The 72,089-nt window shown below is 41.1% G+C and overlaps 1 pseudogene; it reads left to right on the top strand.

Annotated features, from left to right (window-relative positions):
- Window positions 1-50,432: 50,432 nt before the first annotated feature.
- LOC147448963 (uncharacterized) lies at window positions 50,433-51,196 on the top strand (annotated as a pseudogene).
- The last annotated feature ends 20,893 nt before the right edge of the window (window positions 51,197-72,089 follow it).

The following is a 72,089-nucleotide window of genomic DNA, read 5'->3' as shown; positions in this document are numbered from 1 at the left end:
GTGGCATAAATGTGCTATGTGTTGTTTGAAATCAGGAAAGATAGCGTACTATGCATTTGCGAACATGTGCAATGTGGAAAATATAAAGTGTTGGGTTCTCAAGAAGTACCTTTTTGACACATTGGTGACACCGGTTCTTCTTTATGGAGCCAAATTTTGGGGTGGGAGCATCTCAAAGTCTACTTGGAAACAGTTTGAGAATGTCCAAAAGTGTTTTCTTACAAACTTTCTCCAAGTTAAGACATAAACACCATATATGCTCCTACTTCTTGAGTCAGTATCTCCTCCAATTGAGGTTATGGGCATGGAAAGGGTTGTGGAGTACATGATAAAGATGCATCAAAAGCCCTCACATTGACTTCCTACAGTTGCATGGGAAGCAGGCAAAAAAGTTCAAAAGAAGCATAAAAGCAAGCTCTTGAGCACCATACGTCATCTTTGACCTTTGAGGATGATAGTAAATCTCTCTCTCTCTCTCTCTCTCTCTCTCTCTCTCTCTCTCAATGGATGTAATGCAATCCATTACAAGCTAAACTATGTAAACAATGAATGTACATGTGCGCTCCTTGCCGCACTGTCGAAGCAAGGGACTTGCCTAACACTGTGTGCGAGCCACAGACGGCTCCAAGCACACAACTAGCTTAACTAGTAAGCTCAAAAGAGGGCAATGGTGTGTCACTCACCGCTCTATGCTCCTGCCGTGGAGGATTCCTTGCCGCGAAGAAGAAGGAGACGCTGCTACGTCGCGCTCAACCGCTTCACCGCCGTCGTGCCGCCGCAATGCTCGATCACACACACACACACTCTCTCTCAAGTACACACACACACACTAGTACACAAGGAGATGGAGCAAGAGCACTCTTCTTGCATTGCACAAATGAGAGAATGCTTGAATTTTAGGTTTAGTTGGCTTTTATACGAGCTCACCCCATTCACACTTGGACGCCCATGCTTAGCCAACTAATCCCTTGAATGTCCCAGTTAGAGTGCGCCTCTCATCGGCGATCACTCTTACCCTTTTCCTATTGGACTGACAAGCTCGGTATCTAACTCTACCAAATAAATAATACAATGTCCGCCGTAGGTTACAATGTCCGTCGTAGGTAATAGGGTGTCCGTGAGTCGTGAGGGTTAACATGCCCCCCTTCCTGATGTAGATTCCGTCCTCGGAAGCTATTGAGTTGAAGCTCGTTCGTCGAGGTGGAAGAGCATTTGAGATGAATGTCCTTAGCCTTCTTCAATCACTGCAAAATCAAACAACATTGGCACAATAATTGCATTCTCACAAGCGATTAAAAAGCATATGCAGTTTTAGGCAGACAAATTGATTGGTAACAGAATTTTAAACAATTTGTCAGCAATAAACATTAAATTGCAATATAATCAAATGCATAAACAGATGTAAAGGTAAAAAATTAAACAAGTCTGGGGTCGCTAATTTAACGATCGAAAGGCACTAGAGATCGACTATTAATACCATGGGTAAGCTTCTTAATTTTCTCTGGTCAATTAAGTTGTTTAATCGCGAGAGCCAAGTATTTCATGTTCGAGGGTTGACTAGAGGCTATACCTAGAGAACCTTGTAGTTAAGCTACGATAAAAGGAATTTCTCATGAAATCATCGCCTGACTGATTACCTTTGCTTTGACCCCCCAAAGTCTTTTCACAGTGATTCAATTTTGATGTGTGTGCTTATTTTGTATGCCTTGGGTTTTTTGCTTTTCAAGGAAAAGTGCCCACACTGGGAACTTCTAGGGCTCTAGTACCATAGGCGATACATGTGAGTGGAGTACCAATTTAAGCAGGGATTTCTCTTCCAGCTTAAAATTTTACATTGTGGCACTTTGATATTTTTTTGTTTTGTTTGTTTTCATCATTTTAATTTTGTAGCTTTGGGGGGTCATATAACTCTGATACACCTCCCCAGGCTCAGCACACTAGTAAACTCCCTTTATAATACTTAAGCTAAAGGTCAATAGGGTCAAGCCCACTAGAAAGCCCTAGTACATTTCACACAATGCTGCCTAAATCGGATTAAGAACCTAAGTAACCATTGCTTATTAGGAAGGATTTCCCCATGGTATTAAGAGAAGATTTCTAACACCTAGCTTGGTCAAACTAGCTTAGTTGGACTGCTTGATTTTTACACCTAGACAAGTGATTATGACAAAAAATTACATTGAATTAAATGTTTGATACTAAGCAAATGCGGTGAATATTAGGCTACCAATCACAATTAAAGCAGACAAACATGGATGCAAAATAGATAGGGGCAATGCTAATGGACAAAAAACACTTGTTTGTGTTGATGGTCGCGCTTGATCTGAAGTGTGAACGAGAGAAAGGTTCCATGAAGGTCCAAATCCTATCAATAGCAACACGCTCCTGTACACACTAGGAAACAAAAGGAATACCTCCAAGAGGCACATTAGTGGGAAAAGGTACCAACACTTATTGAACACAACAAAAAACATAAGGAACCCTAACCTAATTATTTGCACTCCCTCTAGAGAGTCAAGGGAATAGGATATTGTAGAGGTTGGGGGGAAACCCTAAGGCTAAACCCCTATCCTCGTCGTCGAGATAAACAAAGTCATCATCCATGAGACCATATGTGCCATCCGTGTAGTCCTGTAAATTTTCTTCATCATCATAGGTGCCCATGTTTACTAAGAAGGTCACTAGACACCTATAGTCATCTTGGTCAAAAGGGTAGGCTTGTGCAATGGGAGAAACGCTCTCTACTAAGTATGGATCAGACGTGGTCAAGAGACGTATCAGCCATTCTAACTCCTCAAAATTCCTCTCACATGCTAACGTACCTATCAAATCCCATTCACATGCAAGCACTGGAAAGACCATGTGAAATATTTGTGAAAAGTAACAAGGGTACCTCTCACCCAAGGCAGGAGTGGATGACTCTAGCGTACTAGCCATATCTGTACACACAAATAGATGATGGTTAGAATGCAAATATTACAAGGGTCGTGTTCTTGTGCATAATTTGTTTTTATGATTTTGTGTTATGGCTCTTGCTCTTTACTTTTTTATCTTGTTTTTGTGAGTATAATGCTTTATATATACATTCCCTAAGATTGGAGATTAAGGGGTCAGGGAGAAAGGTTGAGAGGGAAGCAAGTGAATAATGGATGTCCACAAACACTCCCCCCTTCCTTGGGTAGATCATACCGTTTGAAATGATGTCGTCACCCTTTGAAACCAGTTGTTCCAAGTTGTTATAGGTGAAGATTTTTGCCAGTAGTTTTCTATTACCTTAGGTGCCTCGTCGAGTTGCAAGGGTGGTAAGGTACTGTCCCAGGATCGAACTTGAAGTGGTTCATCAGGTGATTCTTGAACACTGGAAGGTGTGGATTCCTTTGTAGCTTCATGGAGGTCCACTATTGTAGGTGGAGGCTGTGTAGAAGCTTTTACCTCTATGGATGTATTACATGAAGAGCTAGAAGCTTCATGGAACTCCCCCCTTCCTGAGCTAGGTGGAATAAATTGGTTTTTCCTTGGAGCCCAAACTAGCTCTGGACTAGGTGTGTAGCATTCTGTGATCTTTCCCTTCCCACGGTCTGCCATTGGCTTTAGCGTTACACTGATTGACTCATATGGGTTTGTTGTCGATAGGGAAGGACACATTTGACGTTTAGGTACCCAAATTTGCTCATTTCCATCATAGTAGCCTTGGGCTTCTAATAGTCGTTTTGGAATCCATCGTGATTTGGTCTTGACTCTCCTAGAGCGCGCTCTTGGTTTTCCAGGGAAATTTTCTCTTGGAATGGATGGGAGGGTTGAGGTAGTTGGAAGTAAGGCCTTGGGGACCCATTGATATGTACTCTTAGGTCGTGCAGGTTGAGTACTTGCAATATTACTGCTTGCTGCAACTACAAGTGTTGAAGTGCTAGGTTCATGGGTAGCCGACAGAGACGAGTTAACCACCTTGGCTTGTGAATGTTGGCTATCCTTCAACTTTGCTAGAGTTTGCAACGTAGGTGACTTTGCTTGAATGATAGGGGTAAGAGTCGATGGTCGCGTCGTGACACTACCAATATCCCAATCAATAGTGCATTTGGTTGCCAACATCCACGTGCGTCCCAGGTTTACGTTGCCTTCCATAGCTCCCGCGGGCATGACTAGAAACCTCTGCACTATGCTTCCATTGTCATAGACAACAGGGGTCTGAAGGACTCCAAGAATAGGAGTTTTCTTTTTATTAATGCCCTTGAATTGCATCGTACTCGGGGATAGGGTCAGTTTCCCTAATTGACACCAAACTCCATAGGATAACAAATTGTGTTTAGCTCCCGTATCTAATAAGGCATTGTATAGTACTTTCCCATAGGGGCTATTTAGCTCAATTGGGTATCGTAGGGGTGGCTCAGATTCTAATGAGTCGTCATCTGTGTCCTCGAAAAATGCTTGCGTGATTCCCAGATTAGCCTCTCGTTGGCGTCTAAGACGTTGTTGTCGTTCTCGAGCCTCAACTCTTGCTTGGATTTTTCTAAGCTCTGCTTGTTCCTTGGCAACCTTCTTTTGATGGATGGCTTGCAACTCTTCCTGGCTTAGAGGATCATAATATCTTTTGAATTTACTCCCATTAAGGAATCCAATGGTTTCAACTCCATCTAGAGTCTCCACACGAATGGTACCTTGCGGGGTAATTTCACACACTCGATATGGTCCCTTACCAGCGTATTTCAATTTCTTCTTTTCATTACGTACCCCGTACATAAGAACTTTATCACCAACCTTGATGTCTTTATCCTTTAAATGGCTATCAAACCACTTCTTTCTCCTATCTTTCTCCACTAGAGCATTTCGCACAGCTAATTGCCTCTCTTCATCTAGCCTTTCCAGGATATATAATCGCTCCACTAAGGGGTTACCATCCCAACCTTCTTGAGAAGCTACTCGAAGACTAGGAATGACAAACTCCCATGGCATAACTGCTTCTTGGCCATACACCATCTTAAACGGTGTGCAATTAATAGCAACTTTATACGCAGTACGATAAGCCCATAAAGCTAATGTAAGCTTTAGGTCCCAATCAGTGCGATGAGCCTCAACTGTCTTTGTCAAAATGGAGATGAGAGTTTTGTTGGTACTCTCAGCTTGGCCATTTTCTTGGGGATAATAGGGTGTAGACTTGTGGTGAGATATCATGAAGTTTGATGTGAGTTCTTTTATTACTTCATTTATAAAATGAGTTCCATTGTCACTCACAACTTCAAAGGGGCATCCAAAACGTGTGATAATGTTCCCAAAGAGGAACTTAGCTGTTGTTTTTGCATCCGCCTTTCGTGTTGCTTTTGCTTCAGCCCATTTGGTTACATAGTCGGTAGCCACAATGATATATTGTGATTGCGTGTTACGTGCAGTCGGACTAATCAGTCCTACAAAGTCTAAGCCCCACTTTTCAAATGGTTGGGTTACCTTGATGGGATGTAGAGGCATCCTATCCCTTCTTTGTGGATTCTTGAAGCGTTGGCATTCATCGCATCCCTTTGCAAAAAGTGATGTATCCTTAAACAGAGTGGGCCACCAATAGCCTGACTGTAAGATCTTTCGGGCAGTCAACTTTCCTGAAAAGTGACCACCAGCTACGCCCATGTGTGCCTCTTGTAGAATATATAAATACTCATCCTCGCGGGCACAGCGTCTAAGAACATCATCTTTTCCTCTCTTATAGAGAGTTCCAGCCAGTAAGCAATAGGGTTCGCATTCCTTGATTAATTTTCAAGCTATATCTTTTCGCAGCTCTTTGGGTGGAAAACCATTAACTAAGAAGTTAACAATCTTTTCACTCCATTCAGGCATTGTCTCAACAATGAACAAAGGAGTATCAGGCAATTCATCATCAACCCCCGTAGGAACTTCGCCATTAGGGATACGAGATAAATGATCCGCCATGACATGTTTCCTCCCAGGCCTCACAACAACGGTGAAGTCAAACTCAAGAAGAATTAACAACCATCGTGTAATTCAACCTGTGGAACACGGCTTGTTTACCAAATATAGCAATGCTTGATGATCAACATAAAACACAAACTTGGTAGCAAGAAGGTAATAGCGAAATTTCTTTACTGCGTAAATCATAGCTAGACCTTCGTGCTCTGTAGTAGTGTAGTTCATCTCGGCATCATTTAATTGGCGACTTGCAAAGCTAATAGGGTAGTCCAATTTATGTTCTCCTGGTTGAGTTAGAACACACCCAATAGCAAAGTTTGATGTATCAATATGCACATGAAAAGGTACATTCCAATCAGGTGTTCGCAGGATTGGAGCACTTGTTAGGGCCTTCTTTAATAACTCATAAGATTGATGACATTCTTCCGTCCAGTGAAACTCGATAAGAAGCTTGTACAATGGACGCGCTATCTCGGCAAAGTTTAAAATAAACCTTCGATAATAACCAACATGGCCCATAAATCTTTGAACTCCTTTATAGTTCGTAGGTGGTGGCAAATCGGCAATGTCTTTAATCTTACTCTCATCTGTGGATATCCCGTTCTTGGACACTATATGCCCTAGAATGACTCCATGCTTAACCCAAAATTGGCATTTGAAAGGGTTCAATGAGATGAGATAAAATCTGCACCTTTCAAATATTTTTTGTAGATATAACAAATGATTCTCCCAAGAAGAATAAACACAAAGTTCGTCTAGGAAAGCTTCACAAAACTCCCTTAGAAATTCTTTAAACGCAGTGTTTATTAATCGTTGGTATGTAGCAGGGGCATTTGTTAAGCCAAAAGCCATAACACGAAATGCAAACACTCCAAACTCTGTGATAAAAGCAGTTTTAGCTTGGTCCTCTAATGCAACCAGAGTACCCATCTAAAAACCTGTAAGCTTCCTTGCCCGCAACTCTTTCAAGCACATGTTTTGAATATGGCAAGGCATAATGATCTCTCCTAGTAGCTGCATTAACTTTCTTGAGGTCCACGCACACTCTTAGTTTCCCATTATTTTTTGGCACAATGACTATTGGAGAAACCCATTCTGAGTGCTCAATAGGGTATATGAATCCACATTGGATAAGTTTTTCAATCTCCTCTTGTACAATTTTGGCGTACTTAGGATTCATTGGATAGGGTCGTTGCTGGACAGGTTTAGCAATGTTGATCATGGGAATTGTATGTTGCACCACAGAAGGTGGAACGCCCTTCATGTCATGATATGTCCACGCAAAGATATCCTTGTATTCCTTGAGGAGCTCCTTAAGTACAGCCTCTTCAATTTCAGTAAGGTCTTGAGCAATAAAGACTGGTTTAGACTCCTCACCTGGTTCTGCTAATTCTACGTCTTTAACTACCGCTGGACCATCATAGACTCCACTGCTTCCATTGGTAGGTATTCGTTGGGCTTTGGCATACACAACCTTTCGCTCCCCCGTGGTATAAGATTTAAAATGTTTAGGAGCCGTATGTAAGTCAACAGGCTCTTGTCCTGACAGAGACCTTTCTTTTAGTTCTGCCTCCTTTTGTTGTCGTGCTAACTCTCGGTTTTGACGTCTTCTAATAGTTTGACTCAATTTCGGCTCTGTAACCTCCAATTGAGCGAGGTAAATGGGTCGCGGGCTGCACCACATGACACTCTGGAGATGTTCACCCCAATTGTCTACTAGCTTTCGATGAGCATCACATGCCCCTAGATAGCTAAGCCATTCTGCAGTAGATCTTTCCTTGTTTATCCTAGCTCTCACATTTGCTCGATATCGTTGTCTCTTATATGACCTTTGTTTCTTGTTAAGGTTTTGATTTTGGTAAATGTTTGAACTCGACTCGCTTGATAGGTCTTCGCTTGTATCTTCTTCACTCTCATATAAATTACCATAGATGGTCGTACTAGGCCTTGAGTGTTTAGTTTCTATACTTGGTTCACTCGATGTTTCCTCAGGTTCTGAATCCATTTCTCCCTGAAATTTCGTTTCTGATGTGTATTGGCCTGAAGCCTTTGAGGAATCATCAGTTTCACTCTCAGGTAGGTGTGCCTCTTTCTTATCATCGAATGTTACATGCGCTACACCTACCATGTTTACTGGTGCAATGTGTGGTATCTCTTCCCCATCTGGTGTTACCCAGGTTGTTCCTCTAGCTCCCCATGTATTTATAGTTTTCGCTAGGTGTACCCAATCGACATTGTCTGACTCAGCCATTCCGGGTAGGATATCCATATAAGGAGAGTTCTCCCCAATATCCGTGTCTTCGTTACACGTGTAACAATACTGTAATGGAGCTGAGTGAATTGTTGTGTCTGATCGATTATCAATGATGAATTTATTTCCTAGAGGATGCGTTCGACCACTTAAAAGATCAACTCGAATGACAGAGTCTTGGAACTGTAAGTAGACGTGGTTTTTGGACCGGTCATGCACCATTTTTGCTTCCCTCATGAATGGACGCCCTAAGATCATCTCAAATGACATAGGATGCTTGGAAAAATCCATAACAATGAAAGTCTGCCTTACCTTGTGTCCCAAGACCTTGATCCTGAGATCCTTTAGCATTCCAATAGGCGTAACAATAGATCCATTAGCCATTTTTGCCACTACGCTTGTGGCTTCAAGGTGAGGTCTCCCCATAGACTCCCAACAACTCTTTGTCACCATGCTGACTCCCGCACCACCGTCAAGGACCCCCTTTATAGTTAATCCTTTAGTAGTGATTGGTAGAGTAGCATTAGATTCATCACCTTCAAAGTATTGTCCCAACTTGTTAACGGGTATTTTAATTACAGATTCATGTCCCGCTAGGTCAGATGGTGGTGCTAAATGTTCCTCATCATTCATTACCGAGTCAGGTTTGTTCATATGTGCAAACTGTGGTAATCCGGCCTGTAATTCTCCATTGAGAAACACTCGCAGTGCTAGGAATAATTCTGGATCTCCGTATAACTTAGATATGATAGTCGTATGTATTTCTGAGGACATGAAATCCATCAGCTTGGCAACATTTAATGGCATCTTGTGGGACGTAGGACCCTGACAAGAGAATGGTGAAGATGGAATCTCCACTTCCTCAAGGGGGTCGGGCATTCCCTCACCAAACATTCTCTCTAGTAGGAAAGGTGTGTGTCCACTTTCAGATGTCATACCCTCACTCTCTTCTTGAATGATACTGGGTATAGCTAACGGCTTGTAGTTCTTGTGAGGTTGAACTTGTGTGGGAAACACTGTGTCCGACATCTGGATATGTTTGGGTTCAGGTTCTAATTTTCGTTGAGTTTCTTCCACCAAACCCCTCAGTTGTTGGACTCGTTCAATTTCCACTGTTGGGTTTGGATAGGTTCCAATCCTTCTCTTGCAATCCTCATTTTTTGTCTCTCGTGGCTTATCTTGGGGGTTCGCAACTGGGTGGTTTAACTTTGAATACTCTTTTGGTGTTCGTCGTAATTCCCTCTCGTGATCCTCCTCACTGGCTTTTTCCTTTGTAGTAACGGTTTTGGTCTCCGTGGTCTCTATCGAATCCGAGTCATCCTTAGGGTCATTCATATACACGGGATCCTCTCCTGTCCCTATGTTAGTCTTTGAACTAGGTTTTGAGCTAGAAGCATTAAGGGATTTCTTTCTTCGTGTTTTCTTCTTTCTCGCTCGGCCAATGGATGCAGCATCTCTCTCTTCGAGGATGTAATTTTGCTTTTGGAGCATCGACCGTGTGAGTGCATTCACTGGTGCTATGTTTATAGTTGGTGGTGTCCCATCAACAATCTCTATTAAGTTAAATGGTGTGATTTTTGGTGCGTTTGGATTGTTAGGACACTGTGTGATCAAATGATCTATGCCACAACGATTACAAGTGAGTATTGGCATTGCCACTGCACTCCCTTGACTTGTTTGCATTAGTGCAACATTCTTTTGCATTCTAATGGGGCACTCAGCTACTCGATGTGGTCCACCACATTCGTAGCACTGAAGAGGTGGTCTCCTAGCAAAACTATTAATGTTTTGGCCTCTTGCTGCTAGCGCAGTAGCTTGATATACCGGTTTCATTTGTCCCCAATGGTCTTCCATATAGTACATGGGACACTCCTCAAGCATGTCGACTCCATAGGTGATACTAGAGTCTATGTCCTCTTCGAAATCTACATAAGTACTAGATGTCTCGCAACCCATTTAGTTCATAGGTGTAACTCTTGGATGAGGGGGTTGCGGTCCTAGCACTGGAGGTGGCAACAGTGTGGTTTGGACCACATTTTGGGTTCTAGGGACCATGTGCTGTAATGGCAACTGTTGCTCCATGGGTGGGGTAGGCATCAATGCAGGAACTTGAGGTGAGTCTACCCAAGCTATAGGCAGTCTATTTTCCATGATGCGTTTAAGCATTAGGCAATCCTTCGCTTGATGGACATACCTACCACACGCGTTACAAGTCCCGTTAAACTTTACTCTGAAAGTAGGGCATTCACTCGTAGTATGTGGGCCCAAGCAAATTGAGCACCATTGTTGCTCCCTTCTTGGATACATATGAGTGTTTTGTGGAGCACGATTACCCCTAAGGCTTTCTTGGATGGCTTTGGTGAGATCTGCCAAAGTCATCTCAGATATCGTTTGCTCTTTCACGATTGGCTTTATCTTCATTGGCTCATGCCTTGACGCTTGCGAGCTACTAGACTTCGGCTCGGCAGACACTCTTTCTCCTGCAATCATTAAATTATCCTCCAATTGGATTGCATTCATGGTGACTGCTTCCCAAGTAGTGATACCTCTAATGACTAGGCCATTATAGATACTTTCATGTCGTAGTCCCCTAATGAATCTATCGAGCAATTGGTTGTTGCTGAATCGCTCGTTTGGATTACATCGAGAATTCAAATTCTTTAGGCGACTAATGAAGTCTCTCATGGATTCACCTTCTTCTCGTTGGGCTTTCTGGAGATGAGAGGCTACACCCCAAAGTACTCCCTCTCGTATGTGCTCTTTCAAGAACAATCTCCTAAGAGTAGAGTAGATCGTTTCTCTTCTACTCTTAAGGTTCTATACCAATCTCCAGCCTTTCCGCTTAGGGTCAAACTCAAAGCCTTACACTTATGTAGCTCATTGTGATCTTCCAAGGAATCGCACACATGTTCAAAGAATTCCATATGCTTTCTAGCATCTCCGTCTCCACTGAATTTCTGTGTGAGCTTAGCTACTTGAACTGCCTTGCTCCTAGGCTCTCTATCAGGTGCACTACGCATGTTTTCCGCAATAGAGCGACCGATAGTTTGAGAAAATGCTGCCAAATCTCCTATTTGAGCAGGTATAATGGGTGTATGTGCTCCTGGAACCACATGTGAGATGGGAGTTGGCCTTGGCCTTGGCATACGTGCGGCTCTCGGGTCCCATATTTCGTATGGTGGTGTACCAGACGGCGGTCCAAAGTTTACAGGCGTGGCCCTAGGCATAGGGGGTGCCTGATATGGCATGTTATTAGTAAATGGCATGGCTCCACTTGTATAAGAGCTTGGATAATGCCATTGTGGATTGTAAGCTCTTGGAATAATCGGAGGTGTAGGAGCTACATGAGGCTGAGGTACGACAGGTGCACATGATTGATACATACATGTAGGTATAGTTGGGGGCACTGTGCTACTAGGCATCGGCGTAGTATTAACAAATGAACTCCATGGTGTACTTCTTGTCATGCTCACCACTGGGATATGCATGGTAGCCGTAGTGTCATTAAGAGAAAGATGAGCTAGATCTGGGAAGGTAAAGCTGCCACTTGTGGGCTTAGATTGTACTGAGGCTCCTGGCGAAACAACATATGGAGGATCAATGGGGCTCACTGAGGGAGTCTCCATTTGTGATAGGGTTGGTTGGTTGGCCTTTCCCGTATCCAAGAATCTCATTAGGCCTGTTGATCCCTGTGTTCTGTCTTTCTAACTAGACAATCCTATGGAGGACATCACAGACTTTCTGTTGTTGCTCATCTATGCTAGTAGCACCTGATGTGGATTGTAGAACATCTAACCAACCCACATGATAGGTGTGTCCTGTGTACCGATCAGTTAAAGCTTCTGCTTGTAGGTCATACTCCCAATTTTCTTTTAGGAATATCCCATCTAGGCCTGGCGTGCTGGAGGTTTCCCTCGAAGTGGAAGCATTATTGCTCCCCATCGCTTGCCCCTCCGTGACTGCTACCTTGGGAGCACTCGGTTGCTCGGCTGGCATGATTGTTGTCATAGGAACCTTTGCTTTCAGGGCTCGACTTTGTTCTAGCCTTCGTAGGTTCTCAATTTCCCTCTCCCTTGTTGCTTGCATATAGCGTTCGATCTCTTGTACTTCGGCAAGACTCCTACCATCGGGTAGTAAAACCTCAGAGGGAGATAGTCTTAAAGGATCAAGGGGTGCACTGGATGGAAATTTACATGCACACTCTCAAGAAGCATAGGGTCTATTTTAGGCATGAATGACGAATTTACTTCCCCACTCCCTTCATTTATTTCATTAACTGCATGTTCGGAGCGAGTAGCTCTACTAAGGGTCTCTTTTAAGCGGCTAAACACGCTGGACCCGGGCCGTGGGCCCATGGCATGCATGTCTTGACTTGAACTATCAGGGTTTGGTGTAGGATACCCCTCCATGATTTCGTAGTCAGAGGAAGAATCACTAGACGCAATATGAGGATCTTGGGTCGCGCTACCTTGAGTCCCGATCGAAGGTCCAGAACCTAGGGTGGAGGAATAATGGGTGCTCGCGTAAATGGAGGCACTACCAATATGCTCGTGCTCTAAAACTCATCCAGAGCGTAGGTTCATATGACTTTGATCCCCTAGAAGTGTCAGTGAGTGCCCGTGAAGGCTGCTCACCTAGTATTTTTGGGTGTTTTGCAACCCAAGTCTTTTCTTAATTATTTTTTCTGATTTTTTGGTCCTTTTTTTTTGACCCAGATATAGAATAGAACGTATGATAGCTCAAAACAAGCGTCTCGGTCAGAGGGACGTGCTGTGCTTTACAGCCCTCCGTTTGGTCACTTTATGCCATCGGAATCCCTAAAACCGTCAATTTCTAGTAGGGAACTAGGCTCAAATTAGAAAGTCTAAGGGTGCAAGTGGGAAGAGAAGGGAGGAGAGTGGAGGACTTGCCCCACATGCTCTCATTCCCTCTTGAGGGGGTAGGGTATATATATAAGAGTGAGTCTAGTATATATCATAAGATTGAGGACTGAGGCCTGGGCTTGGGCTTGGGCTTGGGCTTGGGAAAATGATCCCGATCAAAATTTTAGTGTAGCCCCCCAGTCACTCACGCTTAAATATTTTTGGATTTTTTTACATTTTTTAAAAATTATATTTATTTTATAAGGCAACGACCGCGCGCGGTTTAGGTGACCCTTTTTTGGCCACACACACTGTCAACACCTACCTAACCTCTCTGTCAACAGCTCACAGCTCACTACCTTATCTGCTTACTAACAGTGCTGCTAACCACTAACTAATCTACTAACTAATCTGTTAACCACTCTGCTAACTGCTTACTGACAGTGAGCTAACTGTCTACCTACTTCCTCTCTCACTACCTTACTGTGCAAAGACTGTGTGCAGGCAAACCTTAACAGAAAACTGTGTACAGACTGTGTGCAAACAAAAATTGCTAACTGTCTGCCTACTTACTCATTCACTGCGAACAAGCTAACGACTACTAATTGTGCAAAGACTGTGTGCAAACAGAAAACACAAGATTATGCAGAAATCACAGAACTTGCAGACAATACAGAAATTAACAACTTGCAGAAAAATAACTCATTCCTCTTTCTCTTCCTTTTCTTTCCTACTACAAACAACTCATAGAAGAAGCACAAAGTGCCTCTTGGGATTAATGCAGGGCGATTCCGCGGCAACGATGCCAAAAATGTGCGCTCCTTGGCGCACTGTCGAAGCAAGGGACTTGCCTAACACTGTGTGCGAGCCACAGACGGCTCCAAGCACACAACTAGCTTAACTAGTAAGCTCAAAAGAGGGCAATGGTGTGTCACTCACCGCTCTATGCTCCTGCCGTGGAGGATTCCTCGCCGCGAAGAAGAAGGAGACGCCGCTACGTCGCGCTCAACCGCTTCACCGCCGTCGTGCCGCCGCAATGCTTGATCACACACACACACACTCTCTCTCTTAAGTACACACACACACACACACACTAGTACACAAGGAGATGGAGCAAGAGCACTCTTCTTGCATTGCACAAATGAGAGAATGCCTGAATTTTAGGTTTAGTTGGCTTTTATATGAGCTCACCCCATTCACACTTGGGCGCCCATGCTTAGCCAACTAATCCCTTGAATATCCCAGTTAGAGTGCGCCTCTCATCGGCGATCACTCTTACCCTTTTCCTATTGGACCGACAAGCCCAACACCTGACTCTACCAAATAAATAATACAATGTCCGCCGTAGGTTACAATGTCCGTCGTAGGTAATAGGGTGTCTGTGAGCCGTGAGGGTTAACAGTACACAAAAATCAACCTTTAGTGTATTTTTCACTTGGTAAAATCCAAATGCAAATTAAATTGGCAGGTTGGTTGAAAAGAACTAATAAAGTTTTTAACACATTTTAGTGTAGCAATGACAAAATCGTTCAAAATTTGTGGCAAAATTAGAAAGAATTTTAATAAGGCTTTTTCACAATGGTTGGAAAACTTTCATTTTGCGAATTCTGTTTGTATCTCCTCCTATTCACTAACTCATCACAAATGGATCTTGTGAAACACTCTAGTTTAAGGTGGACCTATTAAAAGTACGTGCCATTTTGAAGTCCATGTAGCTCATGCTTGCTATGTGCAAGCTCTATTGTATGCATAGTCTACACAATTTGGAACTACCATTCTAATGACTCACATATATAGATTGTATGCCATGGACTTATGATGCCCCATAGAAACTAGAAATAAAGACTATTTAATATGCTATTTTGAGAGAAAGGATGATGATTTTATAAGAGAGCCTTCTACTTTTCTATCAAGGATAACACAAGAAAAGGATGGGGGGAAACAAAGCCTGTATGTCACATGGGTGGGCTATATGGAATTTCAAGGTGTGTACTCACAAAAGGGTGTCATGTTAAAAGTTAAACCAGTTCTATTTCCTCACATATTCACATTTGTTTCATGGATATAGGTGAGAGAGAAGGGATTGCTTCATAGTAGTTGGAATATAGAGTCCAAGATGATTATCATGGTGGTCAAAGCATGATAAAAAATATACATGCTCTGTACGTGTGTGTGTGTGTGTGTGTGTGTGTGTGTGTGTGAGAGAGAGAGAGAGAGAGAGAGAGAGAGAGAGAGAGATTAGATGCAAAAGGTGGGATTGACATCACAAGGGCACAAGGTGTATCTATAACAAAGAGTATGTGCAAGTGCTCAATAAACGTATATAATACATGAATGCATAGGTGACTTTTGTTTTTCTCTTTAAACTAAATTTGTAACACACCACCATGGTAGAAAACTATCAATAAGTGTTTGGTAGGTCATGAAAAGATAGAGTGTATGACAATGTGTGTGTGAGATCAACCATTTTTTGATTTAGAGGAGGACATTGCTTATTTAAAAGGCAAAGGTGATGTTATTGTCTTTGGGGATATGAATGCTTACACAAAAAGATTGCAACATGATACCCAACAAGTTGATATGCCATAAATTTCGAGGGAATTGGAGGAAGTTCACTTGTATGATCGTACTTCAATGGATGAGAAAGAGCTGGATCACTATGGAAAGTTACTTTTACACATGTGTAATAGCACAAGTGTTCTCGTTACCAATGGTGTATCATGAACCAACGGCTTTACATATAGAAAACATAATGGGGATAGTGTGATTGACAATATGATATTTTGGGAAGCCATCATGTATCACATAAAGAGTTTTTGCTTAGCAAATGGACCCCGGAATCAGACCATCACACATTATGTATTGACCTTGCATACGGAGAAGCAACTAACTATGTATGCATTCCAAACAGGCAACTATGTATATTGAATTGGTTGAGCAAAAGTTATGGATGACAAAGCTTGAAACTAAATAGGAATATTTTAAGAAAGTTATTTGTTCTTGTGCCGAAGGATGCTGTGCCATAAATAATGTCCATGGTATCAACAAAGATAGATCACACAAAAGGTGGTTTGATAAAGAATGTCAAGATGCTCGAAAGTCCTTGATAAAGCTTGGTGCAACTATGGACAAAGACAATTATCAACGTCCCTTGCATACAAACAAGGCATTGATTCAAAAGAAGAGAAGAAGATGGGAAGTAACACATCAATTTTTTCATGTCTAAGAAAAGGCACGTGCATGTAGAAGATTTTGAAGAAACTTGAGGGACAAGCGGGCTTAGAGTTTTGGTAGCTTGAGTCTTGTGGATATGTACACACATTGTAGGCAACTATATGAGCAACCAAATGCTGAAAAAATACCATTTTATGGATCACTCTCATGTATGCCCTCTTTTTTTGCTATTGAGAATGTATGTGGTGGGCTCAAAAAGTTGGCCACTCGCAGAGCGAGAGATATTCAAGGTATCAAGTAGGAAAAAAGATTAAATGGATGCGAGATTTTACGCATAAGTAGATGTGTGATATGCTCAACCTTGCACTTAAACATGGTATGCCTTATGATTGGAGTACTAGTTGGGTTAAGCCTTTGCATAAAGGAGGGAATGTAAAGAATGTAAATAACTTATGGACTCTAACGATTGGATCTCTTATGGAAAAACTGTTTGGGTGCATAATGAAGATAAAATTGATTGATTGGGATGAAGAGAATGGCATGCATGCAAAAGGACAAGCAGGATTTCGTCGATGCCATAGCACCATTGATCATCTTGTCACTCTTCGTGTTCTCATGGAGGAAAGTTGGTTGAAAGGCAAGCAATTGTATTGTTGCTTTGTGGAATTTAATAAAGCATTTGATATGATTCCACGTAATAATTTGCTGTGCCAAGTGAGTTTATGCTTGCGGTTTGTTAAATCTATGAGAAGGTTACATGCCAATTGCGCACGGGAAGAGGAATTTCAAAAACGTTTGCAAGCACTAATGGGGTTAAACAAGGATTTCCTTTGTCAAAAAATATCTTTGGTCTATGCATCGATCAATTGGAACAAATGGTACTTGACTTTATGCAAGAAGAAGGCATTGAAGAGGTTACTATTTGCAATGCGGTAATCATGTTTTTGCTGTATGCGGATGATGTAGTGCTTCAAGCACACACTTTAGAGTATGCACAAAAGCTTATGGTTGTCCTTGAGAATTTTTACTTGCATAGTGGGATGATTGTGAATGAATCCAAAACAAAGGTTCTGCTTGTGAGAACTAACCATAAGGAGAAGCCCTGCATTGTGTACAACAATGAGATACTTGGAGTTCTCGAGAGCTTTAACTACCTTGGCCTTGAGGTTCTGGCCAATCACAAGTGGCATAAATGTGCTATGTGTCGTTCGGAAGCAGGAAATAGAGCGTACTATGCATTTGAGAACATGTGCAATGCGGGAAACATCAACTGTTGGGTTCTCAAGAGGTACCTTTTTGACGCATTGGTGACACCGGTTCTTCTTTATGAGGTTGAAGTTTGGGGTGGGAGCATCTTAAAGTCTACTTGGAAAGAGTTTGAGAATGTCCAAAATTGTTTTCTTACAAACTTTCTCCAAGTTAAGACATAAACACCATATATGCTCCTACTTCGTGAGTCAGTATCTCCTCCAATTGAGTTTATTGGCATGGAAAGGGTTGTGGAGTACATGATAAAGATGCATTAAAACCCCTCACATTGACTTCCTACAATTACATGAGAAGCAAGAATAAAAGTTCAAAAGAAGCATAAAAGTAAGTCCTTAAGCATGGGATGGATGCAATACATAAAGAAGTGTTTTGGGAGATAGGATGCATTACACTTACTACATGATGCCTCAATTGACTCCCAAGTGAATGAAGGTTTTCAACAATGTTAATGTCTTACGACGTGGGAGGAAGCACGTTGTTGGAATTAGGGTTGCAGAGAAACACACACAGCTTGGAGAAGATGAAGGAAGCTCAAGGCACACAATTGAGAGTGTATTACTTAGTGTGCAATGGAAAAGATAGATAGCCCTAGAGTGATGGGCGTATATACAATGCATGGGGGAAAAAACCTCCTAAAGAGGGAAAAAATGCCCCGGTGGTCCTAGTGTGTTCACACATATCACTACCACATGTATATGGTAGCAAATCCCCCTTGGAGTGATGCGGTGAACAAGAGCTAGCACATGAATAAAGGGAAGTGCCATGCTGTTAACTGAGTCAATGTCAGTTAACAGAAGCTGCTAAAGATTGAAGACGTACGGATGCACATCGAAGATCAAAGTGAAGATTGGAGTTACACATTTTTCACATTTTCCCAAAATGGTCACGTATTGTAAATTCCCGATTTATTTCAATCCATTGTAACATTTTAATGTGTTACGGGCTCAATGGGAGTTCCAAGTTTTAAAGAACAGGTTAGTTACTGTACCTAGGTTGCAGATACAATAAGTGTGGAGTCTCAAAGATCTTGGGCGCCGGACATTACACATTTTAGACCTTGGCTAAGGTATAAAAGCCAACTTTGTAAAGATTTTATTAAGGTTTTTGGATAAGAAATACACAGTGTGAGTTAACGGCGCTCACTCCTCTCCTTCTCTCGCTTCTTACTCCCTCCCTGGTTGTCACATTGCGATTGCGTTTGTTGCATTGCAACCACAGGTAAGAGCTCTACGCATTGATGTAAGCCATTCATAGTATTTCGTAGCTTTTGGCATCGCCGACCCGTAGACTAATTTCATCATAACTAGGAATTTACATGTTCAAATCAAAAACTAAGCATAGGCGGGGTATTAGGGCATCATTGCTAAGCATTTAGATGCATTTTGGGTCGAAAACGACTAGGTCAAAAATCCACTGATGTTAATAATCACGATTTTGTAACTTGACCTAAAGTGGGATTTGAGACCATAAGCATGTGTGCTTAGGTCTTATAAACTTGTCCTAGAAGTTTCGTTACGTTTGGATGTCATTTGATGCTGTAACGGATGTTTGTTTGCCGATGAGCGATTGGCTTTTGGTGATTTCAGTCACTTGAGTGTAGCTTGAGTTAGATGCGAGTTGTTAGTTGTTTTCCAAGAGATTGACAACCTCTTGTAGCCTCTATGCACTATTCGAGTCAGCTTCGTCCCATGGTTTGACAAATTAATCGTGGTTCTCGCTAATACTGTAATAAGATAGGATAGTGAGGTTAGACATTCGTTCCACATTTTGGCGCCGTTGCTGGGGACGAATAGACCTAAACTAGGGAAAACACGAGCGTCTTGTGTAATTTTGTCCATTAACTTCCTTTAGGTTCACCTAGAGTAAAACTTTCTTTTTAGAAACCACATAGCTTAAGAGTGTCGTCTTTTGCTGTGTAGAGGTATCTTGGAGGTAAGTTGTACTTCCCGAGTGCCTTTAGGATTGTAGGATTGTAGATTTAGATTAGGATTTGGAGAATGATTGAAAGGCGAGACAAGTCTTAAGATCAATGCTCAAGAAACCATAAAAAACACAAGAAAACGAGTGTTTGTGGACACTTTCCACAATCCCATTGCATGAGAACATAGGAGTAGGGTAAGTAGAATCTGAGGTGGGATCTCAGAACATTGCTCACTCCAAACGAACCATCTGTGATTTGTTTATGTGAAGTTGCAGAGTTTCAAATCTACGGCTAGAAATAGCACGAAAAGACTCCAAACCAGTCAATCCAACTGGACAGTAAGCCTAAAAGTTGTATGAACTAATGGGTAAGCTCAAGGACACTTTGAGGTAAAATTTTCGAGAGTTGGCCAAAACTCAGATTATTTACTTTTTCTTGACATTTTAGGCCAAATTAAGTTTTGACTTGATTCATAGGCTCAAAATAGATCATGAAAAGAGTGTCCAATGAAAAAGTTCAAAAAAGTGTCAGTTTTGGACCGAAAGTTAATAATCGCGATTATTAACTTTCAGCTCAGATTTGACCAAGGTTCATCATACCATTGACTCCTTGCATGTATACAAACAACTTTGGTAAAGGCCCAAAAGATTTTGATCACCAAACTGGCAAAAAATTGGGTAAAAACTAAAGTTTGTACTGACTTTTTGAGTCTTGAGTTAAATTGGAGAAAAATTTGTCCAAACTTGATAAAGCTTGATTCATAGGCTTATATTGATGTGATTAACATGTGTATATGCTCAGTTGATCAAAAAGATAAAAAAAGTTGCCAGTTGTAAATAATCGCGATTATTTACATCTATCCCATTTTTCAACTTTTTTGACCTAGTCAGCATACCACTAGTTTTACCATGTTGTAATAAGTCCACAAACCAAATTTGGATCACTGGATTGAAAGTTGTGACCAAATTTGCAAAGTCAGTCTGCGGACAGAAAACTGATGACCATTTGACCAAACATAGTCCAAACTTAATGAAACTTCGCCAGACCTTAACTTGAGGTGCTTAACAGATCTGTGTCAAGATTGGAACAAAAACTTGCAAAAATTTAGCAGAAGTAAATAATCGCGATCATTTACATATGCTCCAAAAATTTACAATCTTGCATATTTGGGCATACCACAAGGTCAAGCATAGCAAGTAGACCCCACAAATCAAATTTTGGTGAAATTTGGATCACAAAAGTGAGACTTAAGCCAGATTCTTGAAATCAGAGTCTGCGGACACGAAACAGTTGATAAACTTGATGAATCTTGTCCAAATTAAGTTTTAACTTGACTTAGAGACTCAAAAGAGATCATAAAAAGACTGTTTAGGGAAAAAGTTGAAAAACGTTGTCATTTTAGGTCAAAAGTTAATAATCACGATTATGAACTTTTGGCTCCAAACTGATCAAGGTTGATACCAGTGATTCATTACATGTGTACAAACAACTTTTGTAAAGGCACAAAAGATTTGGATCACAAAATAGGCCAAAAACTTGTTAAAAACTGAAATCTGACTGATTATCGAGAAATTGAGTCTGACTTGATGAATCTTGTTCAAATTAAGTTTTAACTTGATTCATAGGCTTAAAATAGATCATAAAAAGACTCTCCTCTGAAAAAGTTGTCATTTTAGGTCAAAAGTTAATAATCTTTTGGCTCAAAATTGATCAAGGTTGATACCATAGACTCTAAGCATGATTGCAAACATCTTTTGTGAAGGCTCATGAAGTTTGGATCACAAAATAGACCAAAACCTTGATAAAAGCTGAAATCTGTATTGAAGAACTTGAGTGTGACTTGGTAAATCTTGTTCAAATTCAGTGAAACTTGACTCATAGGCTTATCTTGATCTGTTAAACAAGTATAAATGCTCAGATGACCAAAAATTACCAAAAGTAAATAATCGCGATTATTTACTTTTAAATTTTTTTAAAAAAAACAAGCAGTAAATAATCGTGATTATTTACTTTTGCTCCAGAAGTGAAAAATTTTGCACAATTGGGTATACCACAGGGTCAAGCACATCAAGTAGACTCCACAAATCAAATTTGGTGGAATTTGATTCACAAAATTGAGACTTAAGTCAGATTCTTGGAATTAGAGTCTGCTAGACACTAAACAGTTCATAACTTGGACAAATCTTGATCAAACTCAACCAAACTTGTCTAGAGACCACAACAAGGTAATTACTTGGCAAAACAAGCCTAAAAAGTGTAAAAACTGAGAAAAGTAAATAATCGGGATTATTTACTTTTGAGCCCAAGAAACAAGATTTTGGACTTTTGAGCTTGTACAGTGCTAGAACAACATAATACAAGGCCACTGGTCAATTTTGGGTTCCATCGGATCCAAATTGGTACCTGTTAACTCAGTTTTAAGTTGCAGATTAGTCCTTTAGCTCCCTACAAGGATATAATTTAAAAATCTCAATTGCTGACTCACTTAGCTCAGATTGAAGAACTAGGTTGCAGACAAAGAATTGGGAGCTTGACAAGAGCTGAATTCAAGTCAAGTGGGAAAAAACGGATAACAATCTAATCTGCAGGTTAGGTTATTCAAGGCCTAGATTTTCATCATTTCAGAGGCTGCAATCAATTCTGACACTTTTGAGCTAGAGTTAATCAACTCTTGCGAGTCTAAGAGAAATCAATTGCCAAAAGTACTTTGACTAAAGCAGTCTTATCAAACTTGAGCAGAAATGTTTTTGCTAATCGATACCAAAGTCTGCTACGAGACAGTTTCTACAGAACCAGTCGACATGGACTCATCTCGAGCTGAGAGTTCAAGTACAGTAGAGCAAGCCAGTAGCAGTGGTAACACAGGTAAAGTGCAACAGAGCAGATTTTACAGCTTTATGGCTACAATGGAGATAAAGTCTTGTATACAGATTCAAAAGGCCATAGATACTTGATGAATAACAAAAGCAACACAGGAGCCAAGATCCTATTGATCAGAGTAAATCCAGATTCAGAGAACTCCTAGATGTTCATTGACTTCAGTGGAGCCAGGTATTGCAAGCTCAAAGATGAAGTGCAGATAGAAGTTCAGATAGTCAACCCGAGTGTTTATCTAGAAATCTGCACAAGTCCGCAAAACATACATTTAGTGCACATGCAATCAGGGTCATTGTACATGGATTACAGTGGTTAGATCTATAATCGAGAGCCAGAGATGGAAGATCCAACAGATCAACCAATAGAAGCCAGTCTAATTGGAGAATCAAGCCAAAGACGGTACAAAGGCCAAGATGGAGCAGCCTACAACTTGATGCTCAGTGTTTTGAAAGAAGATGCCAAAAACTTGGTCAGCATAGAAACAGAAACTTCTTAGCTAGAGCTTGACATGCCAAAACCAAATGAAATACCACCAATCATGGCATATTGCTCAGATTGTGGACGAAAAGGTGGACATTTTTTTGAAGATTGTCCAAGAAATCCAGCCAACACGGATACATCAACCGCCAAGAAAGGTACAAAGAAAATTGAAAATGCGAATCTCGATGTAAGTGCATTTAACTCGGCACTTTTAATGCAATCAGATGAATCTGCATTAACATTAGAAGCACCAGTGAAAGCATTGCAAGTTCAAAATCAACATAAAGATGCACAGGCACATGAAAAGCTTAAAATTGATTCTTTGAACAACAAATTCTTGCATGAATTTAGTCAAGGTGTCGAGATATCACCAAAGGTTGAAAAGACTGTTAGGTTTTCTAGTGATTTTGCATCCACTACCACAAGTGTGCAATCATTCATGAGTCTAAGGGACACATTAAATAGAATGATGTTAGCATTGTATGGCACACATAATTCATATGCACACTATGTAGACCAAAAAGGGAAACTGTACAAAAAGGGTCAACTTGTGTTTAAACGGCCCACATGCCAGCTCATAGAAGTGCGTCCAGTGATAGATCAGAAAGGATGGTTCATTTCAGAGGAAATAATCTATTATAGCCCATCCTCTCTAGAGCTGAAGGATATTACCCAGGTGAACCCAGAAATCTGTTCAGAGCCAAACTCTCCTCCATTGGAAATCAAGCTTCGATGTTGTGACCAAACGAGCATATACTTTGACCAAAATAGGCATAGATATAGACGAGAGTCTAGCATCTATGATGCCTTGGGTCCTGAAACAACATAAGCTCATATCATGGGAGACCCATGGGATAGACAATATCAGGGCAAAGATATGCTATCTACAACTTGACTTGTGGAATAATTTGTCATGTTTCATGGAGATACATAGGAAATTGTGCAGAAGGTTTACAGATGCCAAACATCAACAGTGCTACCCAAAGTGTACCTTCACAATCCCAAAAGGTGAGACTCAACCAGAGCCAGACAGTTTTGAGATCTCATAATGAAGCAGGCTATAGTGATCACCCTAGGAAGGGGGGAGCTGCAAATTCATCAAGCTCAGCTCTAGTACCAGAAAATGCTACACCAGTTAGAAGCCCAAGAACTTCTAGCCAGCAGACCTCTTCAAAGAAAAAACCATTGAAAGATCATATGGTTGTTGGAAGTTTTCCATTGATCCAAAAACCATCAAAATCTGCAGAAAAATTCTTCTATGAAGATCATCGGGGACAAAAGCTTCAGTTGATCTCCACAAGTCAAAGTAAAAAATCGACAAATCCCATAGTGCTCAAGCAATTGGATGAGACCAAGCTCGCATATGCATATCGAGATGCAAATGGCAATGACTCTTAGCAGGTTCATGACCTTGTAGAAGCTACGGATGCTAAACCTGAAGTCAAGGACTATTTGAGGATGATGCAAAGCCTCAAGCTGCCAGAACAGGTGACAAAAAAAGTCAAAACCAATGAGAGCTAAAGTCCAAAAGGCTACATAGGTCACCACCAAAATTTCCTCTGAAGAAACAGATCCTGCCAGACAGTACAATGGACCTTTTAAGGTCAAAGGTTACTCAAATGCAGGAGGACAATGCTCAACAATTGCAAAAAAGTGCAGTATCACAGTCATGCGAGTCGACATCAACAGACGCAAGTGATCAAAGCAAAGCCAATGTAGAAAAAAGTTCAACCCACTGATAGCCGTTTTTCGGCTCTCCATAATTGCCATAGTAAGTTACTCCACCCTACCAAATTCACCCAAACGCTATGGCTATCCCTACCATTTCACTGTACATAGGCGTGTGTGAGTTAGGGGGCTTTTCCCATATCTTCTTAAAAACCCTCAGCTAGCTAGTCACTGGGCTAGTTGAGCCAAAAAAAAAAAAAAAAAGTATATTATGGCCTCTTTGTGTGTAAATATTTCATTGTATATATGGCCTAAATACAGGGATTTTTTATAATTATTTTGGTATTTTATTTAAATATTTCTACTTAGGTGTGTGTTTTATTAAACCTATGTACACCTTCTTTCATCCTCTTATACCATAATTATATTTTTTGCCAATATGTACATACTCTAACCTCATATTTTTCCTTTATACAAATCACTCCCACATTTTCACCCTCACCCTCGTGAAAACAAAAAATTGATTTCTACTCATTGGTTACTTTTATTTTATTATTTACTTGCATACCTTTTCCTCTTTTACCCAAAATAATTCAAGGAGGGACCATATCATATGATTCCAATATCTTTCCATATCCATAACTCCTCCTTATTTTTATTATTATTTTTACTCATTATTCTAACACCATGTGCTCATTGAGCTAAAGTCCATGAATAGTCCATACACTAGTCCCACCATGTATATATTTCTTTATTCACCAATAATCCTCCTCCATGCATGGGTCAAGGGCAACTTGGATGCTTTGTATTATAATATGACAAAGGAGGGGCTCACTCTTGGATGCATTGTACAAATTCAACAAAGGAGGGGGTCACTAAAAGACTTTTGCAGGCATAAAAAACAGGCTTTTTGGTGATAATTTTGGCACCTATCTCCACTCTGAATTTGGAGCGGTGGTCAAAAGAGAAAATGTAGCCCACACTTTGAATAATCACCTCAAATTTTTTCATGATTTTTGGAGCTACCAGAGGTGAGCTATGATTTTTTGAGTGGACCCCAGTCTGCCCACTTTTCTCACAAGTAGCCCTTAGTCTTCTCTCACCCTTCCACACACCTACTCACTCTTACACATCCCTCCCTCTCCTTCCCTCACTCAAACCTGCAATTTCCATGGCTTCTCCCACCCTCTTCACCATTACCCTTCTCTCTCATCCCTATAGTTCTTTTATGAACCTCTACATACATACACCCTCTCCATGTCTCTCTCTATTGCTTCTATGTTACAATTTCATTTACCTCTCCTAAAAATATCTAAAATTCAGCATCTTAATCATGATAACTTCTGCAAATTGAGGATTTTTCATCAACAAATCCTCTTTTCATCGTGGTGGTCAACCGTCGCGGCGGCGTAAAGAAGCGAAGAAGAAGAAGAAGACCAGCGGTCATTTTTTCCACAATCTAGACAAGGGTGAGTTCAAGCTTCTTCAAAGCTTCACCATCTCAATGATTCTCTTTTAATTCACCCCTCTTCCTTCATAAAATCAACTCACTCTACCCATTGTAAATGTAACATTAACTTTCTAGTGATTACTAACGACTAACATACTAACACAAAATAGCATTGACCTAACCATAAAAGACACCTCACCTCAAGACATGTGTATAGTAACACACACACTCTCTCTCTCTCTCTCTCTCTCTTCTTACTTACTTTCACCTTATCTACCATCAATAATGCTCTCTTTTGAGCCCACACCCATGACTCAAGGAGACAAAGAAGGCCCGCAATGTTTTGATATTCAAAAAAATCATAATCCTGATTTGTTAGCTTGTAAATTAGGATTTCCAATAATCTTTATGAGGGGTCTCCAACCTATAAATAGACCCCTCTCCTTCTTGTAAAACAACCTCCAATATCTCACATAGCACCCCAACACTCTATGCGTGAGGAGAGACTTAGGTGTAGCAACCACTTATGAGCTTCACTCTTGTGTGAGAGAAGCCTTCAAGCTACACATTGTAAGTGAGAGAGCGTGAGCTCCACAAATCTCAAAACCACTATTGTATATGCTCCTTCATCATCAATAAATTGAGGTTTGGTGCATCAAAGGCGTGATTTGACGTTCAAATCTTCGTCCTTCCATTTGTGCAATACGGTTTGGTGAATTCAAGGTGACTTGTGTATTTTGAGTTTTTATCGGTTGATCTTGATTTTAGAAAGTGTTTTAGTGTGTTTTTCATTGCCATTTTTTTGTCCATTGTAAGAGGGTATTGTGGTGAGAGGTCTCCCACACCCTAAGACAGTGTGTGTGTGTTTTGGCAATGTTTAGCAATCACTAAGCATTGAGTGAGTTTTGTACAAGTTCTATGATAGCATCATAACGAACCATCTCCATTTGCAAGTCACAAATAAGGTATTACGCAAGATCCTTTCCTCTCTCTCTTCCCTTTGCTCTAGCTCTCTCTGGTCCATTTCATGTGTGTCTTGGTGTGAGGTTGCTTGTGTGTGTTGTGTGGTGCATCTTTTTGGTTGTGCCAAAATCTCTCTTGCGTCCTAGTTCGCATACCATAACTAGGTGCTGCCCCTATCTTGTTTGGGTTTGGCTGTGGGTTTGTTGTTGTGTTGTGCTTGTGGTTGCCCCCAGCCCCAATTGAGCAGCACGGGAGCCTTGAGGGGAGTTTAGAGGTCGCCTCTCTTGTTGCCCGCCCCGGACCGCCTCACCACATACACCACCACCACAAAAGCACTCAATAAAGAAAGAAATCCTGAGACGATCAAGTGCAACATTGTTGGTGAGAATGAAGAAAAGTTGTCAAAAGAAGTAAAGCTAGATTTTCAGCTAGATAAGAACCTCATGTCTTTTCGCACTTGGAAAAGATGTGGCCAACCACAGTTGAAAGATGGTCCTGAATTTGTGAGCATATCAAGAAACAAACGAGTAGAATGTTGGGGAATCATCTCCACCACCATTGAAGTAAGTTCACAGATCATCAAAGCTCAATTCCACGTGATCACAACAAAAGATATGCCATACGACATCATAATGGGAATGCCAATGGCCCAGAAGATGTTAGAGATACAGAATTCAATGAAGATGCAGTCTTCAGAGGCAACAAAGAATGAAGACCAAGACTGGTCACCCGCGGACGACAACACAAGGTCCTCAAGCACAGTTAAAATGGAGACTTATATCAAAGCAGATCTTATTGAAGATGATTCATCTCCATGAATCAAAACTTCAAAAGATCTTAAAGCAAAAACAATAGTAAGTGCTGATCAAACAGAGCAAAAAGCAACCACAAAAGCTATTGAGCAAAGAATGCCACCGAGACCAGAGGTAAAGAAGAAAAATCTTGCAGACAAAGGTAAAGCTAAAGTGGAACTTCCACCAATTAGCAAAGAAGGTGTGACAACATATGCCTCTACATCAAAACACCCTCATGGATCAGCTTCTTCAAGCAAATCAAGCTTTCAAAACTTCAAGTCAAGTGCTGACCCAATTGGAACCTCTAAGGAGACACCCAAAAAAGTAAAGATATTTCAGCCAAAGTACTCAAGAAAGCAAAGGAAAATCAAGCAAGTGTTTGTTCAGAGCAGTTTAGTCAAAGTCAATGATCCGGTTTGGATTAAAGACAAGAAATCAACACAGAAAGGCAAACACATGGGATGGATAGCATCACAATGGAGCTTAAAGGAACATGAGTACTATGGAGGTAACAGATAGATATGGGTGCCAAAACCGTAGGTTAGGGCATATGAAGTAACTTCAAGTCCCTCCCAAGAAAGAAGGCCCACAAGGTATCAACCTCGACAATATCCTAGGATACCTAAGAAGCAGGTATACAACAAAACAACATTGAAACATGCTAAAGTCAACCACAAATCTCAAGAGGATACAGAACAAAGATGGATCTCAAAGAATCTTCCTCTCAGACAAGGATTCTACACAGGTTATACAAACATTTGGCTACCAGTCAACCGCAAGCCAACTGCAACTACACCAGACCTACATAAAGATCTCAAGAACTCAACAAGACCTAGAGCGAAGCAAAGTAAACAAAGGAGATACAAAGATCATCAAGAGATTTGGATTCCTAAGTCTTCCAATGCTCCTAGTCAAAAGCCAGATGCCGATAGCCAACAGAGGCCTACAACAACATCAAAGACTCCTATCAACATGCCTACTTGGAGAATCAAACGGATAATGGAGTCTTCACAGTCAAAGAAGGACAACCCAACCAACGTGAATGCGAATTCAAAGATGATAAAACAGGTATGGCAAAAGAAACCTTCAATGCCAACTTGGTCCTTCACTAATCCTCTTTTTGAGGATTCAAACTTATTTTTACCTGAAGAAATGTTTGTAGTAAGCACAAGAATGTGAAAATTCAAGTTGCCAGGGTGCAAAAAACACTCTTTGGCATAGTCAGAGTCAGCGGGCTGCTGAGCCATAAAATGAGCAAAGCATTAGTCCCAAAGCTTCAAGTCATATTAAACTCTGCGCTAAGAATCGTAGTTATTAGGCTTATGCTCAAGCTGGAAGAGTTGAGCATATCTCAGTCACGTTTCTCATGCTGGATGAGATGAGCATAAGAGTCAAAGTCTATTAACTTACAATTGGTGGAGTGTCGTAGAGTCCAACACTCACGCACAGTGCAAAGTAAGAGGAGAGCACATACCCTCGTCAATGAAAACCATTCTTAAAGAGGTGCCAGCTTGCAAAGCCATGTCATATTCTTTTATAGCTACATCATCTTTTTGAAGAACCCCTCAAAATCCTTCTTGCACAGCATATTGTTCTCCATGCATTTTTGTGTATGCATAAATAGGATGTCCTCTCATTGGACATATGCATTAGACACTCTTTTTTGCTTCCACCTATGCACCTTGAGTGGACGAAAATAGGCCAACCAATGTTCCATCATGCTACCCTTTCATATTTGCTACTTTTTTAATTCCATATCTATTAGCAAATAATCCCTTGAGTACTTTATTAATATTTTCCATGCTAATAATTACTCCAATAATACACGTATACCAAAGGTACTTTTTTCCCACTTGGTTTTTTCGCTTTGGTCATCCAGGTATAAGACCCTAATTTAGAACCTCATCATTCTACTTCCCTTGTACATATTTTTCATAAATAAACAGCAACCTAATAATGATGCTATTACAACGGACAAATGCAACATCATCTCTCAAAATCGACTACTCGGACCAATAAAGATGTTGCAGCAAATTGAACCTCATCAACAAATCCAACGACAAAATGAAGATCAGCCCCCATCAACAACCAATCAAAAAACCTTCCCTAGCCTCCACGGACACTTTTCAACAGTGCCCGGGGACGGGCACTAAAATAGGAAGGGGAGAATGTTAACTGAGTCAACGTCAGTTAACAGAAGCTGCTAAAGATTGAAGACGTACGGATGCACATCGAAGATCAAAGTGAAGATGCAGTAAAGATTGGAGTTACACATTTTTCACATTTTCCCAAAATGGTCATGTATTGTAAATTCCCGATTTATTTCAAGCCATTGTAATATTTTAATGTGTTATGGGCTCAATGGGAGTTCCAAGTTGTAAAGAACAGGTTAGTTACTGTACCTAGGTTGCAGATACAATAAGTGTCGAGTCTCAAAGGTCTTGGGTGCCAGACATTACACATTTTAGACCTTGGCTAAGGTATAAAAGCCAACTTTGTAAAGATTTTATTAAGTTTTTGGATAAAAAATACATAGCGTGAGTTAACGGCGCTCACTCCTCTCCTTCTCTCGCTTCCTACTCCTTCCCCGGTTGTCACATTGCGATTGTGTTGTTGCATTGCAACCGCAGGTAAGAGCTCTACGCATTGATGTAAGCCATTCACAGTATTTCGTAGCTTTTGGCGTCGCCGACCCGCGGCCTAATTTCATCATAACTAGGAATTTACATGTTCAAATAAAAAACTAAGCATAGGCGGGGTATTGGGGCATCATTGCTAAGCATTTAGATGCATTCTGGGTCGAAAACGACTAGGTCAAAAATCCACTGCTGTTAATAATTGCGATTTTGGAACTTGACCTAAAGTGGGATTTGAGACCATAAGAATGTGTGCTTAGGTCTTATAAACGTGTCCTAGAAGTTTCATTACGTTTGGATGTTATTTGATACTGTAACATATGTGATTTGTTTGCCAATGAGCGATTGGCTTTTGGTGATTTCAGTCACTTGAGTGTGTAGCTTGAGTTAGATGGGAGTTGTTAGTTGTTTTCCAAGAGATTGACAACCTCTTGTAGCCTCTATGCACTAGTCGAGTCAGCTTTGTCCCATGGTTTGACAAATTAATTGTGGTTCTCGCTATTACTGCAATAAGATCGGATGGTGAGGTTAGACATGCGTCCCACACATGCCTTGAGGACATGATCAGCCCACAAAGGGGAGTAAGCCTAAAGCTTTGCGGAAAGCTTCAAACTTCTCATGAGACAATGTTTCGTAAAAAGATCTGCAAGGTTTTCCTGTGTTGGCACATAAGCCAAGCCGATCTCTCCTACTGAGAGCCTCTCCTTGACATAGTGGTATGGCACCTCAATGTGCTTTGTGCGAGCATGAAAAATTTGGGTTGCTCACAATTGCCAATGCCCTCTGACTGTCAGTGTAGATAGTGTTGGTTGATACAAAAACCACTTGTGGACACTCGCGTGTCAAAACAACCAGCCCAATCTGAGTACGAAAAAGCATGTAAGTCTGGCGGCAATGATCCCCCCTTGGGATAAAACAAGCCAAGATGTAAAGTGCCACTAAGGTAGCGGAAAATCCTCTTGACAGCCTACCAATGCTTAGACCCTGGGCTATGCATAAATCTGATGACCTGCTGTGAGACTGCAAACTGAATATCCGGCCTCGTGTTGCAGACATAAATGAGGCATCCAACACCAGTTTGGTAAAGAGTGACATCAATAGGATCACCAATATAATGAAGACTCATTTTATAATCTGTTTCCATGGGAGTGGAAATAGGTTTTCAATCCTCAAGTCCAAACTTACATAGAAATGTCTTTATGTAACTTTTTTAACACAAGGCAATGCCACCATCACACTGCTTAAACTGTATGTCCAAGTAATGATGCAACAGCCCCAAATCTTTCATCTTGAAAGTAGCATTCAAATCAGCCTTAAATTCAGCAATATGTCTCTCATTTGGTCCAATGATTAGAAAATCATCTACATAAAGAACCACAATAAGAAGTACATCACCCTCAAGCTTTACATACAATGTGCTTTCTACTGGACTACTATGAAAGCCTCGTTTGACCAAATGAGTGTCAGCCTTCTCATACCAAGCACGAGGAGATTGCTTCAACCCATACAAAGCCTTCTTACATCTGCACACTTTGTCCTCTTGTCCTTTCTTGACAAAACCACGAGGTTGCGTTACATAAACTTCCTCAAATATGTCACCATTCAAGAAAGCAGTAACAATGTTTGATTAATGTACATCCCAACCAAAATGAGCTTCCAATGCACATAGAAAATGCACAGTAGTCATACGACAAGTGGGAGCAAAAATCTCTTCATAATCTATGCCTTTTTGCTATGCATAACCCTTTGCAACAAGTTGAGCCTTATGGTAATCGATCTCACTATTCGGCTTGCATTTCAACTTGTAAACCCACTTTGTACCAATGGCCTTTTTTCCAGGAGGAAAATCACATAAAGTCCATGTGTCATTTTCTATAAGTGCATCATATTCTGATTAAATGGCAGCCATCCAATTTTTTGAATTCTGTGCTTCATCAAAAGACAGAGGTTCCTCAACATAATGTAAGCTAGACACAACCAAAACATAACAATCTGATGCATAGAGATGCATGGCCAGAGTCTGAAGGAGTACGACTAGACAAAGGTGCATCCAATTTACTATCATGCAAGGTATGCACCAGCCATTTTGGCATACCTCTAGCCTGCTCCTTTTCAGCCCTTTCCTCATCAAGTACATCATGTACATCTGCATCAGTAATAGGCTGATCTGTAACATTTTCAAAAACCCGCATAGGCTGTACATTTGCCTCACCATTGCGGCTTGCATAAATACCTACTAGAATATCCCAAGCCTGTTTTGTAGATTTCACTGAACGAATGTGAGGGGTAATGGTGCGCTTCACAGACAACGCAATCAATGCATAAGCCTGTGCATCCTTTACATCCCAATGAGATTGTTCTGCTGTACGCAAGACAACTCCAATAGCAACAATCCTTGTAGCAAGACCTGCAACATCCTCAACATCGCCTACATCCTTAGAACCAGGGTGTACATCAATGCCCTGCACAATATTCTAGATGCCCTTTGACACAAGAACATGTTGCATCATGTAAGCCCACATAGGGTAAATGTCCCATCCAATCTATCCTCAACAACAAACATGACTTAGAACTACACACTTTCCTCTCCCAGCCATAGTGTGGGGTCTCCATTGCGACTCTCATCACCAAAATTTTGGAGCATCAAGAATCACTCATCAATCACACAAATACTACATCACATGTAACTTTGGTCCCATAGGTCATATTTGATCTCCGAGGATGATAATAATAACTCACATACATAGATTGTATGCCATGGGCTTATGATGCCCCATAGAAACTAGAAATAAAGACTATTTACTGCACTATTTTGAGAGAAAGGATGATGATTTTATAAGAGAGCCTTCTACTTTCCACTCATGGATAACACAAGAAAAGGATGGGGGAAACAAAGCCCGTATGTAGTCACAAAAGGTGTCGTGTTAAAATTTGAACGAGTTCTATTTCCTCACATATTCACATTTGTTTCATGGATATAGGTGTAATGAGAGAGAAGGGCTTGCTTCATAGTAGTTGGACTATAGAGTCCAAGATGATTATCATGGTGGTCAAAGGATGATAAAAAATATACATGTTGTGTGTGTGTGTGTGTGTGTGTGTGTGTGTGTGTGTGAGAGAGAGAGAGAGAGAGAGAGAGAGAGAGAGAGAGAGAGAGAGAGAGAGAGAGAGAGAGAATAGATGCAAAATGTGGGATTGACATCACAAGGGGACAAGGTGTATCTACAACAAAGAGTATGTGCAAGTGATCAATAAATATATATACTATATGAATGCATAGGTGAGTTCTGTTTTTCTCTATAAACTAAATTTGTAACACACCACCATGGTAGAAGACTATTAATAATTGTTTGAAAGGTCATGTAAAGATAGAGTGTATGACAATGTGTGTGTGAGATCAACCATTTTTTGATTTAGAGGAGGACATTGCTTATTTAAAAGGAAAAGGTGATGTTATTGTCTTTGGCGATATGAATGCTCACACAAAACCATTGCAACATGATACTCAACAAGTTGATATGCCATACATTTCACGGGAGTTGGAGGAAGTTCACTTGTATGATCGTACTTCAATGGATGAGAAAAAGCCGGATCACTATGGAAAGTTACTTTTACACATGTGTAATAGCACAAGTATGCTCATTGCCAATGGTGTATCATTGTAGAGTGGAACCGATGGATTTACATGTAGAAAACATAATGGGGATAGTGTGATTGACCATATGCTATGTCACAAAAACTAATATCTAATCAACCCAAATGATTTTCTCATATTAAACTGATCATATAATGTGGGAGAATAAACGGGAACAAGGGTTAGAATATAGGCATGTGCTTTCAGGTCTATCCCGACTCGGGGCCAATGGTAAAGGGGCCCAAATGAGAGATGATTTTTAAAGGGTAAATTAGGTAATGGAGCTTAAAAAACTTAGGGTTAGCTTCATTAAAGACCTCCAAAGGTTAGTGTTAAAAAGTCCTTTGACCTAGGGTAAGCTAGGGTTGAGCTTGATGTGGGAACCCAGCCCAAGCTTAAGGTGCTTGTTGTGCTTGATGAATAAGGTGCTTGAGGTGCTTGTCGTGCTTGATGAGTAAGGTGCTTGATGTGCTTGTCATGCTTAATGACTAAGGTGCTTGAGGTGCTTGTTGACTAGGGTGCTTCAGGTGCTTGTGGGAACGCCACCCAAGCTTGAGGTGCTTTGTCATGCTTGCTGACTAAGGTGCTTGGGGATAAGTTGGGCAAATTCAACAATGATACCTACAAGGAGGGGGCAAGCCCTACAAGAGGGGGGATGAGAGAGAACACACACATTCACACAAGGCATGCTTGGTACAAGGAAAGCAAAAGGGACACTTGTCAAGTTCCTCCTCATGTTGCCCTCATGGTGTGACCAAAGCTTATTGGTTGGCCTCCTAAGGGCTCCAATGATAAATTAGGTAATTTAATTAATTGTTTTTGCATTTATCAAATCCTCTCTCTCAAAGGGGAAAGGAAGACACTTGTCCCAAGATTAGCATGCTTGCTTGATTTGCCTCTTGCTTGTGATTGGCTAGGCCCGGAGGGGTCCAATGAGCTTCAAGCATGAGCTACAAGGGGGGGTCGACCAAGGAAGCTAGGGGATTTCTTATAGGGTATACTCTCCCACACACACTCACACACACTCTCATTGTGTGAAGTGCAAAGTGGAAGAGCTCCATCTCCTTCTCCAAGCAAGTAGAGAAGTTGAGAGCCTACACCAACACTCTTGACTATGGAATGCAAAACCAACCAGGAGCCATGCTTCAATACTTAAGCTTGCCATATTCTTCATCTTCATTACTATGCTATTATGTATGCTAGCAAGAAGAGTGATGATAAGTGAGGAACTAATTCTTTCTCCTATGAAATGTTTCTTCTTCCTCTTCCCTACCCTCATTCCCCGCTAGCTCTCTCCACCTTTGAAGGTGTTTAAGGCCTTGGGATAGTTAATTCTTTCTGCAAAGTTTATGTTATGCTCATGATGCATGAAGCTTTCCATCTTCATTGTATCACCTAGGTCACAAGAACAAAAAGATTGTATTGTAACAAGTCTCTCTTGATGGGAGAAACTATAATACAAATGCCTGTTGGAGGGGGGACCGCCGGCTCCACATAAATCCGGTCCTCAATTGTTGTCATGTTCTCTATATTCTCTCTCTTGTAAAAGTATTGTTCATGCCTAGTTAACTAAATGCTATGTTTTTGTTGCTACCATGAACTAAGTTCATCCGCTATGCTCACAAAGTAATTTCTCAAAAGTACTATCTCTAATTTCTGCTACTCTCAAAGTTAATTGGCCATTTCCATTACATTGGTATCAGAGCATTTGGTTTCTCTTTTCTGGCTTAAGACGACAGGTCCTTAAGTAGCCTAAAAATGTTTGTTTTTGTTAATTATATTAGGGTAAGTGGGACTGGGATGTATTATCGGTTTTGTTGAGCCCACTATGTGGAATATGGTGCACACCTCGGGAGCTTTGGAATTAATAATGGGGTCTTTTTAGACTTGCCTATGGCTTTACCATTATTGAGCCATAAGAAGTCTGAGAGGAGCTAGCCCTCAGCAACTCTGCAATATGAGACCCAGTCCACTACTCTCTATAATTAACAACTTCGAGCCGTGGGTGTAGATACTTAAGCACCGATTTTCAAAGGCTAAGAGGAGTAGCAACTAAGGTTTTGAATTGCCAAAGCATATACTAAGTAAACACATAAGTTTAATTAACATGGCTGAATAAATAAGAGAGTAGAATGAACACTGATAGCTTTGATTTTGCACATGAAGGTGCTAATGATGATGCCCCCATGTTTGTCAGTTATCTTGTCACTAGGTTGCAACAAGCTATGGGCAACCTTGCTTTTCAAGCCAAAGTTACACAACAACTTCGCGCTTATGGGATTATCCTACCTCTCCAAGGAGAGAGAGCTTAGGAGGCCTCTTGACGAGACCCCCAAAACAAGACTCTCTCCCATACAAGAGGAGGAATCCAAAGAGCAAGAAAGCAATGATACTCTAAGTTCCTTTGAAGATCTGGCTCCATGAAGACGACAGTCTAAACCATCGCCAACTCCTCCCAAGAGGAAACGTTCAAGCCACAGTCCCTCTCCTTGTCACTCCAAAAGGGAAGAGAGGAAACAAAGGAAGAAAAGGGCTAGAAAGAGGTCACCCTCTTCTCCTTCTTCTTCACCTTCCTCCTCTTCCGATGAAATCTATTGGCTATTCTCCTAGAGAATACAAGAGGGGAGGACATCGTAAATCATACCCTTCATGGCAAAGGTCACAAAAGCTAAAGAAGTTCAAGGAGGGAGGAAAGAGTATCTCTTTTCTCTCCTATGATGGCACCTTTGGTGCTACTGACAAAGTGCTGGCCTTCATCCAACAATTTGATGCGGCCTTTGGAGACGAGGGCTTCACGGACTCCTCCAAGCTATTCCATGTAGCTATGCATTTCCAAAAATCGGCTCATCAATGGTGGGCTAGCCTTTGTGGCAACGACAAAGCCCCAAAGACATGGAAAAATCTATGAGTTTCCATCATGAAGAAATTCCTTGCAAGCGATGCAAAGGACAAAGTGGTCACCAAATGGCATAGTTTGAAGCTTCTCTCTCATGAGTATATCCACAAATATGTAGACAAGTTTTGGATTTACATCTCAAGGCTACTGTCTTCCAAAAGATAGACTTTGCCGAGCAAAAGCAACAATTTTGTGTAGGATTACCTAAAGAGATGGCTGAGCATGTCAACTCTCAACGGCCTGGTTCTATTACCGAAGTAATCCACCACACCATGGTTTCTTCGTGCATCAATTTCTAACAAGGCGCTAGACAAAATGTCAAGCCCACAGAAAATAAAGACAAAAATGATGCAAAGGGGAAAACTAATGCCCAAAATTCTTCCCAAAGCAATTTCAACAACAACAACAACAACAACCTTGGTCCAAGGAGAAGGGGGATTACAAAGGAAAAAACAAACTCTCTCCTGAAGATCTTGAAGCTTTTTGTAAGGACCATAAGTGTTTTAAGTGTGGGGAGCAAGGACATGGATATCGTTCATGCCCCAAGAAAAATGCTCACAATGAGATTCCTAGGGCTTCTACCATCGAAGCTCCAAAAGAGAATGCTCATTGCAAAGGTGCACCTCTCTCCTATGCTTGGGGAAAGGTAAGAGCACATGATGCCTTCATCTTGTTTGACCCTGGCTCTACTCACAAATTCATATCAAAGGAGTTGGCCACCAAGTTGGGCATTCAAGCTTTTGAGATGGGAGATGCTGTAACGGCCGACACTACTTTCAAGGGACATCGAGCCTCCGTTACTCCCTTAATTCAGAAATTGAGGCTCCATGTCCAAATCTATGTCGACAAAGAAGATTTTTTCATCTCTCCTGTCCAACATGAGGATGCTATCCTAGGGGCACCATGGTTCAACCGCATGGCTGCCAATATGAAGTTCCCTGAAAGGAGAATCTACTTCACCTACAAGGGAAAGAACATGTATATATATGCTAGTGAGTTTGGTTGCACTATACCACTTGTAAATCCTCCGGCTTTTGATAAATCAATGAAGATCTCAGCTTCCATGTACATGATTTTTGTCAAAGAGTCTCTAAAAGGTCCTAATCTTTCATCAAATGTAAATGGTAGGAATCAAGAAGAGTTAGACTTGTGTAATTTTCTGAAAGGATTCCAAGATGTGTTCATTGATGATATCCCTATGGATTTACCTCAAAAACCAGGGGATGATGACCATCAAATTGAGCTCCTACCAGGAAGCTCACCGCCTAACAAGCCTCCTTATCAAGTTTCCCAAGCTCAACAAGAGGATATCATCAGGCAAGTACAGGAATTGGTAGACAAAGGCATGGTGAGGCCTAGCTCCTCTCCCTTTTATTCTCCAGTCCTTTTAGTGCAAAAGAAAGATGGTACATATCGTATGTGTGTGGACTATCGAGCACTAACCCATATTACTATTAAAAAATAAATTTCTCGTGCCTCGAGTAGAAGATCTATTTGATAAGCTACAAGGATCTACCTACTTCAGTAGGATTGACCTTAAAAGTGGCTATCATCAAATAAGGATCGTGGATGAAGATAATTCTAAAGACCGCGTTTTGTACAATGTTTGGCCTTTATGAATATCTAGTTATGCCTTTTGGCTTGACTAATGCACCAACCATGTTCAATCGTCTAATGGAGAAAATATTTAGACCCTATCAAAACTTCGTTGGAGTGTTCTTTGATGATATCATCATCTACTCCAAGTCTTTGGAGGAACACAAGCAACATCTCCCAGTGATTTTTCAAGCATTGAGGGAGAACAAGCTTTTTCTCAACCAAAAGAAGAGTGAATTTTTGCTTCAAGAGATTCAATGCTTAGGTCATATTATCTCTCAAGATGGTATCCTTATGGATCCATGAAAGTTAGAGGTAATAAAAGCTTGGCCTAATCCAAGGATTCTACATGAGGTAAGAAGCTTTATTGGTATGTGTGCATACTATAGACGCTTCATAGCTAAATTTTCTCAAATAGCAGGACCATTACATGACTTAACAAAGAAGAACTTAAGTATTCATGGACTGCTAAGGAGAAAAATGCTTTTGACAAGCTCAAAGAGAAGCTTACCTCCCAACCAGTCCTTATGCTTCCGGATCTCTCAAAGCCATTTGAGATCCAATGTGATGCTTGTGGTGATTGCCTTGGAGGAGTCTTGCTTCAAGAAGGGCATGTCATAGCATATGAGAGCCGAAGGCTCAATACAGATGAACGAGTCTTAGACATTTATGAGAAAAAGATTTTTAGCTGTTCTACATGTCCTAGACACATGGAAGTACTATTTATTTGGGGACTCCATTCATTTTACGAACATACCATCAAAGTCTAAAGTACTTCATGACGCAAACAAAGCTTTCTGACAAACAAATGAGGTGGGAAAATTTTCTTTTGCAATTTAATTTTCATATTGCTCACATTGCTGGTAAGCACAATAAGTGGTTGATGCACTTTTACGACGACCAAAAGTTAATGCGGTGTCTATAGCTACTCACAATGATCTATCTTCTATGATAGATGAGTATGATACTGACCCTGAATTTAGAGACATAATGTCAGCCCTTGATTTGGGGAAGAAAGAGGTAAGCATTAACCTTGCAGGATGGTTATGTCCTCCATGGCAATAGGCTATGTGTTACCCATTCCTTCGTGAGAAAGTTATGTATGAATCCCATGCTCCTCCCTATGCGGGGAATAGAGGCATTTAACCTACTCTTCAAGGAGTAGAAACGTATTTCTATTGGCCTACCATGAAAGTGGACATACAAGAGTATGTTGCAAAATGTGTAGTATGTTGGGGTGTAGGCCAGGTTGCCATGGGAAACCACCCTTACTCACTTTTCTCCCTAATCAATATAGGGAGAGAAAGTGAGAGAGTTGATAACTCTCTCACTTTCCTCTCCACTAACCCAACTCTCTATGCAGCTTCTTCTTCCCCAGTTCTCTTTCCCCTTCTCTTGCATCCTTCCCTCTACCACACTCCGCACACGCGCACTTTGACCACATCAATTGGTATCATAGCTCAGGTCGGTATGACAGTGGTGGCGGTTGCAAATTGTGGAGCTTGGAGCATGGGAGAGAGCTTGGCCATAACCGAGCTTGGAGCTTGGAGCTCAAGAGAGGGAGCTCTACCGGATCGAGCATTCGAAGCAGCAGATTCAATGTTGAGGGCAATCATTTACTCGTGAGAAGAAATTGAAGCCTTTGAGCACTGCAGTGGAAAGCAAGGTCGGGCAGTAAGAACAGGTGAAGCACTATCAATTGGCATCAGTTGGTGTGTGTAGTTACACACACACACACACACACACAAATGAACACACGGTGCTGCGAAGTTTGGTGTGCATAACAGCTCATGGGAAGAGGGTACCGAGCAGTAAGCAAGAAAGGGCAAGCACTTAAATTCAATCAAAGAAATCCAGGGCTTGAGTCGGTAATTGGAGCTCCACGCCAGGCAAGGAGCAACAATAACAAATAAACTGACGCGTCTAAAGCAGAATCAGTGATGACGAGCTAGTGTTGTGTATAACACACACACACACACACACACACACACACACACACACACACACACACACACACACACACACACACACACACACACACAGTGTGTATGTAATCTTGCCAACAATCCTGGGTATCGCGAGCAGTAGGGAACACAATCGGGGTAACAATTGCAATCAAGAGCGAGCAGACTAAGAAAATTTTGGGGGAATTGAGAGAGAGGGAGCAACAATACTCAATTGCAAGCAATTGAGTAGACACACACTATGTGTGTGTAGGAGCAGCCAGGCTTGAGGAAGCGTGCAACATGTCGGACTGCAAACAAAAATCAAGCTAACCATGCAGTAGGTCGAGCTCCGAGTGCCCTTCGGTAGCACTGGGAGAAGTACACCGTGAGCAGCAAAAGAAGAAGTGATTGATGGTGTGTTACACACACACACACACACACACACACACACACACACACACACACACACACACACACACACACACACACACAATGCAGCAAGGCAATAGGCGAGCTTGAATGAGAAGGCAGTCAACAATCCACACACACCCGTAAACCCCTGACAGTGTTGCAAATCCAAAGACAAGAAAATTTTGATTTTTTTAATGAAATAAAGTTTACCACAAACACATTGTGTGTGCAAGGGTACATTCACACACCCCCCTCCCATTCTTCAACTTTCAGCCCCACCTCTGTAGGGATGCGTTGTAGCACGACCTAATCGCAACCCACAAAATTGTCAAATCGTGGATTGGCAACCCGACTAGGGCATGGAAGCAGGAGCCTAAGATGTATAGACATAGAGGATTCAAGGGATCCTTCTACTCATCATAGAGAGAAGCCATGGAAAGGGCTTCCTCTAATCAACAACACATTCCTACTCACTAATCACTTGCACACAATCATGTGGTTGAAATTAACCTCTCACATCAATCACTCTTATTCACAACTCTTAATCACAACTACACAAGCATGCAATTAACATACCTACTCCGCATTAGTGTGTCCATTCCGGCACAACTCCTCAATGCGACTACATATGCACACACACTAACCGCACCTTGTAGAGAGAGATGAAGAGAAGGAAGGCACAACCCTCACACACCATGGTCAATGGTGTGGATAGAATAGATTAACTCAAAAAAGGGATTAGAGATCTACCATCACACTAATACAATCTCACTCCACATAATCAAGCAAAGAAGACTAATAAGAAAGAAAGAGTAATTGATTATTAGAAATCAAAAGTTACATGGGCATGGAAAGCCCATGAGCTTCATGACCATCGACTCTACAAAGAGGAGAACTCACCAAGAATGACTACTCATTAAGCATAGGGCTCTTTTATAGCTTTGGGCCTCAAACCCTTCAACTATGGGATAAAGTTGAGCTCTCTAGCCTAAACTCATACAACTTTGGAACTCATAAATGAGCCCAACCCCTATACAATGAAAAGGAAATATTGTGCATTATGGCACATCCACAGCTTGGTGCATAATTGGTGTAGCCTGTGTTAGCCGCTGCTAACATTCCCCCCCTTCCTAATTTGACGCACGTCCTCGTGTGCCGGTGAAGAAAGACACGGTGACATGGTAGAAAGCAAGTCCATGGAAGAAATGTTGAGCTGCAAAACGTAAGAACAAGTAATGAGCATCAAAGGCCACCAAGAATGAATAAAACATGAAGCAAAATGAACAATCATGCAAAGTAAATTTTTTGCTTCTAAAAGATGGGTCAATCATAGTCAAAAACTAGACAACATAAAGCAAAAAAACTCTCAGACTATTGTGAAGATTAAACCACTTGAAATTTCAGTTTTATGCCTGAACACAAGCAATCAATTATGACCCTATGCTAATGCAAGTTCATAAACCTACTAGCCTAAAAACTATGTGAACAGTCTTAATAAATCTTTCAAATCTATCATGTTTACGGGCTATAAAAAATCTCCTAATCTATTAGTACATTGTCAAAGCTTTTTTGAAGCTCATGGAAGTTTTGTCTTTGTCATTTCATTGAAACAAATAAAAACACATCACAAGGCTACCACCCCAAGGCAAGTCTAGGTGCGACTCGTGGCTTCTTGAACACTCAAGAAGGTGTTCCAAAAGCCTACTAGCCTACCAAGGCGACGGCTAACCCCTATCAGCCCAGGGCATCGGTTTAGGGCCTTGACCAAGCGAGCCAAGGTGATTCCCCTCGCCTCTGCCAAGTGCCAATAAGGCGCTAGGCCTCACAAATACATAACATAACATATAAATTTTGATTTTCATGTGTCTAGTAGCATTTTTGCTACCTTTTCTTGACACTTTTTGCTTCATTGATTTATTTTTTTAACACTTTTTTATTGCTTCCATTATGAGATGCTTATGGAAATTGGACTAAAGGACTAAAGCCTAATCATAGCTCTATGTCATGACAAAAATGAATGGAGTATTAAAACTATCACTAAGAGTCTAGGACTAGCAAGAAATGATCCTACATTAATCTAAAGTCAAGGCCAATTACCTATGATTAGCACACATAAAACCTAATTTTTTGATGAGTTAATTTTCACAAAGCAAAGTGTTGAAACTTTAAGATGCCTAGTTTTTGAACATGTAAAAACCATACCTTAGAAGCAAAAATTACTTAAGCCAAGCATAGAAAATGAAGAGATAAACAAAAGAACAAAATCATGGAAGGATTACACCTATTCACGCTCTTTGTGCATCCTCGAGCAAGCATCCTTTGTGTAGAGAAGTCTACTGATCTTTTTTTTTTTGTTGCAAAAGAAGCCTTTTGAAGCTAAGTGTAAACACAAGCTCCAAACTTAGCCAATTATTGAAAAAAGCACACAAAAAACATTAATGAAAACCTAAAGCTAGGGTCTTGCATACCCGAATTTGCCAAAGGGAAAAAACCCAAGGGAAAAAAATGCCTTTGGTTAAGCACATGATGCTCTAAAGTAGAAAATTTATGCATATACATGAACCATGACAGATAAAATGCTTCTACATAAGCAAATTTTACAATTTTTACGATCTCTCATGCATGATTCAAAAGTTTGATTAATATCTAGCTCAATGAAATATGCAAAAAACAAGCCAAGAGCTGAAAATAATGCAACTTTTGAATGAAATGAAGTGGCTCTCGATAGACAAATTTTTACAATTTAAAGCTTTTCAAAAAGTTGGCAACAACTAGCTCAATAAACTTTACAATTTTAGAGCATGCCATGAGCTAGAGATGACTGCAACTTGATGAAATGAAAATGAATGGCTCTCACTAGAAAAATTATGTACTTGAGAGCTCAAAAAAGTTAGGCAAACACTAGCTCAAAATGAGAAAATTTTAACTTTTGACCAAGCTATGAGCTAGCATGTATACAACTATTAATCCAAATAATTGGAATGGCTCTAATTAGCTAGATTTTACAATACATTGCAAGGATGACCCTTGCTTGGATCAATGAAAGCACACACCTGCCACATCCCTTCAACTCAAATGTTAGTGCTTTTAAGCATTTGGATATTCAACACAAGCACTAAAAGAATTTAAGAACAATCATAAGCCCGAAATTTTACTGCCCTCTCATGGTCATTCAAGAAATCCAATTTAGTGCTATGCCATGATTTTTATTACGCACTAAAATATCTCAACCATGCACCAACTCATCATCAATAATGTAACTCCCATGCCTACAATATGCAAATCACTAGCAATTTTTCTCATTTAGTGCAAGGAGGATGTTTCAATTAAGCCAAGCACTAGAAGAATGCATAAGCCAAATAATCACACAATCATCACCCACACTATCCATGCCCACACCTTGCTCTTATATAGAAAATATGACATACATAGTATATGAGAGAGAGCTTTTAAAAAGAATTTTTAGCTCTTGCCAAATTGGTTAAGAGTTGATTAACCCCCAGATATATGAAAGTGAGAGAGATAATGCACAAGAGATGTCACCAATTCATGATAAATGGCTCTTTAATAGCCAAATTTCATAATATACTATCCTGTCAACCCCTCTTTGGCCAATCAAATCTCCGAATCTGTCAATCACCCTTCAGTTTTTAGTGCAATGTAGAATCATGATGTTGTTCAATTCAAGCGCTCAGTAAATACTCGGCCATCTTTTCAGGTGATCCTGCACAAAATTGTTGCTTTTGCTTGGAAAAGTCTATCTTTTGGAAGGCAGTAGCCTTGAGATGTAAATCCCAAAACTTGTCTACATATTTGTGGATAGACTCATGTGAGAGAAGCTTCATACTGCACCATTTGGTGAGCACTTTGTCCTTTGCATTGCTTGCAAGGAATTGATTCATGATGGAAACTCGTAAAGTTTTCCATTTATTTGGGGGTTCGCGTTGCCACAAAGGCTAGCCCACCATTGACGAGCCGATTTCTGGAAGTGCATAGCTACATGGTGTAGCTTTGAGGACTCCATGAAGCCCTCGTCTCCAAAGGCCGCATCAAATTGCTGGATGAAGACCAACGCTTTGTTAGTAGCACCAAACGTGCCATCATAGGTGAGAAAAGAGATACTCTTTCCTCCCTCCTTGAACTTCTTAAGCTTTTGTGACCTTCGCCATGCAGCGTATGATTTACGATGTCCTCACCTCTTGTATTCTTTAGGAGAATAGCCATAGCTTTCATCGAAAGAGGAGGAAGGTGAAGAAAACGGAAAAGAGGGTGACCTCTTTCTAGCCCTTTTCTTCCTTTGTTTCCTCTCTTCCCTTTCAGAGTGACGAGGAGAGGGACAGTGGGTTGAACATTTCCTCTTGCGAGGAGTTCACAATTGTCTAGAACACCATCTTTGAGGAGCCACATCTTCAGAGGAACTTAAAATTTCATTGCTTTCTTGCTCTTTGGATTTCTCCTCTCGTTTGGGAGAGAGTCTTTGGGAGAGAGTCTTTTTTTGGGGGTCTCTTCAAGAGGCCTCCTCAGCTCTCTCTCCTCTTCAAGAGGTAGGGTAATCCCATAAGCGCAAAGTTGTTGTGTAACTTTGGCTTGCAAAGCAGGGTTGCCCATAGCTAGTGACATTATAATTGACAAAAATGGGGGCATCATCATTAGCACCTTCATGTGCAAAATCAAAGCTATCAATGTTCATTCTACTCTCTTGATTATTGTCAGCCATGTTAACAGAATTTGTGTACTTACTTAGTGTATGCTTTGGCAATTCAAAACCTAATCTGCTAGCCCTCTTAGCATTTGAAAATTGGTGCTTAAGTATCTACACCCACGGCTCCAAGTGGTTAATTATAGAGAGTAGTGGAGTGGGTCTAATATTGCAGAGTTGTCAAGGGCTCCTTTTGGACTTCTTATGGATCAATAATGGTAAAGCCATAGAAAAGTCTAAAAAGACCCCATTATTAAGTCCAAAGCTTCTGAGGTGTGCACCATATTCCACATAGTGGGCTTGGGAGACATGGCTGCCGTAAGCATGTCTGATCATTAGTCCATTTCATTTTTCCAAAGTAGAGTGACAACTTCTACTTGGTGTTTGAGAGACGTCATCATCACAAACATGATTCTAAGCATGCATACTACTTAAATTTGTGCACAATAAAAAGAGAATTAGTCTTGTAAGACAAAAACATTGGTCATTTAAAAGAAATTTGTACATTTGCTTACTGTAATGTAGCATTGTAAGCATTGACAAGGTTCATACTATCCTTAAGCTGTATTCCTTTCATCCATCTAGCATCTTCAAAAGGATAATTTTTGAACTTAATAAGATACCATCGGATAATCTTACCATGTCGTAGTACCTTGTCTTCATGCTGAAGGATAGCTTCAGGTTGTAGCACCTCTTCTTGATCTTCAATTTTGGGAGGGTCTTCAATAATTGGTTTACTTGGTGGGTCTCCTTTGTAGGGCTTAAGTAGGCTCACATGAAAAGCATTGTGGATGAGCCAATGGTTGGGAAACTTGAGTTGATAAGCCATCTCATTGATGGGCTTCAAGATTTGGAAAGGACCATAGTATCTTTTTGCTAGCTTAGCATAATACTTTTGATGGAGTCTTACCATATGGCGAGCAAATAGTTCCGAGCAAGGCAACTAATCGAGCGAGCATTTTTAAAGAGAGACATAGAAAAATATAGAGATAAAGAGATAATTTTTCTCTAATTGCTCTTGACCAAGCAATTGAAGGTATACTAGAAAGGTTTCTCTCTCCTCTTACTCCATTCCATACTATCTGAAGAAAATGTTATCTACATATTTACTGGGTTATATTCGGCTTGAATCTTTCATATAGCTACAACACTGACCAATGCTTCTCATAGTACAAAATTTGAGGTGAATTTCTTTATGTCTCTTGAAGCAAGTCTTTCTCCTTGGTATAATCCCAAGGCACCTTGTAGGTGTGTAGGTGTATTATATATGTTTGACAAGAGGGTATATTATAGATTCATACAAGTTACAAATTTACACTTACAAGTGGGTCATTTAAACTCGATTTTTAGAAAATCTTAAATGTTTGTGAAGAAATAGGGCCGGTCAAAATGTGTAAAGGGGGGTTTTTATTGGGCTTTACTTGCAGAATGTCAAATATAACAAAAGAGAGGATGGCGGATATCAAAGTAGACATGATTGACACAATGATGAAGATTATAAGACATGTCAAATATAACAAAAGAGAGGATGGCGGATATCAAAGTAGACATGATTGACACAATGATGAAGATTATAAGACATGATCGACATGAAATTGGCATGATGGAAAAAGTTGCAAAAGAGATGATGATGGAGATCATAGTAGACATGATCAATACAATGATAGAGATCATCATAGTAGATATGATTGACATGAGACAAGGTATGAAGCCAAAGCGACCATGAAAAAAAGGATGAATATAGAAGGGACTTTTAGCGTTAAGACCCACAATGACAGAGGGAGAACCAACACGAGCTTGAGCACGAGGGTAAGTTGAAAGAAGAGGAACAACACATAAGTAGTGGTGATGGTAGACATGACAGCCAAAGTGAACACGAAAATCGGTATGATGGTAGAAGCTGCTAAAGAGATGATGGTGGAGATAGCAGGAGAGATTATTGACACCATGATGGAGATTGCAGTATGCATGATCAACCTGAGAGAAGGTATAAATCTAAAGAGATCATCAAAAAGAAAATTAATATAGAAGGGATGGTACCCACATGGATGGTGATTGATGGACTCCTAGACAACATGATGACCACAACAATAGATACGATGGATATACTAGTAGTGATGATGATGATGCACATAGAAATCATTGTATCAAGACAAAGGAGCTTGAAATTGAGCTCAATGAGGATGAACCAAACTTCTTAAGAGTTCAAACAAGGTACTCCACTTATGTGTCACCAATGAAAATCATGAGAAAATTTATGGCTCTTTTGATACAGCTTCAATGACACATTCTACTTAGCCAAAGAGAGGAGAGAGTGATGAGAGTAGTAGAAAACGACCATGGCTAATTCTATACCAAAGGATCTGATTTGTCTTTGGGAAGATCCCATGTGAGAAACAAGAGAGGATCATGAGAAGATTATTTATAGACTTAAAATAGAGAATGAGGCAGTGTGAACACACAGTTAAGACCAAAGATGATAGAGTGAGAACCAATAAGAGCTTGAGCATGAGCTTGAGATCATGAGGCTAAATTGAAGTTTTCTAACTCTTATTTTCTAGAGTGTTGCAAGGTTTGGACATTGAATGAACTGTAACCGAAACAATCAAGGATACAACTACAATGCAAAATTTAGGTACAATTTCTTTCCAATAGAACATACTATATTCAATGCTAGTTTTCATTATGGAACGATCAAGGGATATAGTTTTAAAGGACGAGGCCATGTGGCTCTATATTTTTCTGAATAAAATTTGTGTGAGGACTTAGACTTGCACTCCACAATTATTTGTGAGTTGAATTGAGAAAGTTCATAGTAAATAATGATGGCGCACCGCTTTTGCCCGAGCCATCCACACTGCTTCTACCTCGAGCCATCTACACCGATACAAATGACTAGACACAGATTTTGGTGCATAGACAATGTTACTTAAGATTTGAGTCACAACAGAACGAGTGGGTTTAGCTAGGGTTAAGTGGATGTACGCTTTGTACTAAAGCGCCCTCTCATGGTGATCGAAACTCATAGCAAACATAGAAGAAAATATTTCTAGACTTTCTTTTTCTCATTGGCTCCTCTTCTTATATAAACGAAGAAAGAATCTGCTCAACAGAATTCTCTTTCAATTTTCAAGACTGAGCTTTCGGCCTTTTTGTTTTTAGGCAAGACTTTTACCCCACTGTCCTCGAGTGCAACTCATCAGCTCTAATATCAATGCAAAGGGGTCAAGAACCTAAAACTCTTCAGGACCCTATAAAAGCTCAAATACTTCATCATAAACATTACGAGTTTAAGGGTAATGCTTGTTTGATAAAGAATGCAGATAGGCTAGCTGCCTATAACATTTCGCATCAGAACGGATGGCGAGAGTCAAAATTTGGAGCATAGAAAATGTTCTTTAAGGGTGCATATGCACGGGTAGGGTTTGACCTCTGCCTATTGACGCCAGCCAACTACACTCTTTTTGCTCCACTCTGTCGATTTTGGCAAAGTTAGAAATTTCTTTTGCTACCCCCGTCAAGTGCTGCGAGCAAACAATTTGCGTACACAACGACTGTTGGTTTAAATAAGAAAACTCCGAAATAGCTGATGCACGGCAAGGGTAGCACCCCTCGCCCGTGCGAAATTGCTCTAATATCCTGAAAATCTTCAACCTTGAAAAGTTCAAATACTTCATCATGAAGGCTGCAAATTTAAGGGAAAGCAATTGCTTGTAGCCATCCGCGCCGGCGCGGATGGCTAGAGGCAGGTTTCATTCGGAAGCATTCGGCATCTGGACTCAGAAACCATAACAACATTCAAAGCTGAACTGCGCAGCGCCTGATGCATTGCCCACACCGCTACTAGATTTGCAACGATGCTCATAACCTTTTCTCTGATCGATGGCGACAATAGGTAGCTCAATTCAGGTCAGTGAATATAACTCTTGATGGCTTGTTAATGCCATGACAGTGATCAGACGCCGTAAAACCTCGCAGGCCACCATCACTGCAAAACCCTAAATAGAGGCAAACCGTCAGAACCCAAAGTCTAGCTTTCCGAGCTGAGATGAAAGAGAAAGGTGGAGAAGTCGCTTTGCTGTGGGGAAGAACACAGAGATCGGAGAAACAACTAGATTGTTGCCTTCATTGGCCCTGGGTGCAATAGGTCTTGCAACTCTGCCAAGTTCTCGCTTCTCATATTTCTGGTGAAGAAAGAAACTGCCTGTAGCTGTCCACGCCGGTGTGGATGGCTACAGACAGGTTCTTAATGGAAATCATGACTCGTATCTGTGTGGTGCTCAACACACTTAAGATTCAAAGCAGCCAAGTGATTCATATGGATGCTTCTTAAATTGCTTTGAACTTCAGACGCGGCCTCGTGCGCACGAGAGAGAGAGAGAGAGAGAGAGAGAGAGAGAGAGAGAGAGAGAGAGAGAGAGAGAGAGAGAGAGAGAGAGAGAGAGAGAGAGAGAGAGAGAGAGAGAGAGAGAGAGAGAGAGAGAGAGAGAGAGAGAGAGAGAGAGAGAGAGAGAGAGAGAGAGAGAGAGAGAGAGAGAGAGAGAGAGAGAACAACCAGACGACGTTCTGCAACATGGGAGCAGATCAGAAGCGGCACTCAAGAGCAGCCAGCTTGAGCAGGTGCAGCTCCTTGCTGAGATTCTTCAATGGCGGGTAAGATAGCTACGAGCCCATATGCACTGCAAATTTGTCGAGACAAAAGAAGGTGGCTACATTGCAGTTGGGAGGATCATCATCAAAGGAGCCCAAGAGGAATTTCTCCTTCTAGCGATCGTATGCGGGCAAGGTGAAGGAGGCCGTGGAGGCCGCCAAGAAGGGAAGCCCTCACATCAGCGAGCTCTTTGTAGGCGGCCAGCTCTTCCTGCACGTGGCCCCTCCCAAGCTTGGGCCCAAGCCTCACAAGCAGTCTTTCTCACCATCGGCTTTCTTCACATGGCCACCACCAGCACCATCACCTCCTCCTCCATGGACTCCTCCCTCCCTGACAGATAATATGTGGCAAGGATGCAATATGGACTTGGGTACAGATGCAGAAGAGATTGGCACCAGCTTGGAGCTCATGTATACAGCTTTCCAGTATTCAACTCAGTCAATGCAGAAGACAGATTCAGAGACTGGACATTGCCCGGCCACTCGGCTAACTGGTGGAATTCTCATACACAAGGGTTTTATGCTAAGCTATTACCCCCAAATAATATGTATCAGAGATGTAACAAGCAATGGGCTCTCAATATGAATGTAACATGGTGGAACAATGTACTCAGTAAAATCTGGCTTGTACCAAATCAATTTAAATTTAAATTCTTCTTGTGGAGAGTATGTACAGGTACTTTGGCCATTGCTGCAAACTTGAACAGGAAAGGCTTCACAAATGGAAATTGTTCTAGATGTAAGAAAAGGGAACTGTGAGACATGTTTTTTGGCATTTTAAAATTGTTGCAGAATGGTGGAAATGGGTTGAGTACATGTGGATTACATCTTGGGGGGTTCAAATAACAAAACACAAGCTCACTTTTGATAAAGTGAACACACAACAAGACTCTGCACTTCAGTTTGCTCTACAATCCTTCAGAATCTGGTTTCTGTGGTTCATTTGGTCAATGAGAAATATGCATATTTTTGAGAAGTATACAGGGTTCAACCATACAGTTCCTATGAAAGTCATCAGAGACAGGATTCTAGAAGACACCATGGTGTTGAAAGATAAAGACCTCAGAGATAGAGTATTGCATATCCTCAACAAACTCCCAGTTTGATGAGGAAGTATGCTAAATTGTAAAATGCTCTTGTAAATATAATATAGACTCTTTTCCCAAAAGAGAGAGAGAGAGAGAGAGAGAGAGAGAGAGAGAGAGAGAGAGAGAGAGAGAGAGAGAGAGAGAGAGAGAGAGAGAGAGAGAGAGAGAGAGAGAGAGAGAGAGAGAGAGATGAGCTACTTTGTCTTCTTGCAGTCGAATCTCTGCAGCAGTTCATGTTTATTTCGAATCTCTACAGCACTTCAAATTGATTACAAATGTTTGTTGGTCTTGAATAGAAGCTCCTCCCCCTCCCTAAGCGGTAGGCCCGCTACAAGTTTGTCAGCTTTGAGGAAGATAAAGGCTTATTTCTCCAAGAAGGAGTAACATAATTAGCCAAGGAAGGTTGAGCGAGCGGTAGCAGGTGCACTTGCAGCTTGCAACTCTCATATGGATATGGATGTTCTTTTTCTTATATGTGTAACTGCTGCCTGCAACAACGGGAAAAAGAAGGTCATGGACCTACACGGATTTGGTGTTAAGTACCATCAATAGGTTCGCCATGGTCTGAAGCACAAATTTAGACATTGGAAGACCTCCCAGTGCTACGCTGAAGCAATTCGACAGCAGCGCTGTCTGCAGATACAGAATTCGGCATCGTTCAAATTTTTTTCTTCTTCTTTTTCATCCTTTCACGCTCAATTAACAGTTTTAGGTCTTTGGTTTTTTTCCTTCAATCAAGAGGGATTTCACACCTATAAAGACTGCAATCTCAAGCGAAATCTCCATCATCAATTGCATTTCAAAACACTGTATTAAGACACATTTGTAAACGCTATGGAGTGTTGAAAACTCGACAAATTTGAAGTCCGTAGCAATTGCAGCAGACAACAAGTATAGTGTAAGCAGGCTAAGGCTAAACGACAAGCATTTCAAACACTCTCTCACTGCAGGATGATCTGGCCTTGCATTGTAATTAGAGTTGTGAAATGTGCTTTTGAAATATTTGCTTCAAGTTTTCTAAGCTTTATGTTTTTTAGAGAGAGAGAGAGAGAGAGAGAGAGAGAGAGAGAGAGAGAGAGAGAGAGAGAGAGAGAGAGAGAGAGAGAGAGAGAGAGAGAGAGAGAGAGAGAGAGAGAGAGATAAGAAGAAGTAGAAGAGAATTTTAACGTTGTAGAAAATATCCCAAGAGACCTTAAAGATCTATCCGACGAGGAGAGTTGAACTCAAGACCTATTGTTCAAGAGGGAAATGGCATAACCAACCTACCACACTTGGGTGATAGAAAGGTTATATCATTTTCCTCTTCGTATTAGCGCGCGTGCACACACACACACACCAGAGAGAGAGAGAGAGAGAGAGAGAGAGAGAGAGAGAGAGAGAGAGAGAGAGAGAGAGAGAGAGAGAGAGAGAGAGAGAGAGAGAGAGAGAGAGAGAGAGAGAGAGAGAGAGAGAGAGAGAGAGAGAGATGTCTAAATGGGCCTGCAATTTTCCCTATAATAATCTACTATTATTTTCCACATAAGTGCAAGGTGTGCACAGTGTCTTCCTTGGGGAGCATAAATATCTATTTGGATGATTCAATAGCAAGGGATCCTTGAATATTAAGTGGACAGTGGTATCTCCATTTATGTGAATGAAACCCCATGTCTTTTATTTGACCATGAAGGGATTGTTTTCAAAGTGGGCCCTTAGGGTTAAAGAGCGAGTAGCGTTATGACTACTAGTGCTATGATGGATCACACTCCACTTATTGGATAATTTGGGACCAATAGTAGCATGGAAAGTGGAAGTTGAATGGCTAGATCATTTGAAATAGAGATACCTTACTGGCATGGCATGGTTTCAAGACTCTGTGGATGCACCTTACTCTTTTGGGCCCTAGAGGGCGTTCTCCTTGGCCCCCAATGTTTATACACCCAATTCCAAACATTGTACGTTAATTCTTGGATCCAAAATTTGACAAACTCACAAATTATTTTTGTGAAACCTCATGGCAAGACGAAGAATGAGATAGCTACTCTGCACTCAAAATTGAGCTCGAAGGAAGAAGATTGAAGCTCCCCAAGTTAGGTGTTCCGCTATTGGCCCTTTACCCTACAAAGTGATGATTTCAAATCTTCATAGATATGCATGTAAGGATTTTTTTTTTAAAATGTTAGTAAATAAACCACATTCATGCCTTAAAATTTCCCTTGTTGTGTGTTTCTTAAGGTGCTTGGATTGGACTCTCAAGCTCATGGATTTTTATATCATCCTCTTTAACAAAGGCTGACTTGTCCGAAGGACTAGAAAATGTAAGGATGAATATGCAATTGTAGCATTGCACATGGGGGAGAGATTTGCATGGAATTAGAGTTGTGTCTTGTTGTATTGAGTAGACATTGCTTTTGATCTACATATAATTATATGGTGGGTCATCTATTTTGGCATATACCTATTGATATGCATGGATGTTTTGTGTCAATTCAAAGAACATTTTCGTGGTAGGTGTATTCTCTTAGAAAATATATTGTTAGTTTTCTATCAAGCATGGCACATTGTTAATGACTATTTTTTCCTTATAGTCTCTTTTTATCAATGTGTGAGACAAGTCTTGCATATGTTGGTAGGGTAAAACATGTGCTTATTGAAATTTTAGTTAAACTGCAAGTTTAACAACAAACACAAAACTTTGATGCTTTCTATAGGTTTGGAATGTGCTTTTGCAAGGCTATGTCTCTCTCCTCTTTATGGCATGCTGAGACACTTTGCTAGATTTGGCTCGGTCTTGCATTAGTTCGGAAAATTTTGCTCGGGATTTGGGATTCCTCCTTTTGATGGCCCTTATGATTTTTGCCCATCGTTTGCCTCAATCGAGCCTTAGGGAACTTAAGCAAGACCCAATCATTTTCTTTGAACGCTAAGGACCTTCTATGCTTGTCAGTGGTAGCTTTTTCCATTTGTTGAGAGATGGATATAGCCTCCCTAATCTTTTGAAAAGATTCTTGTAGGTCACGGCTATATTAATCGGCAGTGAAGATCTTCCCATGTACTTTAAGTAGCAAGGGACTTTTAGGTCTTCCCTCAATGATTTCAAAAGGTGCTTTTCCGTAGAAGTATGTACATTATTATTGTACGCATACTCTACAAGAGGTAAGTACTTTTCCCATTGTGAGCATTGATCTACTTCAGTAACATAAGTCATTAGTAGATCAAGTATCGTAAGATTGGCTATCTCACTTTGGCCATCCGTTTGTGGGTGATAGGCAGAAGAGAAATTCAATCTTGTACTTAGATTTTCAAAGAGACCTTTCCAAAAATTACTGGTCATTCTAGGATCTCTATCTGACATGATGGATGTTGGCAATCCATGGAGTTTGAAAATCTATGATATGAAGAGAGTTTCCATTGGTGTGTCTTAATAGTCTTTTTGACTGGAATGAAGTGTGCTTGCTTGCTAAACCTGTCGACTATTGTCCATCCTATTGTATACCCATGGATAGACTTGGGTAATCCAAAGATGAAATCCATGGATATACTCTCCCATGGTGAATTTGGGATAGGCAATGGCTGGAGTAATCCAGGTTTCTTCCCTCTATCATGCTTGGTCTTTTGGCATACTACACATTTTGAAACATACTCTTGTATGTCCACTTTCATGGTAGCCCAATAAAAGTATGTTTCTACTCCTCAGAGGTTAGGTTGAATGCCTCTTTGCCCCGCATAGGGAGGATCATGGGATTTGTACATAACTTTCTCATGAAGGGAATGGGTAACACATAGCCTATTCCCATGGAGGAGATAACCATCCTGCAAGGTGAATGAATCCTCTTTCTTCCCCAAAGCAAGGGCTGGCATTATGTCTCTGAAGTGAGGTTCAGAAGCATACTCTTCTATCATAGAACATAGATCATTGTGAGTAGCAATAGACACTACATTAACTTTTGGTCGTCGTCATGAAAGTGCATCGGCCACTTGATTGTGCTTACCAGCAATGTGAGCAATATGAAAATTAAATTGCAAAAGAAAATTTTCCCACCTCATTTTTCGGAGAGCTTTGTTTATGTTGGGAAGTACTTTAGACTTTGATGGTCTGTTGGTAGAATAAACGGAGTGCCCAATAAATAGTGTTTCCATGTGTCTAGGACATGTAGAACAACTAAAAGCTCTTTCTCATAAATGCCTAAGACTCGTTCATCCGTATTGAGCCTTCGGCTCTCATATTTGCTATGGCATGCCCTTCTTGAAGCAAGACTGCTCCAAGGCAATCACCACAAGCATCACATTGAACCTCAAATGGCTTTGAGAGATCCGGAAGCATGAGGACTGGTTGGGAGGTAAGCTTCTCTTTGAGCTTGTCAAAATCATTTTGCTCCTTAGCAGTCCATGAATACTTAATGTTATTCTTTGTTAAGTCATGTAATGGTCCTGCTATTTGAGAAAATTTAGCTATGAAGCATCTATAGTATGCACACATACCAATAAAGCTTCTTAGCTCTTGTAGATTCCTTGGATTAGGCCATGCTTTTATTACCTCTAGCTTCCATGACTCCATATGGATACCATCTTGAGAGATAATATGACCTAGGTATTGAATCTCTTGAAGGAAAAATTTGTTTTTCTTTTCATTGAGAAAAAGCTTGTTCTCCCTCAATGCTTGAAAAATCACTCGGAGATGTTGCTTGTGTTTCTCCAAGGACTTGGAGTAGATGATGATATCATCAAAGAACACTCGAGTGAATTTTTGGTAGGGTCTAAAGATTTTCTTCTTTAGACAATTGAACGTGGCTGGTGCATTAGTCAAGCCAAAAGGCATGACTAGATATTCATAAAGGGCAAACATTGTATGAAACGCGATATTTAGAATATCTTCATCCCTTATTTGATGATAGCCACTTTTAAGGTCAATCCTACTGAAGTAGTTAGATCCTTGTAGCTTATCAAACAGAACTTCTACCCAAGGCACAAAAAGTCTATTTTTGATAGTGATATGGTTTAGTGCTCGATAGTCCACACACATACGGTATGTACCATCTTTATTTTGCACTAAAAGGAGTGGAGAACAAAAGGGAGAAGAGCTAGGCCTCACTATCCCTTTGTCAACCAATTCCAGTACTTGCCTCATGATCTCCGCTTATTGAGATTGGGAAATTTGATAAGGAGGCTTGTTAAGCGGTGAGCTTCCTGGTAGGAGCTCAATTCGATGGTCATCATCCCCTCGTTTTGGAGGTAAGTCCATAGAGATTTCATCGATAAACACATCTTGGAATCCTTTTAGAAAATCAGACAAGACTAACTCTTCTTGATTCCTACCATTTACATTTGATGAAACATTAGGACCTTTTAGTAACAAAAATCATGTACGCAAAAACTGAGCTCTTCATTGATTTATCAAAAGCAGGAGGATTTACAAGTGGTATAGTGCAACCAAACTCACTAGCATCTATATACATGTTATTTCTTCTGTAGGTAAAGTAGATTCTCCTTTCAGGGAACTTCATATTGGCAACCATGCGGTTGAACCATGGTGCCCCTAGGATAGCATCCTCATGTTGGAGAGGAGAGATGAAAAAGTCTTGTTTGTCGACATAGCTCTGGACATGGAGCCTCAACTTCCCAATCAAGGGAGTAACGGAGGCTCATTGTCCCTTGAAAGCAGTGTCGGCCGTTACAACATCTCCCATCTGAAAAGCTTGAATGCCCAACTTGGTTGCCAACTCCATTGATATAAAGTTGTGAGTAGAGCCAGGGTCAAACAAGATGAAGGAATTGTGCTCTCTTACCTTTCCCCAGGCATAAGAGAGAGGTGCACCTTTGCAATGAGCATCCTCTTTTGGAGATTCGATGGTGGAAGCCCTAGGAGTCTCATTGCGAGCATTTTTCTTGAGGCAAGAACGGTAGCAATGTCCTTGATGCTCACACTTAAAACACTTATGGTCCTTACGAAAAGCTTCAAACTCTTCAGGAGAGAGTTTTCTTTTTACCTTTGTAAGCTCCCTTCTCCTTGGACTGATTGTTGTTGTTGTTAGAATTGCCTTGGGGATAATTTTGGGCATTGAATTTCCCCTTTGCATCATTTTTGTATTTGGTTTCCATGGGCTTGATATTTCATCTAGCCCCTTGTTGGAAATTGATACTTCAGTGATAGAACCAAGCCCTTGAGAGTTGACATGCTCAGCCATCTCTTCAGGTAATCCCACACAAAACTGTTGCTTTTACTTGGCAAAGTCTATCTTTTGGAAGACAGTACCCTGGAGATGTAAATCCCAAAACTTGTCTACATATTTGTGGATAGACTCATGAGAGAGAAGCTTTGGCCACATCGAATTGCTGGATGAAGGCCAACACTTTGTCAATAGACCAAAGGTGCCATCATAGGAGAGAAAAAAAATACTCTTTCCTCCCTCCTTGAACTTCTTAAGATTTTGTGACCTTTGCCATGCAGGGTATGATTTACGATGTCCTCCCCTCTTGTATTCTCTAGGAGAATAGCCATAGCTTTCATTGAAAGAGGAGAAAGATGAAGAAGAAGGAGAAGAGGCTGACCTGTTTCTAGCCCTTTTCTTCCTTTGTTTCCTCTCTTCCCTTTTGGAGTGATAAGGAGAGGGATTCTGGGTTGAATGTTTCCTCTTGGGAGGAGTTGGCGATCATCTAGACCGGCGGCGTCGTGGAGCCACATCTTTAGAGGAACTTAAAGTTTCATTGCTTTCTTGCTCTTTGGATTCCTCCTCTTGTATGGGAGAGAGTATTCTTTTGGGGGTCTCTTCAAGAGGCCTCCTAATCTCTCTCTCCTCTTGGAGAGGTAGGGTAATCCCGTAAGCGCAAAATTGTTGTGTAACTTTGTCTTGCAAAGCAGGGTTGCCGAGAGCTTGTTGCAACCTAGCGACAATATAATTGACAAACATGGGGGCATCATCATTAGCACCTTCATGTGCAAAATCAAAGCTATCAATGTTCATTCTACTCTCTTGATTATTGTCATTCATGTTAACAAAATTTGTGTACTTACTTAGTGTATGCTTTGGCAATTCAAAACCTTAGTTGCTACTTCTCTTAGCCATTGACAATTGGCGCTTAAGTATCTACACCCACGGCTCCAAGTGGTTAATTATAGAGAGTAGTGGAGTGGGTCTAATATTGCAGAGTTGCTGAGGGCTAGCTACTTTTGGACTTCTTATGGCTCAATAATAGAAAGTCTAAAAAGACCCCATTATTAAGTCCAAATCTCCCGAGGTGTGCACCATATTCCACATAATGGGCTCAAAAAAATCGATAATAGATCCCGATCCCACTTACCCTAATATAATTAACAAAATCAACCATTTATAGGCTACTTAAGGACCTCTCTTCTTACGCAAGAAAAAAAAACCAAATGCTCTGATACCAATGTAATGGAAATGGCCTATTAACTTTGAGAGTAGCAGAAATTAGAGAAAGTACTTTTGTGAAATTACTTTGTGAACATAGCGGGTGAACTTAATGGAAGGTAGCAAAATAAACATAGCAATTGGTTAACTTGGCATGAACAATACTTTTGCAAGAGAGAGAGTTTAGAGAACATGACAATAGTAGAGGACTGAATTTATGTGGAGCAGGTCCCCCCTCCAATAGGCATTTGTATTATAGTTTCTCGTTCTCCCATCAAGAGAGATTTGTTACAATACAATTTTTGTGTTCCTTCTGACCTAGGTGATGCAATGAAGATGGAAAGCTTCACGGATCACAAGCATAACATAAATTTTTTGGAAAGCATTAACTATCCCAAGCCTCAATCCCAAGGCCTCAAACACCTTCGAAGGTGGAGAGAGCTAGCGGGGAATGAGGGTAGGGGAGAGGAAGAAGAAACATTTCGTACAAGAAAGAATTAGTTCCTCACTTATCACTCTTCTTGCTAGCATACATAATAGCATAGTAATGAAGATGGAGAAGATGGCAAGCTTAAGCATTGAAGCATGGCTCTTGGTTGGATTTGCATTCCATAGCCAAGAGTGTTGGTGTAGGCTATCAACTTCTCAACTTGCTTGGAGAAGGAGATGTAGCTCTTGCATTTTGCACTTCACACAATGAGAGTGTGTGTGAGTGTGTGTGGGAGAGTATGCCGTGTAAGCAAGCCCCTAGCTTCCTTGTTCAACCCCCGTTGTAGCTCATGCTTGAAGCTCATTGGACCCCTCTGGGCCTAGCCAATCACAAGCAAGAGGCAGATCAAGAAAGCATGCTAGTCTTGGGACAAGTGTCCCCCTTTCCCTTTTGAGAAAGAGGACTTGATAAATGCAAAAAAAATTAATTAAATTAGTCACACCATGAGGGCAACATGAGAAGGAACTTGACAAGTGTCCCCCTTTCCCGTTTGAGAAAGAGGACTTGATAAATGCAAAAACAATTAATTAAATTAGGCACACCATGAGGGAAACATGAGAAGGAACTTGACAAGTGTCCCTTTTTCTTTCTATGTACCAAGCATGCCTTGTGTGAGTGTGTTCTCTCTCATCCCCCCTCTTGTAGGGCTCATTATTGACTTTTGCACACCTTATTCCCAAGCACCTTAGTTAGCAAGCATGACAAAGCACCTCAAGCTTGGGTGGTGTTCCCACAAGCACCTCAAGCTCCCTAGTCAGAAAGCACGACAAACACCTTAAGAACCTTAGTCATCAAGCATGACAAGCACCTCAAGCACCTTAGTCATCAATCATGACAAGCGCCTCCTGAGCACCTTAGTCATCAAGCATGACAAGCACCTCAAGCACCTTAGTCATCAATCACAACAAGCACCTCAAGCACCTTTATCTTGGGTCGGGTTCCCACCTCAAGCTCAGCCCTAGCTTACCTAAGGTCAAAGGACTTTTTATCACTAACCTTTGGAGTTCTTTAATGAAGCTAACCCTAAGGTCTTTAAGCTCCATTAGCCAGCTTGCTCTTTGACAGATCATCTCTCATTTGGGCCCCTTTACCATTGGCCCCCCTGTCGGGATAGACCCTGAAAGCACATACCTATATTCTAACCCTTGTTCCCGTTTATTCTCCCACACTAAATGATCAGTTTAATATGAGAAAATCATTTGGGTTGGTTATGAGTTTTTATGACATGCTTTGTGCGAGCATGAAAAACCGGGTTCCTTGCAACTGTCAAGGTGCCTAGGTGTTTGTGGCGGACGCTCTCAAAAAGTTTGATCTCTCTCTCTCTCTCTCTCTCTCTCTCTCTCTCTCTCTCTCTCTCTCTCTCTCTCTCTCTCTCTCTCTCTCTCTCTCTCTCTCTCTCTCTCTCTCTCTCTCTCTCTCTCTCTCTCTCTCTCGGTATCTCGCTCTCTCTCTTTCTCTCTCTGGGTTTAACCTACTTGGCTACATGGTGAGCGGTAGATACAACACATACTGCAATGAGGCCATGCATGGCACGGCCACTAGCTAGAGTTTCGGCTCTCTCTTCTGACCAACTGATGGGTCCCCACTTGAACACATTGGCACCTAAACTAGGCACAATTTTCAGAGGTCGAGCTTTGAAGGACTCCATCAGGTCCACTGCCTGAGTGATTTCATGCGCTTGGACCCCAGCAAGAAAAATGAAAACATGAATCCTTTTGTCGAGATGAAGGTAAGGTGCACATGCACTCTGACTGTCAGTGTAGATAGTGTTGACACTGTCATGTCCAAAACCCAAATCAATCAGAAGGCGTATGAGCCATACACACTCAATAGTAGCTGTGAAGACTTCCCTATACTTAGCCTCACAACTAGAAGTTCCCACAATAGGTTGCTTCTTGCTCAACCATGATATACATGAACTGCAAAGCATGAAACAAAAACCACTTGTGGACACTCGCATGTCAAAAACACCAGCCCAATCTGAGTCCAAAAAAGCATGTAATTATGGCGGCAATGACTTCCTCTTGACAGCCTGCCAATGCTTAGATCCTAGGCTATGCATAAATTTATTGGACTGTGAGACTGCAAACTGAATATCTCTCCTCATGTTGCATACATAAATGAGGCAACCAACAATAGTTTGGTAAAGAGTAACATCAACAGGATCACCAACATCATGAAGACTCAGTTTCCAACCTGTTTCCATGGGAGTGGCAATAGGTTTGCAATCCTTAAGTCCAAACTTACATAGCAATGTCTCTATGTAGCTTTTCTAACACAAGGCAATACCACCATCACACTGCTTAAACTGTATACCCAAGTAATGATGCAACAGGCCCAAATCTTTCATCTTGAAAGTATCATTTACATCAGCCTTAAATTCAGCAATGTGTCTTTCATTTGGTCCAGTGATCATAGCAAATCATCCACATAAAGAACCACAATGAGAAGTACATCACCCTCACGCTTTACATACAATGTGCTTTTTGTTGGACTGTTACGAAAGCTTTGTTTGACCAAATGAGTGTCATCTTTCTCATACCAAGCACGAGGAGATTGCTTGAACCCTTACAAAGCTTACTTACATCTGCACATTTTACCCTCTTGTCCTTTCTTGACAAAACCTCGAGGCTGTGCTACATAAACTTCCTCACATATTTCACCATTCAAGAAAGCAGTAACAATGTCTGATTTATGTACATCCCAACCAAAATGAGCTGCCAATGCACATTAGTCATACGAAAAGTGGGCGAAAAAGTCTCTTCATAATCTATGCCTTTTTGATGTGCATAACCTTTTGCAGCAAGTCGAGCCTTATGGCGATCAATCTCACTATCCGACTTGCGTTTCAAATTGTAAACCCACTTTGTACCAATGGACTTTTTTTCAGGAGGCAAATGACACAAAGTCCATGTGTCATTTTCTATAAGTGCATCATATTTTAATTGCATGGCAGCCATCCAGATTTTTGAATTCTGTGCTTCATCAAATGATAGAGGTTCCTCAATATCATGTAAGTTAGACACATCTAAAACATAACAATCTGATGCATAAGATGCATGGCAAGAACCTGTAGGAGTACGACTGGACAAAGGTGCATCCAATTTATTTTCACGCAAAGTATGCACCAATCATTAAGGCATACCTCTAGCCTGCTCATTCTTAGTCCTTTCCTCATCAAGTACATCATGTACATCTGCATCAGTAATAGGCCAATCTGTAACATTTTCAAAAACCCCCATAGGCTATACATTTGCCTCATTGGAATTTACATTTGAACTTCCACCACTGAAAAGAGGCAACAAAGTGTCATAAATGTCCTATGAGCTAACATTACTGTCTCTAGTACATGACAGCAAGGGCTGAATAGAATCTTCCACAAGCACAACATCCTGTGAGACCAAGATACACTTTGTTTGCGGATGATACAACATGTAACCTTTGCTTTCATCACTATAACCAACAAAAATACATTTGATAGCCTTATTATCCAATTTTCAGCATTGTGTTTGTCGCACCAAAGTATATGCCAAACAACCAAAAACACGCATGTGCTTAATTGAAGGTTTTCTTTCATGCCATGCTTCATATGGGGTAATAGACTGCAAAGCTTTCGTAGGACACCTGCTAAGTATATAAGTGGCACACATGATGGCCTCAAGCCAAAAAAAATGTGGTAAAGCTTGATTTTTGACCATACATCCTGTCATTTTTGTAAGTGACCTATTTTTTCGCTATCAACACGATTTTGATGAGGCGTATAAGGCACTATACATTGGTGTTTTATCCCACGGCTAGCCAAAAAATACATTAAATTCATGAGACATATACTCCCCCCTCGATCGAAATGAAAGGTGCCCATAGTACATTTGGAGATCCATAGCCAGAAATTGTTTGAAGCACATGAATACTTTGAACTTTGCTTTAAGAAGAAATACTCATGCATGCCTGGAGTAATCATCAATGAAAGTCAAGAAGTAAAGGTAATTGCCTAGTCTAGCAAGTGAAACTACAAACAAAAGATTCTTCTTGATCCGAGGTACATACAATGCATCAACAAATGTGAAAGAACTGTTAAGTATGCAGCTTGATTTACCCCTCGTAATTTTATGTGGTAAAAATGCACATTTGTAAGGCCCCCATTATGAGGAGAAGCCATCGTGCGTGAAGGAAAATCACTCGTCGGAAACCAAAATTTTCACGGCCAAAAATTAGGGGCAACTTTAGGGGCCTCAGGGGCGCCCCCGAGACTTTTTTTTCCCTCGCCGGAATATTCCTTTTCACCGGAATACAACCGATCGTTTGGCCGGTGGCCGCTGGTCGGTGGTCGGAAGTCAATGGCCGGTGGGCCGTTGGCAGAATTGAAAAGCGGATTTGTCTACACAAGGGCGGCCACACATGGGCGGATTGGAGGGTCCGATTTGGACTTATTCACACAAGGGCGGCTACACATGGCTGCCTCTCATAAGAGAGGGCAGCCCTTTTGGCCTATAAAAGGAGGTCATTTCTACACACATTTGATAGTGTGAAGTTGATGCAACAAGGTGGGTGTGAGGTGGTGAGAGTGAAGCAAGGCGGGAGCTCTATTAAGGGTATAATCCCTTTGTAAACTACTTCTTGTTTTGAAGTACTAAAGCCATTGAGTGGCTGCTTTCCCGTGGACGTAACCCACATTGGGTGAACCACGTATATCGTGTGTACTCTCTCTCTCTCTCTCTCTCTCTCTCTACTCTACTCTATAATCTCTTGTGTGTGAAATCTATCTCTCTCCATTAAGTAATCTACTCAAATATCTATTTAGCTACGTCTTATTTCCTAACAACTGGTATCAGAGCAAGGTTTGCTCGTAGCTAAGTTATCTCAAGGAAAGGATTCCTTGAATTGAGTGGGAGCTATGGCGGAGGAAGGGAAGCTTAAGATTGAGAAGTTCAACGACAAAAACTACCAACATTGGAAGATGCAGATTGAAGACTATCTCTACCAGAAGGACCTCTATCTGCCACTAGGCGGTCTTGCAAAGAATCCCGCAACGATGGTAGATGAAGCATGGATTGTCCTTGATCGAAAGGCACTGGGAACAATCCGGTTAAGCTTGGCGTCAGCGGTGGCTTTCAATGTTTCGGAGATGAAGACCACGGAGGACTTGATGAAGTCACTTGACGACTTCTACGAGAAACCATCAGCATCCAATAAGGTATTTCTTATGAAGCGCTTGTTCAATCTAAAGATGGAAGAGAATGGTTCAGTTGCAGAACACCTAAATGACTTTAACACAAACATAAGTCAACTTCGATCGGTGAAAATCAATTTCAATGACGAAGTGTGAGCTCTCCTTATACTATCATCTCTACCAGATAGTTGGGACAGCCTTGTGATGGCTAAGCGAGGAAATACGAAGGAGAAGCACAAGAGAATCATCAAGTGCTGCACTATTAGTGGAAACAAGAGGAAGGCCTAAGGAGAGGTTCAAAAACCAAAAGGGTCGTGATCGCTCAAGACGGAGCAAGTCACGCACAAAGTCAGTTCTTGAATGTTGGAACTGCGGCAAGAAGGGCCACGTCAAGAAGGATTGCTGGTCCAAGAAGAAGAAGAAGACTGAGTCTCAAGACAACAAGCCAACATCGGAGGCCAATGTGTCAGGTAAAGTAGAGCAAGATGCTCTAATTCTCTCATTAGACAATGTGTCTAATTCCTGGATAGTAGATTCAGGGGCTTCATTCCATGCGACACCACACAAGCAACATTTCCAAGATTACACCAAAGGTAATTTTGGGTATGTATACTTGGGAGATGATGAAGCTTGTGAGATTGTCGGCAAAGGTACAGTTTCTGTCAAAACTCCTAACGGAAATGAATGGAAGCTTAAAGATGTTAGGCATGTTCCTTCTCTTCGGAAAAATTTGATCTCTACAGGACAATTAGACGATGAAGGTCACAACATTGCATTCAGAAACAAACGGTGGAAGATCTCAAAGGGATATTTGGTGGTTTCCAAGGGAGAAAAGGTCGGTACACTTTACTTGTGTACTATGAGCACGCAACCTTCAGCTTGTGCAGCAACTACAGAAGTTGACAGTGCGGTGTGGCACTACCGGCATGGGCATATGAGTGCCAAAGGAATGCAAATCCTTCAAACAAAGAAGCTTCTACCAGGTTTGAAATAAGTGGACTTAGAGTTCTGTGAAGATTGTGTTTATGGTAAACAAAAGAGGGTAAAATTTCAAAAATCAGGAAATGAAAGAAAAAATAAAAAACTTGAGCTGGTTCATTCTGATGTTTGGGGTCCTGCAAGTACACCATCACTTGGTGGCTCATTGTACTATGTAACATTCATAGATGATGCGACTAGAAAAACATGGGTTTATGTCATGAAGAATAAGTTCGATGTATTTTCCATATTTCAAAGGTGGAAAGCCTTTGTGGAGAATGAAATAGGTATCAAGGTTAAATGCCTCAGATCCGACAATGGAGGCGAATATTGCAGCCAAGCTTTTGAAAGCTTTTGTGCTAGCAATGGCATTCGGAGGCAAAGGACAACCCCAAGGACACCTCAACAAAATGGGATTTCAGAAAGAATGAACAGGACAATCATGGAGCGAGCACGAAGCATGTGGCTTTATGCAGGCCTACAGCTTGAGCTTTGGGCGGAAGCTGTAAGTACGTCTGTGTACTTAATCAATCGGTCACCCTCAACGGCATTGGATGGGGGAGTTCCAGAAGAGGCATGGACAGGTAAACCGGTGAATTATGCATTTCTCAAAGTGTTTGGGTGTGAGGCTTTCATGCACATAGATAGAAGCCTAAGATCAAAGCTAGATGCAAAGTCCAAAAAGTGTTTCTTCATTGGCTATGGAGAAGGTGACTTTGGGTATCGCCTATGGAATCTTGAAGATGGTAAAATCTTAAGGAGTAGGGATGTAATTTTTAAATATGTACAAAGATTACTTGGAAAGAAAATAAACAAAAGAAACAGGTGATGAGTACATGGAGCTTGAGGATGGTGAAGACTCAAGGATTGCAAACGGTGACAATGTGCAACAACGTCAACCAAATGAGGAGCCTCAACCTATTCCCCGAAGATCTACAAGAGCAAGTAGACCTCCAGAAAGGTTTGTGCCTTCCTTCAACCATCTCTTGATCTCAGATTCTGGAGAGCCAGAATCATATGAAGAAGCTATGCAACATGAATCCAAAGAAGAATGGGCGAAGAGCATGCAACTGGAGATGGACTCACTACATCACAACCAAACATGGGAGTTGGTTGAGTTGCCTAAAGGAAAGCGGGCACTTCAAAACAAATGGGTGTACAAGGTGAAGGAAGAAGAAGGTGGGAAGAAAAGGTACAAGTCTAGGCTTGTGGTAAAAGGTTTTTCTCAAAAGAAAGGTATTGACTTCAATGAAATATTTTCTCCTATTGTAAAAATGAACTCAATAAGGCTTATCTTAAGCCTTGTGGCTGCTCATGATCTAAATCTCGAGCAAATGGATGTAAATATGGCATTCCCTCACGGTGACTTAGAGGAGGAAATCTACATACTTCAACCAAAGAGGTATGAAGTAAAAGCTAAGGAGAAAATGGTTTGCAGATTAAAGAAGAGCTTGTATGGTTTAAAGCAAGCATCAAGACAATGGTACTTGAAGTTTGATCGATGGATGTGGGATCATGGATTCACAAGATGCAACTCGGATCACTGCGTCTACACGAAGAATTTGGGAGATGGGAAATTCATCATCCTAATGTTGTATGTTGATGACAGGTTGATTGCAAGTGCTAACATGCAGGACATCAAAGACCTAAAAGAGGAGCTGTCTAAATCTTTTTCAATGAAAGATTTAGGTGCTGCAAAGAGGATACTTGGTATGAAAATATCAAGGGACAGGGCGAAGAAGACAATAAAGCTATCTCAAGAAGATTACATCAAGAAGGTACTAGAAAGGTTTGCAATGCAAAATGCAAAACCAGTTTCTACACCTTTGGCTGGTCACTTTAAACTAAAGAAGGATATGTGTCCAAAGACACAAGAGGAGATAGCCTATATGTCTAAAGTTTCATATGCTGCAGCGGTAGGTTCTCTAATGTATGCTATGGTCTGGACAAGGCCAGACATTGCATATGCAGTGGGAGTTTTGAGTAGGTTCATGGACAACCCAGGTAAAGAGCATTGGCAAGCTGTGAAGTGGATACTTAGGTATCTAAAAGGGACAACAACAAATGCTTTGTATTTTGGAGGAACTTATATTTTTCTAGAAGGGTATGATGATGCAGATATGGCAGGTGACAAAGATACTCGAAGGAGCACTACTGGCTATGTCTTCACGGTTGGAGGCACAACAGTAAGCTGGGCCTCAAAGCTGCAGAAAGTGGTATCACTTTCTACCACGAAAGCAGAGTATGTAGCAATGACAGAGGCAAGCAAAGAAATTCTGTGGCTTCACAGATTCTTGGAAGAGCTTGGATTCAAACAAAACAATTTTGTCTTGTACAGTGGTAGCCAAAGCGCTATCCATGTTGCGAAGAACTCAGCCTTTCATTCAAGGACAAAGCACATTGAGGTGAGATATCACTTCATACGCACTCTTTTGGAAGAGGGACAGCTAAAGCTAGGAAAGGTGCATACAAGTGAAAATCCTGCAAACATGTTTACAAAGGTGGTCAACAAGGAGAAGTTGAGCTTTTGCTCATCTTCAATCGGCATTCAAGGATAAGAAGTTAGGATGGAAAGCAGTCACAGGTTTGGTTTGGATATCAGTCTCCAAGTGGGAGATTGTTAAGTATGGAGCTTGATTTACCCCTTGTAATTTTATGTGGTAAAAACGCACATTTGTAAGGCCCCCATTATGAGGAGAAGCCATCGTGCGTGAAGGAAAATTACTCGTCGGAAACCAAAATTTTCACGGCCACAAATCAGGGGCAACTCAAGGGGCCTCGGGGGCAGAAGCCCCCGAGACTTTTTTTTCCCTTGCCGGAATATTATGGCCGGACGGCTGCCGGCAAGTGGTCGGAAAATGACCGATCGTTTGGCCGGTGGCCGGTGGTCGCTGGTCGGAAGTCAATGGCCAGTGGGCCGGTGGCCGAATTCAAAAGCGGATTTGTCTACACAAGGGCGGCCACACATGGGTGGATTGGAGGGTCTGATTTGGACTTATTCACACAAGGGCGCCTACACATGGCTGCCTCTCATAAGAGAGGGCAGCCCTTTTGGCCTAAAAAAGGAGGCCATTTATACACACATTTGATAGTGTGAAGTTGATGCAACAAGGTGGGTGTGAGGTGGTGAGAGTGAAGCAAGGCGGGAGCTCTATTAAGGGTATAATCCCTTTGTAAACTACTTCTTGTATAGAAACATACAAGCTTGGTGGGCCTGGGCAAAGTGGCTAACTCAATTTGTCATAAAGGGGCTATTGGTTGAGTTGGTGGCATGTGTAGTATCCTCATTGGAGAAAACACTTTGTGGGATAAAATATCACCAAAAAGTATTCTTTTGGTGAATTGAAAGCAACACCTTCTATCGTCATTGACAAACTTTCTTGCAGGAAGTGGATGATTTGTCATTTGTACACACGACAAACTTGGCAAAAACCAAGCATGCCAGCTGGTTAACATGCAAGGGAAATAAAGAGACGTTGAGCTTATATGATGCATGCGTGTCCGACCTATCTAGTTCGTTGCTCCAAAGTGTGAAGATGCTAACATTTGTGGAGGGCAAGTATCATGGAGCTGGACCCTGTGCGGAGAACTTGGCTCATCGAGCAAAGCGAGGGCGAGCCTCCATGCCAGCGGTTATTGCAAGATAACTGGCTGAACATCTCAGGGGGAATCCTGTTTATCAACATCTAATTGTCGAGGGGGATAATGTTACAGTTTCCAAGAACACAAAACAAACAGGTCATGTAAGCTATGAGGAAGCTAATGCTTCGCATCGTCCGGAGTATCTTACACAAAATGTTGCAAGGAATACTAGAGGTGTGCAAGCAACGAGCGGGATGGGAATTCATCAATGCAATGAATATGAAGAGGGATTGATGGTAGAGGAGTCTAAAATACATAAGACAATGTGGGGGATTTGTCAGATCACGAAAGGTAGTAGGGTGCAATGCTAGGGATGGTTGGGTGCACAAGGTAGAAAGTGCAAAAAGAGCATAAAAAATACCAATGAAGGTACGCCATCTCCCTTGTTTTGGGGGATTAGAACTTGGGATAACGGAGTAGATAGTGTCTATGGAAGAGGCTCAGAGGTTCAATTTATGTCATTTTGCAATGACAGTGTGGATCTCACTTGGCACATTTGCAACAAAATCACACAGTGTCTTGGTGGAGTGCCTACCATATGGCCCATAGAGAAAGGAACAAACTTGACCAGTAGTGAATTGATAAATTTGGAAGCTGTGGGATACACAGTCAATTAGGCGGCAATTACAAAATTAGCAGTTGCAACGTCGAAGTGAATTGACTGAGTAGTTGCAATAGGGACTCGAATAGTGGTTCACATTGTTGTTAAGCTAAACTTGCATAAACTTTTTTGTGGTGGAAACATCTACCTTGTAGGTCTGAGAAGAGTTTTATGATTTGTACAGTGGAGACTTCACATATCGCATTCCACAGAGCAAACCATACATGGCTTGCAAGCACATTCACTCTCTCTTCCTTCACTACTTTGGACTAGATGTGAATCATAACATGTTTATCCATCAAAGAAAGCTCAACAATGAGGATTTTCTTTGGGTGTTCAACTGTCTTCATACAGTGTATTTGAATAAAATGAGCAACCGTACTGCAGGCATGTGCTGTACTGCCTGTATCTGAGCAGAGCTATTTCGTCATTTTCTGCAGAATTTCTGTCAGTGCCGTTTTTTGCATAACAGGTGCCTTATAGTCTTCTACGGTTTGTGCTATATAGCACAGGTTGTTCCCGCTCCGTTCCTCCTATTTTTGGGCAGTTTTCACATCAGGTGCAACATTTGCCATGGTTGACAACAACAACACAGATGTGTTCAAGATGTTTGCTGCTGAGGACAGGTTGGATGGGGACAACTACCCTATGTGGGCTTATATGATGCAACATGTTCTTGTGTCAAAGGGTGTCTGGAACATTGTGCAGGGCATTGATGTACGTCCTAGTTTTGAGGATGTAGGCGATGTTGAGGATGTTGTAGGTCTTGCTGCAAGGATTGCAGCTGTTAGAGTTGTTTTCACTACGGCAGAACAAGCTCGTTGGGATGTTAAGGATGCGCAGGCTCATGCATTGACTGCGTTGTCTGTGAAGCGCACCATTGTTCCTCACATCCGTTCAGCAAAATCTGCAAAACAGGGTTGGGATATTCTAGCAGGTCTTTATGCAAGCCGCAATGAGGCTAAAATTGCTTTGCTGCGTAAAGAGCTGGAGTCGAAGATTATGCATGAGGAAGATGATATGGACACTTTCCTTGCTAGTGTCAAGGATATCAATGAGCATCTTATTTCTGCAGGTGAAGTCATTTCAGACAGTTCCCTTGTGCAGACTGTTCTTGATGCCTTACCAGATTCCTACCAACCTTTTGCTAGTACTTGGAAACTGATGACCCAAGGAAATCCTGAAGTTGTCAAGTTTGATGCATACAAGGTCATGGGGTGGACAACAATGGATGCACATGTGTACGATCTTGCATAAGTATTTAACATGAAAAAACATACCATTTTTTATCCGTCTACATCATTTAAGGAGTGTACGTCACAATTATATAGGATTCAAGAAATGAAAACCATTGCTATATGTGAGATGAAAGAAAAAGATACCCAAGCACAGATCATGTTTTGGAAAATGATGAATGCCACGCCCCTTGATAATGGACATCTCGCAACTAATTTTAGCGTTTCATGGCCGATGAGGCAGGACGAACTAGCTTCACCATATTTAACTGTGAAGTACTAAAGCCATTGAATGGCTGCTTTCCCGTGGACGTAACCCACATTGGGTGAACCACGTATATCGTGTGTACTCTCTCTCTCTCTCTACTCTATAATCTCTTGTGTATGAAATCTATCTCTCTCCATTAAGTAATCTACTCAAATATCTATTTGTCTTATTTCCTAACAAGAACTGCACTGCCATTTGCAACAGTAAGCACAATCTTTTCAACTCCCTGAATCGGATAAGAGGCATTGTTGGCACAAGTGTCTAAATTCCCATGAGGGACAAAATCAAGAGAGGTGAACAAATCACGATGTGAGGTAATGTGCTTTGTAGCACCACTGTCAAAATACCACACATGTGAAGCTGTATCAACTCACATGCATGCATCATGGATAAAAGGATTATAGGTACATTCTGCACTAAAAGCCCATTGTGCATCAACGTCAGCATCACAGTCTCCTTTCACAGAAGACTCAACAATAGCTGCATTTGTAGTGGAACCAGCATTAGTAGTGGAACCATCCTCTTTCTTCTTAGCCTCTTTGGCCCTTCAACTTAGGACATTGCTTGATCAAGTGATCATTAGCTTTACAGTATTGGCAACGCATCTTCTTTTTGCCCATATCACCAGAATTACCAGGCGAATTGCTATCAGTAGAAGCATTAGAAACAAGTGAATTTCCACTCACAAAAGAACCATGAGAAGTGGTCGCATTATTGTTACCACCTTTTCTTTGAGCAGCAATAAAAGCATGTTCAACTACATGCTGTCTAGTCCTATGTTTTCTAGAAAGTGGCTCTTGCAACAGCAATGTGCACAATGAATCAAACTTGACAACTTCAGAATTTCCTTGGGTCATAAGTCTCCAAGTACTAGCAAAAGTCTGTTAAGAATCTGGCAAGGCATCAAGAACAATCTGCACAAGGGAACCGTTTGAAATACTTCACCTGCTACAAAAATAAGTTACTCATTGATATCCTTGATATTAGCAAGGAAAGTGTCCATATCATCTTCCTCATGGATAATCTTCGACTCAGCTCTTTACGCAGCAATGCAATTTTTTCCTCATTGCAACTTGCATAAAGACCAGCTAGAATATCCCAAGCTTGTTTTGCAGATTTTGTTGAACACAAGTATATTGAGTAATAGTGCGCTTCACAAAAAATGCAATCAATGCATGAGC

Source organism: Adiantum capillus-veneris, chromosome 10, assembly GCF_014529385.1.
Source record: "Adiantum capillus-veneris isolate H3 chromosome 10, ASM1452938v2, whole genome shotgun sequence".
In the NCBI taxonomy this organism is placed as follows: Eukaryota; Viridiplantae; Streptophyta; class Polypodiopsida; order Polypodiales; family Pteridaceae; genus Adiantum; species Adiantum capillus-veneris.
Note: the sequence above shows the minus strand (reverse complement) of the source record. Positions and strands in the feature narration are given on the sequence as shown.